Here is a 72,089-nt window from a genome sequence, read left to right on the forward strand (position 1 = left end):
TATTTAATTTAATTTTACAATTTATATAAATTTTAAATTTTAAGGACTTAAAATTTAATTGTCTATATAATTTTAGAGTTTATATAAATAAAAAATTCTTAATCCTATTTATATTTAAATTCTACTTAATTGAATTTTTATTATTATATAATTCAAAATAAAATTTTCTAAAAATACCTTCATATTTTATGTTATTTACAAAAATAGAAAGATATTTTATTTATATAAATAACTTTTTCAATTAATCCTAATATATTTTTATCTCTATCTTATTATTTTTATGAAAAAATATTTTAATATAAATATATTTGAATTTGCCTAAATGAATAAGAAAATAAATCAATTTTGGCCAAGTAAACATATAAATTTTTTTATTAATGGTTTTGAAAATTTCTTTTAATTTAATTTTTAATAAGTTCATTTTAAAAATATTTTGTATAAAATAAATTTATATTCTTTTAATTATAGATATATTTCTAAAATTCTTAATTATTGCATTAATATGAAAGTTAGCTCTAATTAAAATTAAATTTATAAATCATATGTAAAAACTACCACTGATAAGCTTTATATATATATATATATATATATATATATATATATATATATATATATATAACAATGAAAAAATATTATAAAAAAATTTATATTCATTGATCTATAAAAAAATATTTAACTATTATATAATATATAATAAAATTATATGAATATAAAATTTTTAAATAATATATAATTACATACAAAGCATATAAAATATATTATGTACATGAGGAAAAATTAAATAGATAAATATATTATTTTAAAAAAATTAATAATTAATATAATATATTAGGCTTGAGTTTAATTATAAAATTAATATAATTAATAGAATAATTGAAATTTATAATGCTGATTTTTTTTATTTTAAAATGATATATTATTAAAAGTTAAAAAATACTAATGTGTGTATCTATAAAAATATATAATAACTTTTAATTTTTTAATATTATTATCTTATTATAGCATGGTAAATAGATTTTTCACATAAAAAATTATATAATGCTAAAAACTAATTAGTCTTGATAAATTCATACATTTCATTATAGAAGAAATTTAATACAAAAATATATAAATTAATAAAATAATAAATAGTTAAATTTATATATTTATAAAATTATATTATAGAAATAATTTTTTCATAATAAATTTTGCCAAAATAATTTCTTATTATCATTAATATACTTTTATTTTCATTAATTAAATATAAAAATAATAAATGCACGTACAACATATATATCATAAAAAATAAAAATTATTATATTATCATAATAATAATTAATATATTATAATAATAGTATATAATGTAAAAATTAATAAAAAAATTATATATAATAATATTAAATTATAATACATACAACTAGTATAAAAAATATGCAACACATATTTAAAAAATAACTAGTATATATAAAAAGTGAAAAAGTATTCTCAAAAAATATTGCATGTTATTTTCCTTGGTAAGCTTATCACTTGTCACCCTTTATAAATAACTCTTTTTTATACTAATTATTATTTAATTCTTTTTTATTTTTCTTTTAATTATTATTATCATTTACATTACTACCTTAATATATATGGTTCAAATTATTATTTTTTTAAAATTTAATTTTTAAAAATTAAGACCTTTTATGATTAAATATAATTTAAAAATTGTTTATATTATTCTTTTATAAATTCATTTATAGAAAAATATTATTTATTATATGTCACCGTCGATAATAATAGTAATAATAATTTAAAATAAAAAATAATTTAAAAGATAATAATAATAATAATAAAAGATTACTAATGACCATTAATTTAAATACATGTACTGTAATTAAATTTAGTATTTAAACTTTGATCATTTGCCAATTCAACACATTTAATTTCAAAATTCAATGAATATTATCATAATTCTCCGGTTATTGCTATGATTGAAAATTTAATTTTTTTAAATATTTTTTTAAATTAGAATTAAATATCAGAGGATATTTAAATTTTTGTGAGAAATTAATGATTTAATTTCTTAAAAACGTCTAATTATTAAATACAATATATTCATTAATTTTATTTTTTTAAATTAAAAAGAGAAAGGTCAACATTAATTTTTTTTTATATTTCTAAATTACTAAATATAATTATTATCCATTATCATGTTTCTTAATTTTTAATTTGAAAATATTAATGTCAGTAAAATAAAATTTCATATTATTGAAGAAAAATCAAAACAGTTTAGTAGAATAATTCTTAAACTCATTGACTATAATTATATTTAGCATTTAACTAAGAAGTTTAATATTTCATTAAATCATAAAAAATAAAAAAAAATTATTTGACCGATAACATCAAAAATTTTAAATTATTTTTGTAAATAAAATAATATTACTATATTTTAAATAAATAATTACATAAACTATTATTAATTATGTATAAAGAGAATTAAAAAATATATATATTTTTTAAATAATTTTACAATAAATTAACTTAAAGGTTATCATTAAAGTGATAGAAACATGGAATAGAAAAGGAACAAATTGCACTGACAGTTCATTAACTTATATGGTTATCGCATTTCAACCATTTAATTTTAATTTATTAAAATAAAATTTCTTATTTTAATTTTGTTTTGAAAAAAGTTCTTACAACTTATAATATCAACTTTTCGAGTATATTTTCTTTTTTTAGCACTAAATTAATATTTAGTTAAAATAAATCTATAACTTATTGTTTATTATTTTTTTATAAAAACTAAAATATTGATAAATTATAATATATTAATAAATATTATTTTAAAATTTAAAATTCATTATTATTATATTATTATTTTTCAGTTTGTTATGAATTAAATTTTAATTAATAATAAATAACATACATACAATTAATAATTTTATTAATAAATTTAGTTAAAATAAAATAATTTTATTAATAATAATAATTATTAATTAATTTAATCATAAAAGTAAAAAAGAGACAAATAATAAGAATAGGTCAAAAAGGTAATTTTATTCTTTTAACCTGGCAATGTGCTATTGCAGATTAAGACTTTTTTTGAGACGACTAAAGTTGAAAGATTTTATTTTAACAAATTAAAAGTGAATAACTAAAATAAAATAATTATGTAAATTGAGGGATAATTGATGTAATTTACCCTTCATATATTCTTTATATTTTATTTTATTGGACATGTATCCTATCATTATTTCCATATCTTTTACAAGCATATTAAGTTACTTCCAAAGCATCATGTCTAGTCCCATTCCATTTCATTTCGCTGCAAGAAAAAGGACAACCTAACTAATTTACAGGGTTACCTCTAAGATAGAAGCATTGATTTTGATACCACCAGTTGGATGTGTAACTTCTTTTTTTCTCCTTCTTTCTTTAAATAAAATTACATTTTTCTTTGTTTCAACAAAATCAAGCTACCTAGACGCATGTGAGCATCAAAATGAGTAAAACTTTATGTGTCAGCTACTATATAGCTTCCTTTATTCAAGAAAAGCCTTTGGAATAGTAATACTAATAATAATGATGACCATTTTTGACGGATTATTCATATCTGTTATTTGTTGTCTAAAATGAATAGTGCTTTTGAAGATCAAGTAACAAGAATCTCAGCCTAAAAATGGGACCTTCCATATTTTCTATTAGTATATAATTTTTCTTCAAAGTGTAATCCTTCAAAATGGTTATAACTTAAACTGGAATCAATTGGCATAATTTAGTATGACAGAAAATATCTGATGACTTTAATTTCTTGTTAAAAATATTGAAATATCCCACTTGAAAGGGTGTGTAGTTGCAATTTCAATTTAGAGTTTACTTAAGAATCAGAACCGAATCGAAATTTGGGTAAGGTTTCAGATTTCGATTCTTGAAATAATCTTATACAATTGTTTTTATAAAATATCATATTTGAATCGACATTTAAGTTTATAGTTAATTATTAATACATAATATATCATATAATATAACTTTTATAAATGTGACTATCTATCGATATGGCAACGGATTTTACCAACTTATTTTAAAATTTGAAAATAAATTATTAGGCATAAAAAAAATTAAGTGTGTTCAATTTACCAATGCAATTTAAATCCGTTTATAGCATATATTTCAACTTATTGGTAGTTTTTGAAACATTAAAAAAAATTTGAATTTTTAAATTATCAACGGATTTGAAATCCATTAGTAAATTTTAGAGAGAAATTCCGCTCTTTTTTTTAAATATTTTTTTAAATTACAAAAAAGTTTTGAAATCTGTTACTAATTTGCCAGTAGATATTTTAAAATCTGCTAGTAAATTAACAACGGATTTGAAAATCCATTGGTAATTGTTAGAGGAAAAAAAACCCACTTTTTTTTTTTAAAGCAATAGATTGTAAATCCAATATATATATATATATATATATATATATATATATGCAAATATCACATTTCCTTTTCTCATTTCATTTATTCAATTATTTTCTTTTCTCTTATTTCAATCTTTCTTCTCATTTCTCTCATGTCTTTTTTCTCTCGTTTTCTTTTCTTTCATCATTTTTCTTTTTTCTCTCATTTTCTTTTCTTTTTCTTTCATTTTCTAATATTTCATTTTTTGTCCTTCTCCATTTAAATTTTAATTGATATTTTTCATTTTCATTAATATAATTTCAATCATTTCATTTTCTCATCTTTGTTTGTTTTCTTTTTCAACCACCACTTTTCCTCTCTTTATAATGTATTTACAATAATTATTAGTGATAAAATAAAAGCATATTTGTAATAATAAAATAATTGAGAGGAAAAAGTTAATCTCAAATTAATGACAAAATTTATCATTTTAATTGAAAATAATTTTTTTAAATTACCAACGGATAGAAATATTTGATTTTTTTAAATTTTCTTTTAATTTATCAACGGATTAGAAAATTTGTTGATAATACCAACAGAAAATCCGCAAGTAAAAGAATTACCAATGAGGTTCATTGCAACTGACCTCATGTGCTGGTAATTTCAATTACAAATGGAAAAATCCATTAGTAATCTGTTAAATTCTTATAGTGTTATCTATTTCTAAACTATGTAGTCAATAACTATAAATTTTTGTTTTTTCACAATTATTTCAAAAATTAAAGTTGAAATTATTTTACTAATACATATATATATATATATATATATATATATATATATATATATATATATATATATATATATATTGTAATTTTAAATTTTATAATTAAAATATATTATATTTAAATTAAAATCGAATTATAATAAATATATTTAAAATAATAATGTTTAGTAACATTTTAAATAATAATACTAAATAATAATCTGTTTTAAGATAAAACATATGCTTTTTATTAATATGAAATTAAGATAAAAAATTAAAAAAATATAATCAAACCATACATGGACGAGTAGACATTTATTACCCAATGCTCATTGCTTGTTCGCATAGACTTAAAGTTAGAGTTTTCATTTGCATATTCATTATCGTTCTATCAACTATTAGAAGAGAGAATTAGAGAAACAATGAAATTGAATATCGAAAGAGGTAAATTTTAAAATATTCAACATAATGACTAAAACAATGGAGGATTTTAATCCCTTAATCCTTGTTAAAATTGACATGTATGTGTGTGGTGTTATTTCCTATGATTTAAGCACAAACACTCTTACTCTCTCACTCTCTCTGTATATGTGCATTAATTTGATTTTGTAAAACTTTAGTAGCTAGCATACAAGACAATCACCTCACCTTAACAACAAAAGGTCATTATACATAACCATGTACAAGTTACTTATTTTTTTGATCACCTACATTCAAATTCATTAAGAAAATTGCAATTTTCGCTTTCATTATTTGTCAAATTGCATGCTAATTTTGAAATATCATGGCTAATAAAATTTTGAATGATAGCTTTCTTAACTTTATTATGAGATTTCTAGCCTTCTTCTTTTAATAAATCTTGGCATTGACCTTTTGGGGCTGTCCGGTGTAAGCTTTGCAGATGTTTCGGAAATATATCTAATATTTATGCACTTTAAAATGCTGCTTATTGCCAAATTTCTTGTTCTTTTATTTTCTCGTCTAAACTTGTTAGTTGACATGCTTGCTATGTACAATATATATGAGGAGAAGCACCGACAAATGCAACATTTGGATCTAAAGAGCCAATATATGTAACATTTAAATCTAATTGTATTGTGTACTTTATTCACAATTTAACTCTTTTTAACTATCATTTTATTACTTAAAAGAAATTTAAAAAAATATGGCCCATTAATTTTTTTATTTTGTAAGGCCAACAAAAATTTTTTTTAAATTATTAAAACATTGGTACATTAAATTGTTTGTTTAATTGAAAAAAAAATTAATCAATGACGAAACTAACATTTAGATATAGACATCTGGTTTATCTAAATCACAATTAAAAAAAAAGATGCTAATTTTTAATTTAATTGAGCTAATAAAAAATTATTTTATAAATTATTAGAATATAAAATTATTAAATTTTCTGTTTAATTGGGCCAATAAAAAAATTTAATTAAAACTAAGTACTAGTATTTAAAGTGCGTACATTGCACGTCCATCATATTTTTTATAATTATGTTATTTATATAAAAATAAATATTAAAAATTAAATTACACTAAAAAAAATAAGTTTTGCAACTAATTTTTACAACCGACTAAAATCGGTTGTTATTAGTAATTGATTTTATAACGGTTTTATGATTTTAGTTTTTTTTTTAGTAAAATAGTAAGGTTTTAAAAATTTAGTCGCTGATTCAAGAATTCGTTGCTAAATCCATTGCTAATAATAACTAATTTATAATTGGTTACTAATAGCAATCAATATCAATGTCAAAAAAACCACAAAGAATTGACTGTAAATTTAGATAGCTTTTAAAAAAAAAGGCTATACATTTAACAATCGATTTGTAAATCAGTTGCTAATATAACCAATTTTTGTAATCGAATGAAAATTGATTTGCATTCTTTTTTCAATTTACAATTGATTTGCGAAGCAACTAACAACCAATTTTTGCAATAAGTGGAAATCGATTGCTATTAGCACCCGATTGTGAATCGGTTGCAAAATTTTTCCCTTAAAAATTTTCACATATTTTTTAAAAGATATTAGCAACCGACAATCGACTGCTAATTCGCTTATATAAACTACTATTTATTTTCTTTCACCTGCTTATTTTCTTTCCCTACTATTATTTATTTTCTTTCACCTGCTTATTTTCGTTCTCTACTACTCTTTTCTTTTTCTTTTTTTCTTCTCTTTTCTTTCATTTTCTTTATTTTTTTTTCCATTCTCATCTATTTTATTCATATCTTTTATTTTCTAACATTTTTTTATCGTTTTTTCTCATCTATTTTCTTCTTCATCAACTTTTTCTTTCTCATATATTTTCTTTTTCATATTTTTTTTCCTCATCTATTTTCTTTATTATCTTTTTTTTCTTATCTTTTTTTATTTTATTTGTTTTTTATAATTGGTTACTAATAGCAATCAATATCAATATCAAAAAAACCACAAAGAATTTATTTTAAATTTAGATAGCTTTTAAAAAAAAAGGCTTTACATTTAACAATCGATTTGTAAATCAGTTGCTAATATAACCGATCTTTGTAACCGAATGAAAATTGATTTGCATTCTTTTTTCAATTTACAGTTGATTTGCGAAGCAACTAACAACCAATTTTTGCAATAAGTGGAAATCGATTGCTATTAGTACCCGATTGTGAATCGGTTGTAAAATTTTTCCCTTAAAAATTTTCATATATTTTTTAAAAGATATTAGCAACCGACAATCGGCTGCTAATTTGTTTATATAAACTACTATTTATTTTCTTTCACCTGCTTATTTTTTTTCCCTACTACTATTTATTTTCTTTCACCTGCTTATTTTCTTTCTCTATTACTCTTTTTTTTTTCTTTTTTTCTTCTCTTTTCTCTCATTTTCTTTATTTTTTTTTCCATTCTCATCTATTTTATTCATATCTTTTATTTTCTAACATTTTTTTATCGTTTTTTCTCATCTATTTTCTTCTTCATCATCTTTTTCTTTCTCATATATTTTCTTTCTCATCTTTTTTTTCCTCATCTATTTTCTTTATCATCTTTTTTTTTCTTATCTTTTTTTATTTAATTTGTTTTTTATAATTGGTTATTAATAGTAATCAATATTAATATCAAAAAAACCACAAAGAATTGATTGCAAATTTAGAGCTTTTAAAAAAAAGGTTTTACATTTAACAATCGATTTGTAAATTAGTTGCTAATATAACCGATTTTTGTAACCGAATGAAAATTGATTTGCATTCTTTTTTCAATTTACAGTTGATTTGCGAAGCAACTAACAACCAATTTTTGCAATAAGTGGAAATCGATTGCTATTAGCACCCGATTGTGGATCGGTTGCAAAATTTTTCCCTTAAAAATTTTCACATATTTTTTAAAAGATATTAGCAACCGACAATCAGCTGCTAATTCGCTTATATAAACTACTATTTATTTTCTTTTACCTGCTTATTTTCTTTCCCTACTACTATTTATTTTCTTTCACCTGCTTATTTTCTTTCTCTATTATTCTTTTTTTTTCTTTTTTTCTTCTCTTTTCTCTCATTTTCTTTATTTTTTTTTCCATTCTCATCTATTTTATTCATATCTTTTATTTTCTAACATTTTTTTATCGTTTTTTCTCATCTATTTTCTTCTTCATCATCTTTTTCTTTCTCATATATTTTCTTTTTCATCTTTTTTTTCCTCATCTATTTTCTTTATCATCTTTTTTTTTTCTTATCTTTTTTTATTTAATTTGTTTTTTATAATTGGTTACTAATAGCAATCAATATTAATATCAAAAAAACCACAAAGAATTGATTGCAAATTTAGAGCTTTTAAAAAAAAGGCTTTACATTTAACAATCGATTTGTAAATTAGTTGCTAATATAACCGATTTTTGTAACCGAATGAAAATTGATTTGCATTCTTTTTTCAATTTACAGTTGATTTGCGAAGCAACTAACAACCAATTTTTGCAATAAGTGGAAATCGATTGCTATTAGCACCCGATTGTGGATCGGTTGCAAAATTTTTCCCTTAAAAATTTTCACATATTTTTTAAAAGATATTAGCAACAGACAATCAGCTGCTAATTCGCTTATATAAACTACTATTTATTTTCTTTCACCTGCTTATTTTCTTTCCCTACTACTATTTATTTTCTTTCACCTGCTTATTTTCTTTCTCTACTACTCTTTTTTTCTTCTCTTTTTCTTCTCTTTTCTCTAATTTTCTTTATTTTTTTTCCATTCTCATCTATTTTATTCATATCTTTTATTTTCTAACATTTTTTTATCGTTTTTTCTCATCTATTTTCTTCTTCATCATCTTTTTCTTTCTCATATATTTTCTTTTTCATCTTTTTTTTCCTCATCTATTTTCTTTATCATCTTTTTTTTTCTTATCTTTTTTTATTTAATTTGTTTTTTCTCTGACATAAAATAATTTTTTTTACAAATATTTTTTTGTTAATAAATTATTTGTAGTATTAATTTTTAGTAATTTTTTTGTTTATAATATATATGGTATTTTTTTTAATAATTTGTCTTTTAAATATTTTTATATATAATGTTTTGTTAGTATTTTTGTTAATAGTTATTGTTAGTAATTTTTTTGATAATATTTTTATATTAATTTTTAGTACTAATTTTTCATCAATAATTTATTATTTTAGTAATTTTTGAAAAATTTATTTATTTGAATTTTTTTTTTAATTTTTAAATTAGCAACCAACTTTTCAGTTACTAAATTAGTTGCAAATAACAAATGATGTACAAAATGGTTGTAAAATTATAAAATTAAATACATCAAATTTTTTGCAAGCAATGTTTCAGTTGCTATTAGCAAATGATATTTTTTATCAAAAGTTTTATTTTTTAAAATTTAATTAATTTAACAACTAATTTGGTTGTTGGTTGCTATTTGCAACTAGTCTTATTGCAATCGACTGAACTGGTTGCTAAATCAATTACTAACTGAATTTAATGGATTAGCAATCGATTCAGTGGGTTACTAATTTGAATTTTTTATCGTGTTAGTTATTTATATAAAATATTAATTTTAATATTAAATTTAATATTAGTAATTAATTCTATAAATAAAAGTAACTATTAAATAATAAAAATTATTAATCTCTTATTTTAAAAAAGAAACATAATTGTTAATTAATGGAATAATTATTAATTCTATAATTGTAGATTAAATTTTTATGTGAATAATTTTTTGCAATGAATTGTTAATTAATGGAATTATAAAAATAAAATTATATAATAAGAAAAATGTAGAGAGAGAATAGAGAGAATTTTATTATATGGATGGTAGATGAATCCAGAAAAAAAAATGATAATTGTAGAGTTAAGGAAACTCTATTTATAGCATACGAATTACACTCCAAGAGACAAAATATTAAATGGCCTATTAAATAAGTTTACAGTGAAGATAAATGGAATCATTGGAAATACAAATGGACACTCATCATAAATATGAATTTATAACACTCCCCATTGGATGTCCATTTTACAAAGAATATATCTCATTAAAACCTTACTAGAAATATACCCAATGAGAAAAAAAAATCCTAGTGAAGAAAAAAGAGTATAGTATTCTTTTTGTTTTTCCCTAAAAATTTAACTCTCGCTTATGAAGACTTGCTTTTAAAATGTTAAATTGACGCATTCTAATCTTGTACACCATTTTCTCAAATGTTGCAATCCGTAGAGACTTGATGAATAAATCTGCTAGATTTTCACTTGAACAAATTTGTTGCACTTCAATATCACCGTTCTTCTAAAGATCATGGGTGAAAAAAAACTTTAGTGAAATATGTTTCATTTTATCTTATTTGATGAATCCACCCTTTAACTAGGCCATACATTCTGCATTATCTTCATATAATACTATGGATATGTTATTGTAAGACAATCCACACTTTGCTCGAATAAAATGACTCATGGATCTCAGCCAAATGCATTCTCGACTTGCTTCATGAATTGTTATTATTTCTTCTTGATTTAAAGAAGTATTATAGATTGTTTTGTAGATCGCCATGATATAGCTGTACCACCACACGTGGATAAATAACCTATTTAGGACCTCGCTTTGTGTGGATTAGATAAATATTATGCATCTGCATAAACAATTAGATTTGGTCAAGATTTATTGGAATAAAATAAACTCATATCAATTATTATTTTTTAAATATCGCAATAAATGCTTGATTCCATTCCAGTGTCTCCGAGTAGGAGCAAAACTATATCTTGCAAGCATATTAATAGAAAATACTATATTTGGTCTTGTAGTAGTGGCAAGATACATAAGTGCACTAATTGCACTGAGATATCATACTTTAGGACCAAGGAGTTCTTCACCATTTTCTTGAGGCTGAAACAAGTCTTTATTCACATCAAGTGATCGAACAACCATTGGGGTACTCAATGGTTGTGCTTTATGCATGTAAAATCATTTCAAAATCTTTTATGTATAGGTAGATTGATGAACAAAAATTCCTTTTGGTAACTGTTCAATTTGCAGACCGAGATAAAATTTTGTCTTTCCTTCCAAGATCTTTATCTTAAATTTTTTCTTCAAATGATCCACTGCCCTTTGGAGCTATGCTGGAGTTCCAATGAGATTTAATCATCAACATATACAACAATAATAATAAATTTAGAAACTGATTTCTTTATGAAAACACATGGACAAATTGGGTCATTATATAGCCTTCTTTTACCAGATATGCATTGAGGTGATTGTACCACATGTGCTCATATTGCTTCGAACCATACAAAGATCTTTGTAATTTAATTGAATATATTTCCTAGGAATTTGACCTATATACTTCAGGGAATTTGACCTATATACTTCAGGCAATTTAAATCCTTTAGGGATTTTCATATAGATGTTATTGTCAAGTAAGCCATATAGATAAACTGTAATCACATCCATTAAATGCATTTCAAGGCTTTCCTATACTACCAAACTGATGAGATATCGAAATGTAATTGCATCTATAACAAGAGAATATGTTTCTTCATAATCAATACCAGGTCTTTGTGAAAAAACTTGTGTCACAAGGCGTGCTTTATATCTTATAATTTCATTATACTTATTTCTTTTTCGCACAAAAACTCATTTGTATCTGACTAGTTTCATGCCCTTTGGTGTTTAGATTACAGGTCCAAAAGCTTCACTATTTGTAAGTGAATTCAATTCTGATTGAATTGCATCTTTCCATTTTGGCCAATCATGCCTTTGTTGACATTCTTCAACAGATCAAGGTTCAAGATCCTCAATATTTTTCATAATATCAAGTGCAACGGTATAGGCAAAAACATAATCAATTATTGTTGCTGTTCGATTTAAATTTCTCTCTGCATTAATAAATATTATTGATTTCTCCTTATTTTCTTGAGGTTCAGATATATGAATTTCTTCAGAAATTTCTATAGGAGTTTTATGATTAATAATATCTTGATCCTTTTCATTTGGTTTTTCAATAGTGCTATTTATTGTTTTCTTCCTTCTAGGATTTTTATCTTTAGAACCTAATTGTCTACTAGGCTTCAGGTGTACCTTAGACTCATTAGCAATAGCATTATTAAATGGTCTTGTGGGGACATTAATCCAAACTGGAATATTTGCAGCTAGTATATGTGATTTGGTTATTCTTTTTGAATCAGTAAATGCGTTGGGCATTTGATTTGCTATCCTTTGCAAATGAATAATCTTTTGAACTTTTTGTTCACATATGGCTGCACAAGGGTCAAGCTGATGTAATGATGGAGCCTTCCATTTAATTTCTCTTTGATTTCTCTTTTCTCCCCCCTTAATTCTGGAAAGATTGTTTCATCAAATTGACATCAACAAAAGGAGCTGTAAATAAATCTCCTGTCAATGGTTTAAGTTATCAAATAATGGAGGGTGATTCATACCCAACATATATGCCTAAACTTCTCTGAGGACCCATCTTAGTGCATTGCGGTGGTGTTATTGGCACATATACAACACATCCCAAAACTCTTAGATGGGAAATATTTGGTTCATGACCAAAAGCAAATTGCAATGGGGAGAATTTATGATAATTTGTTGGCCTGAGATGAACCAATGCTGCTGCATGAAGAATAGCATGACCCCAAACATAGATGGGTAATTTTGTTTTCCTAAGCAGTGGTCTTGCTATCAATTGGAGATGTTTAATAAATGACTCTGCTAGGCCATTTTGCACATGAACATGTGCTACAGGATGTTCAACAGTTATTCCAATTGATAAACAATATTCATTAAAAGCATGAGATGAGAATTCTGTAGCATTATCAAGGTGAATAGATTTGATTGGATAATTTGGAAATTATTCTCTTAATCGAATTATTTGTGTAAGCAATTTCGAAAACGCTAGGTTGCGAGTTGATAATAGATGCATATGTGACCATCTTGAAGATGTATCTATGAGGACCATAAAATATCTAAACTGTCCACTAGGTAGGTATATAGGTCCACATATATCCCCATGGATACGTTCTAAAAATGTAAGAGATTCAATCCTAACCTTTGTTGGTGATGGTCTAATAATCAATTTGCCTTGATAATAAGCAGCATAAGAAAAGCCATTAGTTGTAAAAATCATTTAGTTCTTTAAAGGATGGCCTTGTGAATTTTTAATTATTTTTCTCATCGTTATTGATCCAAGATGACCCAATCAATTATGCCAAAGTATAAAAATGTTTGGATCAGTAAACTTCTGGTTTACAATAGAATGCACTTCAATGTACTTATTTTTGTATAGTATAAGCTAAAAGACAAAGTAGGTAGTTTTTCTAATACACATTTCTTACCTGAGATATTACCAGTAATACAAAGATACTCAATATTTATTTCATTTAGTGTCTTAATATGGCATTCATTTCGGTAGATATATTTGAAACTCAATAAATTTCTTTGAGACTTGGAAGAAAACAATACATTATCAATAATGTGTTTTGTTCCCTTAGATAGAAATATGGTGGCTCTTTCGGAGCCTTCAATTAAATTTTAACTACTAGATGTTGTATTAACGTTTGCCTTTTCCATAAGCAAATGAGAAAAATATTTTTTATTTTTAAATATGGTACGTGTAGTTGCGCTATCAATTAGGCACATATCTTCATCATTGAGCTTTAACCCAGACAAAAATTTTGGACTATCTATATCCATATTATCTTCAAAGAAAAAGAAATACAATATGAGAATTAGATAAAATAAGACTTTTGAAATATCATGATAATTATATTAATATGGTATGATAAAAAGTATCTTAAACAAAACATGAAAAATAACATATCATGACAATATTAACTAAAATGATCAAGCAAAAATAAAAACATTTAAATGACTTAATGGACAGTCCCATCACTAATCAAATGATCAATTTTTCCTTCATGGTGCTCAAAGAAATCTACTATATCTAGGCGTGTTATATCAATATCAACATCATCACTTTCTGAAATAAAATTTGCTTATGTATTTTGATATTTCCTTTTTAATGATGCTTGATAAAGATCAATGAGATGTTGTGGCATACGACAGGTACATGACTAGTGTCCTTTCACACCACACCGATAGCATATTTCTTTTGAATTTTTATATTGTCTCTTTTTTTATTTCTCGTCATTCTTTTTCCACTATTGGTGGTAAGATATATTTTTCCACATCTAGTGGTAAGATACATTCTTATAATCTAATGAATTACGGATATGATTACCGTGATTGAAATGCATACTTCTTCCTCGATTACGGCCAAGGCCATGATTGGGGCCACAGCCTCTTTCATGTCTAGAATAATAATTAGAAGCCTCATTCAGTCCAGGGAATAGGGTAGAACTAGTTGGTTGACTTTCATGATTTTTTATTAACAATTCATTATTTTGTTCAGCCATAAGAAGACATGAAATTAATTCAGAATATTTCTGAAAACCCTTCTCTCGATATTGCTACTGCAGGAGCATATTTGAGGCATGAAAAGTGGAGAATGTTTTTTCTAACATATTATTATCAGTAATAGTTTCTCCACAATTTTAACTAAGAAGTTATTCGGAACATAGTAGAATTATACTCACTGATTGATTTAAAATCTTGTAGCCTTAAATGCATCCAATCATATTTTGCTTTTGGAAGAACAATCATTTTTTGAGGATCATACATTTCTTTTAAATTATTCTACAGGACAAGAGGATCCATCAGTCAGATATTCAACTTTCAATCCTTCATCAAGGTGATAGTGAAGGAAAATCATTGCTTCAGCATGGACTTGCTTTGATGCTTGATTTTTGTCCTTAATGGTATCTCTAAGACCCATTGTTTCTAAGTGAATTTCAACACCTAAAATCCATGATAGATAATTCTTGCTTGAAATACCAAGGGCCACAGATTCAAGCTTTGCAAGGTTTGACATGGTAAAGAAAGTACCTTAAATCTATTTTAAAACAAGTGCTCAGAATGGTAGAATCTCATACTAATAACGTATTATAAAACAACAATCAAAGATAAAAAAAAAAAATGTAGAGAGAAAATAGAGAGAATTTTATTATTTGGATGGTAGATGAATCCAGGAAAAAATGATAACTATAGGGTTAAAAAAACCCTATTTATAGCATACGAATTACACCTCAGGAGACATAATATTAAATGGCCTATTAAATAAATTTACGAAAAAGATAAATGGATTCATTGAAAATACAAATGGACATCCATCCATCATATATATATATATATATATATTTCGATTGAAAATGATGTATTATATGAATTTTAGTTTATAATATTACATTATTAATAATGTTATGTTCTATTAAATAAAACATTTTAAAACTTTAGAGTCAACAGTATATGAAGAGAAAGAAATTAAAAGAATATATAAAAATAGATGACTATGTCAGATATAATATTTTTAGCCGGTTGTAACTTTAAATTTGTTGGTGATTATATCAATATTTTGTCTTTATAATATAATACTAAACTCTAATTTTTTTTTTTTTTTTGGTAATAACCAATATGAAAATAAGATTAAAACTCTATTAAGTGTATATACATATATATGTTCACTTTGAAAATCACTAAGAGTAATATTGTTATATAATCCCTAACTAAAACTATAGTAAAAATGAAAATAAATAGCTATTAGTAATTTTAACTATATAAAAACATTAGTATTTTTTTTTTAAAAAAAATACTATAATTCATTAAATATGATAATTTATATTTTTTTTATTTATGTTGATTGATTTATATTTTTATGTTTTCCTTTAATTTTTATTGTATTCCATGAAAATAAATGATTGATTTTAATGCTGAAAAATAAAAAAATAGCTAAGAATTTTTGTTCTCTATATAATAATAATAATAATAATAATAATAATAATAATAATAATAATAATAATAATAATAATAAAAGTACCTGAAATGTATGCCCAATAATAATGATAAGTATAAATTTTACATTAATTATAGTACAAAAATTATTCCGAAAAATTAAAGATAAAATTTTAAAACTAAATAATCGATAAAAAAAAAAATGAGATTGCCCACAATTATTTCTACATTAGTTTATCTATAATTATTAAACATGCTTTTTAATTTTATAAGGGCAAAATCATATAAAGTTTACGTTTAATATATAGCAACTTCGTATAAAAGAAGATTGTTTTTAATAATTAGAGTCATTTACCATGAATTATTATCAGTTATTTGCGCTAAAAAATTATCGTTTAAATTTTACTAGATAATTCTCTTATTAGAAACTATTATTTAAAATTTTTATAATTATAAATTTTACCATATAATAATTTAAAATCTAAATGGTAGGCTTTAGTTTATTTTGATAATGATTATAAAATGTCGAATAATCGAATTGGTTGGTACAACTTTTTTAAAAAATCATTTTAATTTTATTAGAATTCTATTTTATTATATACTTTTATTTATCTTATAATACTCTTAAACTTGGGTGATCTCCATATTAACATTCATGAACATAAAAAAAAAAAAAAATTATACCTCACGTGAATTTTTGAGTTCAATAGAATTAGTGTTTAAACTATATTATTGTTAATATTTGTTTAGAATAAATTTTCGTAAATTTCTTTTGTTTAAATAGAATTTTATTTAAACTATAATTTAATAATGTGTTTTTATTATATAATTTTTTTTTATAATTATATAAAATTAATTATATATTTTTTAGCCAGTTCATAAATTCATTTCCTCATCATGCATGCTTTATATATTATTGTTACTATAGATAGATATAAAAATATTAAAAAAATAACTTTATCAGAAAATAAAAATTTTGCAGAAAATACTTCTTTTGTGATCTATGTTTTCTTTACAGTTTCATTAAGAATGTATTTTTTTTAGTATTTAATTAATATTATTTAATATTTTATATTTAATATAAATTTAGAAGAGTATTATAATTGGTTTACCATATTTAATGGGCAAGAAAATTTTAAGACTTATAAAATATCTTGAATAGATATATAATTTTACTAGCATTCTATTTTTAATATTTAATTTATTTTAATTATATTAATTAATATTTATTACAAATAACATAAATTTATTAAGTTTCTTCTATTATTAATAAGACAATGGATTACCTTAGATGACATCTATTGAACCATCGAGGAGTCATACTAGAAACCACTTTAATTTGTTTCCTTAAAAAAAGGATTCCCACAAGAACATCTTGCAGAACTTTTCCATGACTTCTCCATTTAAATGAGTTCGAAAAGAACATATATCAGCTTACATAACTGACTTTTTTTAAGATTCATCTCCCACAATACCATTAGTTTATCATCATTTGGCAAGGCTTGCAATAAGTTTAAATATGGTCGACACAGTTGATGGCATACTCTTGTCTAAAGGTGAGCAGATTTCGGTTCAAATTGAAAAATCGAACCGAATCGAATCAATTCGGTTCAATTGATTCAGTTTTAAAATTCAACCGGTATGGTTCGGTTTTATATTATAAAAATTTCGGTTATTTCAGTTCAATTCGGTTTGGTTTTGAAGAGAAAAAAATAGGTTCAACCGAACCGAAATGAATAGTAATTTTATATATTCAAATCGAACCAAATCGATTTTTGAATTTATTTATCTTTATGGGGAATTTATGAATTATATTTAATTATATATATATATATAAATTGTTTAATTTCATTGATTAATGGTTATTAAGTTCAAATCAAAATCAAAATTAGACCAAATAACTTGAAAATCAAGTCTAAATTCAAAAATCAATCAAAAATAAAACCGATAGTTTGAACCGAATCAAACCGAAATAGACTAGTTCGGTTCAATTCAATTTTTCATCCATTTCGGTTCAGTTCGATTTCTAAAATATATAATTCGATTCGGTTCAATTTGAATCGAATGCTCACCCCTACTCTTGTCACTCAGTTACATTTGTGCCTCATCTTGGTTGCTTGTTGATATTGTGCTTCAATGGTGTAGTTGCTAGTTCTAAACACCCACCAGAATGAAGTTCTCATTATCTTGATCACCTGCATTCAAATTTATTAAGAAAACTGCAATTATCACTTTTATTAGCTATTAAATTACATACTGATTTTGAAGCATTATATGTAACATCTTATTAGTTAATGAGCAGAGTGATTCTTCATTCCAAGACCGAAAGAGGGGAATAAAAATGAATCGAATTTCCACATCAAAAGGAGGAGAAAATTAAGGTACTAATAAAAGGGACCATTTCACTTGATAACGCATTTTTGGGCTTCAAATAAGAGGTTCAAGGAACAGATCTGTGAGGCCAAGTGAGCTAAAATAGATAGTATTATTTAATCGGACCTATTGTCACAATTGCAGCTAAAAATATTTTGGATGTTTCAGCAAGATCAAGCCACTGAATTTCTCCATCAATTATTATTCTTAATTATGATATGGCTAGTAATTAATCAGCGTAAATCTTGCAAACTCAAAAGACGAAATTTTTATTTGGTGAAACTGATATATATATAATTATATCATTGATTATAGTGTGATCCATATGGAACTCACCACAATCAATATTCACAATAAAATCATTGTATATATATCAATTTCATTGTATATTTTTTCTGAAAGACCAAAGCAAGAATGCAGGCAGTGGATAGTCAAGGAAAACCTTATCTAATGTTAACATCTTAATAGAACTAAAGAGACCAAGTTTCCCATTTGGCTGTACTTATAAACAAAAACATCCTCAACAACCAAGCCTATCAGAAATGGTTCACCTCCAGGTTCACAGTGACAGCATTTGAGGATGAAATGAAATGTTATAGCACAGAATTCTCCCATTGCAAAATGGACTACTCAGCCCCTGACGCATGCTTCAGTTTGCCAAGAAGAACCATATACGAGTCCGAGGGCACAATGTGTTATGGGAAGATCCCAAGTTTCAGCAAGGGTGGATCAATTCACTCTCTTCAAATAATCTTTCCAAGGTCTCCATGGATAGGATCAACTCCATAATTTCAAGGTACAGAGGGCAAGTCATTGGCTGGGTGCACTTCAATGTCTTTCAGAGCAAATTAGGGCAAAATGCATCTGCAGTTTTCTATAACTTGCCTCAGAAGATTGATAGAACTTCGGCATTGTTCTTGAACGACTATAATACCATTGAAGACTGTATAGATGCTGATTCTACACTAGCTAAGTACCCGCGAAAGCTGAGAGCTATTAAGGCATTTCCTGGTATTGGAAATTTGAAATTGGGTATTGAACTTGAATCCCATTTCAGTAGTGCTGCTCCAAATCTTGCTTATATGAGGGCTTCCATTGATACACTTGCGGCTACCAAGTTGCCCATTTGGCTCGGAGAAGTACATGTTCAAAGCGGCCCCTATCAGGTGATAAGATTTTAATTTTAATGATATAATTAATATTATTAGATTTTCGAAAGTGACAATTAAATTATCTAAAGATATTAATATTTAAATTTAAAAAAAAAAATTGATCCAATCAAAATATAAAAAAAAAATGAAAAAAATAAAAAATTTCTAGAGAAAAATATTTGAAATTCATAAGAATTGTCAAATAGGAGTGAGAATAGTGGCCTTCTTCTTTACTATTTTATATTTATATTTATATGGATGTAGATTATTATTATTATTATTATTATTATTGAAGAATAATAAATATTTCTAAAGTCAACAATTCTTTCATTAAAAATTTTAAATAACAATTTAATTTTAGAATTTTATCAAAATTATATTTTTATAAAGCAATTTTATTTTTTTAAATAATAATTATTAAATTAATTAATAAGGGCTAATATGACAATAAAAGAATAAAAAATGAATAATCATATAAAACAATTTTAATTACTATAACCAGCATAAAAATATTTTTCAAAAATACTTTATTTATAACAAATAAAGATAAGTTTATCAAAGTGACTAAATATTAATATTTCATTTCAATTTTGATAAATTTAGGTGAATTAGATAAAATTAATACTAATTTTACAATATTAAAAAAAATATATCTCAATTAAAAAAATGCAAGATTTATGATAACAGATAATATATAAAAATTTGCTTTTCTTTTTTAAGTATTAATTCTTATACAGTTTATAACTGCGCCTTAAGAGGATATATGCCTTGATTTATAAAAATTAACTTTATAAGCATTAAGTGCTTATAAATTAATATAAGTTTATAAATATTTAAAATTTTAAATAATTATATGTTTAATTTTTAAAGTGCTTATAAATAATTAATATATTTGATAAAATAGATTATAAACATATTTATGATTTAAATTATTAAAAAAAATTAAATGAGATATATAGTGAAATTTTAAAAATTAAATGAAGATAACATAATAAAAATATTAGGTCAAATTAACTTATAAATATAAGGCTTATAATACCAAAATGAAAAGTTAACCCCTCAACTTATTTATTTATTTTCACTTATAAGTAAAAAAGTTAATAAAAAAAAATCCTATTTTTAGAGTTTATAATATAAACTGTTTTGACCAACTTATAAATTAAGAAAATATCATATCTATTATTAGTAACATAAAAAATTTTATGCCACAAAAATGTAATTAAACAAAATAATTTTAAAAAAAATAGAAAAAAAAATACTCAACATTGAAAACTAGATCCACAGCTTTTTCCTAACAAAATCATTTGTTAACACTAATCCATTAATAGTGCAAGCTTTTATTAAAGCAAATCTAACAACTATATACATTTAAAAAATAAAAAATAAATTTTTTCCCTGTTGCAATCCTATAATAAGTTAATAATTAATATAAATGATATCTTAATTTAACAAATAATAAAACTATAATTTAAAAGAGAAAATCATTAATTCTCTTAAATCTCTAACTAATTTCAACTTGAATGATTTAATTAATCATTATCATCTTAAAAAAGATACTTATTAAATATCCACTGATACCATAGATAATTATTAGTTCTATGTTATATATATAAAAATCTTGATTGGAGAAATACTATACAGTTTAAATTATATAAAAATTTTATTTATCATAAAAAATCAAAACATATATCATAGATGTTATATGGTTAATGACATATATATATAACTTTTTAGAGGGTCTATATATATTGCAGCACAAATTCAAGTGGCAGGCTTACTGTAGGAAAAAATTAAATAATGGAAATTGGTCAGTGATCTCATTGAATCTTCTGTTAAGGGTCCGGAGAGCTTGGACATGAGGCTCGTCTTCTTCTACTGGTATTATTTTAGCAAAGCTTCCCTCTTCAAGAAAGTCTACCACCTGGTTTGCTGCCTCCAGTCCAGTAACATAAGACTTCTCCTGTTAAGTAAACATGTATCAGGGTTTGAACTCCTGACCTTACGAGGCAAAAATTCAACCACTAGGCTTCCAATCCAATGGCATGTTGTCATTCTTTTGATTTTGTTGTACAAATTTAATAAATAAAGAGAAGTGAATGCTACCTGTGACCATGATCCGTGCCGGGTTATAATCCAATCTCCAGCCATGAACAAGTTTGGGAAAGATGTCGAACCACGCATCATGTGCCGATATGAACCTTTGAGTTTGAGAGACGAATTACATTAACAAAACAGTAGTAGGCTCAATGCTGGAGGGAGTAGACTTGAACATAAATGATGATGAAGAAATGAATCAAGTTTATTCCATATGAAATGCAGAAAGAGCACTTGATTTTACAATCAGCTGAACTGCAGTGCTAAATCTCTGAAAGAATGCATTATAAAGCTATTATAACAAGCATGCTGTCTAGAGAATTTTTGTATTCAATTCTTAGCCAAACAAAGCTATTATAACATTAATAATACCTGGAAAGAAGTGCGTCAAGGATTTTGGAAATCTTGCAATCTCCTTTTCAATCACTTTAGCCTTCTCGAAGTCCTTGATGATATTGGAGAGAAGGGATATCACTTTTGTAACAACAAGTTCATCCTGGAGTGGTAACAATTCATTTGCATGATACTGCACACAAAAGTTGATTCAGAAGAATCAGGGTTAAATATAACCTCAGAATAGTAGTGGCAAGTTTATTTACTTGTAACGGGAAATAAAAATGTGAAAGGAAAAGAAAGAGCACTCACGAAATCGACCCGAATTGTTGTCACTTCACTGTCTTTATGCTCATCATGAAGCGCATTCAGGTCAAAAAATGTCCACCCAAGTGAATCATCAAATGTAGAGCAAACATTGCTAGCATGAGGAATGTTGACCTGGTTATATATGAAGTTTATGACAAAATCAGCAAAAAAAACACAAGGAAATATCCAAAACAACCTGCAGAATCTGTTGCTATCATCTGTTCTTATATGGTAACCTGCAGGAAAAATGACAGCCTAAAGTTGCAAAAAATTATTTTTTTTGTCTTAAACAATATTCCCCGTAGCTGTAGCCCACTCTGACTAGTAAGGGACAAGGCTTCATAAGTTGAGTCGAGTCAAGTCAAACAATTCTTGATTTACATAGATATTCCTTTGAATAAATATCTTCGGGCAAAAATCTATCAAAATCAATTAGCAATCAATTTTCTACAAACACACACTTCTAAATAAAGGCTAACTTTACATTCAAACTCTTAAAAGAATCTCAAAACTAGCCCCCAAATAAAATTAGGTTAGACTATTTGGTCCAGCTATCACTCTATCTAGTCTCTTCATTATATTAAAGTACCACATGCTGTAGCATAAATGTTCTTTAGGCTCAAAAATTATGAGAGATACGTAGAAGATGTTGAGTACTACTTTTTCTTCTCATAGAAATTAGAGTCTATAAGATGTTAAGTAATCATTCAAAGAACAACACTTGAGCTGATGTTTACTTAGAGACATCAATCTTCGTGCAAAGAGAAGCCAAAGCAGGATGTGCCTCCGAGGATATTGAACAGTGTTGGGTAGACATAATGAAACTCTCTCTGAACTCCCAATCAATAAATCACTTGATCCATGTGAAGTAGGATGAGGGACACAGTCATTATAACCGATTATGCTGCCAAGAGTAAGTGATGACCTAAAATGTTAATTTCAGCTACCTAGGAAGAACATTAGCCCAACTTCCAATGCAACTGATGCTTAAGGCAATAAATACTCAAATGATATTGAAGTCAGAGTGAACAAATCAATTTACTCATGAGCTTCTTGGAATCAACTTAAAAATAATTGAATTGAATTCAATTTTAATCCACTTGAGTTTGAATGTTATAATACTCAAGTGGTTTGCAAGCTTAAAAGTATAATTTTTAAATAATAATTTAGCATGTTAATTATTTTTGCTAATTAAAATAAAAACACTAATTTGAGCCTGACGCAACTTTATCCAAGTTCAAATTCAAACTTAGTCAAAAACCTTACTTGAGCTTTTAGCGGTTATAAGTTGGGTCGAGCTTGAGCATCCTAAGTATGTTACCGATTTGAGTTTGAGTAGAAATACAAGACTATATAGAATTTGACTAAATATCAAGTCTCAATTATACCCCTAATTGATGTCATATCTTTATGGAGCACCATCTTTTTAATAGTGGGACAAGATGCAGGAGGCTTACACCTCAAGGCACACTCAGAACATTAGCTCTTTTGGGGTATGTCGTGTTTGTCCCGCTCACATTTTTAGAACTCATATCAAAGCAAGATGCTTCACTTCATGGAAAAATACTTCAAGAAAAGAAATCAAAACTTGAAATTTACAAGAGTTTCCTTTGGATGGCAGGTAAATTGTGAGTTTTCTATTTCCTATCTTTGAACAAATGAAAAAGTTCCTGAACAAACCTTTCTGTCAAGCTGAAGTTTGCAGGTGAGTAAATCAATACCGGACAGGTTCAAAACTTTCAGAAACTCCTCCCGTGTACATAGTGCTGCACTACATAGAAAATAACAACCGGTTAAAACAGGATAGCTTATATGGTGAAGGCTGAGAATGCTACTTTATTAAGAGAAATAGAATTACATTCTGCTTAGAGTATAAACCATATTTATTGTAGTATTCACCAATAATTCGTTATTGAACCTTTGAACAAAATTTATGTAATAGAGCCATAGAGGTAAAAATTTAACTCAGTAGAGGAACAAGTATCATATCAATAACAAAAGGGGAAAAAAGTTAGCAAACTGGATTTTGCAAAAAGCAAACCTATTTTTGACAAGTTCTTGAACTTTGGAGATCCCAACGGCCAGAATTACTGCATCAGCACCATAGGTCTCATTGCTGCAAACCACTCCTGAAATGCAACTTGTTTCTTTGTTAAAGATGAAATCCTTCATTTTTCCACCGTCCAGAAATCGACAGCCTTTAGTCCTCAGTGAGTCCATCCATGGGTTGAAAATTTTGCCTCTAACTGTTCCACGACACCATACCATATCAAAATCTTTCTGCAATAATAAATAAGAAATATTTAAACCATATTATTAAGTAAACTCAAAACCTGTAGAAACAACAGCCAGCAATGATGAAATATATGATGTCCAGACTTTAGGCATCCTAATTAATACCTAAAGCTAGGCGTCCATAGTGCAAAAGGCTGCACAATAAGCGTGAGGCGAAGGTCGTCTAACAAATACTCAAAACTAGAAATGGATAAGCTTAAGTTCATTAGCTAAATCACACTCAATAGAATGGCCTAAAAAGCAAGTACGATTGGCCTTTTGGTTCCCCAGCATTCTTGCCTCCATTCCTGGTGTATGACCAGGGTCTTTCACATCAATATATAAAAAACAGTTATGCATTATATTAATTCTATGTTATGGAAACTAGAAAGCTTGGAAGGACAAGATTTTTTTGTTTCTTCGCGGTCCCCCTTAGAAAGAACAAAACACCAAATGACATCATTGTTAAATATAAGTTTCTAGACAATAAACTGTTCTCATGATTGTTGCCATTGAGGAACCCTCAATGCACAATGGGAAATACATCCACATTGCCATTCAAAAATAGTCTTTACAATTCATTTCATTTGAATAATGTACAACAGGAAATTTTGGAGATTTAAAAACTAACTTATCTTTACTCATTATAATGTAATAAAGGAGTGTACAACTTTACAATCTTATGTACTGTAGGACTTCAAAAATGTTAATTTATTAAAATTTCTAACTTAGTTTTAGAATTAAAGTCCCCAGCCTTTTTTTTTTTTTTTTCCTTTTCAAATGAAAAGGAAACCATGTCATTGTACCTGGTGAGCAAGGGAGATGAAGTATAGCATTCCAATTGTTGCAGCTGCACTACATTGCTCTGGTGGGGCAAACAAACCGACTTGGAGCAATGGACCAAAAACATTCCGATAAATTCTCTCCGAGCAGCCAAACTGTTTGAAAAGTTCCCTCGCAGTAACTATCAGTAAACCTCCAAATAAGACACTTGAAACACATCTGTCAATTAAAGTAAGTAGTAATTTTCTAATGCTGGAAATCCACAGTTGCAGCTGAGATCCTTACTTGCATCATATTTTCTCCAAGCCATGTCAGTGTTGTCAAAGTCAATTACTACAAATCGAAGGTAGAGATGGATAATTAATCAGCAGAAATTACAAAAAGGATGCAAAATTAAACTTAACAAATTGATTAAATATCAGTTGTAAAATGTTAATAAATAACTTGGGGCATAGTAGTCTATTTCTGTTTCTTTGACCTTCCATGCATTATAAGTTTGAGAACATGTAAACTAAAAATAGCAATAATCTATTGACCATCTTGGCATGTAGAAGAAGTAAATGAATATTTGACTGAAAATATTAAATTATAAGATGCCTCAAGAGGGATAGCAGTTGCAGGCATCAAGCAAGAAAACTTGGTACAGCACTGAGTTTCAGAGCAATAACAAACACCATTGGCTAATAGTAGCTATACAATTTCTAAAAGATTATTGAATGGCAGGATGCAATTACCACATACAGTACAAATTTGAATTGAAGCTCAAAGTATTTGTGTTTTTTTCACCATCTAGAGTCCATATAGATATATGAAGAAACCTGATAATGGCTATACAAGTATGAGTTTGATATCCTTAAGTTTGTGTACACTGGCAAATTTACAGTGGGGGCAACTAGCTCCATTCTTTATAAAATTTTCAATAAATTCTTTAATAAGGAATCGCCCCCACTCAATTAGCCTAATTATCCCATTGTCCATATAAATTTTCATGCATACTTTTTATTTTTATGAAATTTCCCACTAAATTTTAAACATGTCTCCATTTAAATTAAATAATTATAATTTTTAGTACATCAATATATATGTATGTGTATTGCCCCACTAAATTTTAAATGTCTTCATTTAAATCAAATAATTATAGTTTTCATAGTAAATCAATATATATATATAGAGGCCCCATGAGCTTGATTTTGATGATAGCAAAACTTAATGAAATATACCTTACCCCTTTGTGTATATTATTTGAAGTAATTTTGTAGGTCATGATGTGCAAAAACATTGATGGAAGGACTGTTCTATTGAAATAGCTGATTTAAAAGGAGATTATCATCTTGTATAACACAAGATGAATCAAAGTTCATGAAGAAATATGATAGAAATTAAGTTCTTAGATCTATTATACAAGATTGAAGAGATTATGCCATTTAAGACCTAAAATCAAATTTGTTTTTAGATTAAAGTATTTAGAAAGTGTTTTTACATCATTCCTAAGGTTTTTAAATGGACAAAATAATTTTTACAACTTTCTTTAAAAAAACCCAAATTTTTAAAATTCAAGTCAGACAGCAGCTAAATTAGTTAACTAGTTCTGTTAGCTAAATTTCCTATTTCATGAAACTAGTTAACCTGTGAAAATTTTAGTTAACTATTTTTATGCTTTGACCTGACACAATTCTGTTACACGACTTTCAATAAACTAACAACTAGTTTTTTGAAATTTAAAGAGCTGTTAGACACACTCTCTAGTAAACGTTTTTAGCAATGAAAATGTTGAAATCAGAGAGAATTGAAGAATTTTTGTGCATTTCTCACCTAAAAAAAATGATTTACAATGATTCTAATTTATATACAAAGAGCAGGTCTAAATAGGAAACTAATAATAGCTAATAAATACAATGATCCCTAATTATCTTCTAATTTATAGCTAATTTACACAATTTAAGGGATCCTAACATTCCCCCTCAAGTTGGTTCATGTATGTTGCGCATGCCCAACTGGTAAACTAGAGTATGAAACCCCTTACAACTTAATCCCTTATTGAACACATCAGCTAACTGGTCTTTCGATCCTACATAAGAGATACTTAAGGAATCATCAACAATTTTTTCTTTTATAAAGTGTCTGTCAATCTCTATATGCTTGGTCCGATCATGCTGAACTGGATTATGAACTATACTGATGGCAGCTTTGTTATCACAGAACAAGGACAAACCACTAGCTTCCAATAGTGTTAATTCCTTCATCAACCACAATAGCTCACAAATACCTTGAGCCATTATTCTGAACTCAGCCTCTTCACTGGATCTAGCTGTCACATTATGCTTCTTGCTTCTCCAGGTGACTAGATTACTACCAACAAAAGTACAGTAACCATATGTCGATCTCCTATCATCAAGAGATCCAGCCCAATCTGCATCTGTAAAGGCCTTAATCTAAAGATGGCTATGCTTTGAGAAAAAAAGTCCTCTCCCATGTACAGATTTTAAGTATCGCAAGATGCGGAAAACAGCCTCCAAATGAGATTCACGAGGATCATGCATATACTAACTCACTAGACCCACTGCATATGCTATATCTGGTCTGACGTGCAAAAGGTAAATCAGTCTGCCAACCAACCTTTGATATCTCTCTATATCCACTGATTCCCCAACTCCAACTTGTAGTTTGTGATTTGCCTCAATAGGAGATTCTACTGGTTTACAACCTAGCATTCATGTTTCCTCCAACAGATCCAGTATGTACTTCCTTTGAGAAATAAAGATTCCTTTATCTGATCTGGCAACCTCTATTCCAAGAAAGTACTTTAGCGTTTTCAAATCTTTGATTTCAAAATCCTGTGCTAGTCGCTTCTTTAGTTGAGCCATTTCTTCTCTGTCATCACCAGTTACCACAATATCATCCACATAGATAATAAGCAGTGTGATCTTACCCCTATAGTGTTTTATAAACAAGGTGTGATCAGCATTGCTTTCGCAGTATCCAAAAAAAACCATAGTCTTACTAAACCTATCAAACCATGCCCTAGGTGATTGTTTTAGACCATACAGTGCTTTCTTCAGTCTGCAAACTTTTCCTCTGGTCTTCCCATCTTCAAACCCTGGAGGAATTTCCATATACACTTCTTCTTCCAAATCACCATGTAGAAAGGCATTTTTTATATCAAACTGCTGCAAATCCCACTTAAGATTTACTGCACATGATAGTAAAATTCTGATGGTATTCATTTTAGCAACAGGAGCAAAGGTTTCTTGGTAATCTATCCCAAACGTTTGTGTGAAGCCTTTTGCTACCAGCCTGGCCTTATATCTTTCAATTGAACCATCTGCTCTATGTTTCACAGTGAACACCCACTTACATCCAACTGGCTTTTTTCCCAGTGGAAGAGAAACAAGTTCCCATGTTTCATTCTTTGCCAGAGTTTTCATCTCCTCCACCATGGCTACCTTTCATTTTGTATCAAGACATGCTTTCTTCCAATTCTGTGGGATAGAAATAGAGGAAATAGACAATAGAAAGGCTCTTAGGATGGAGACAGAGAATCATAGGAAATGAAATTAGAGATGGGATGTTTAGTACAAGTTCTAACACATTTTCTGAGAGCAATAGAAATATCAAGACCATTATCAGAAGAAGGAAGAGTAGACTGATAATTAAAATTAGACTTATCAGGAACCAAATGAGACTCATCACATACCTCAAGATGTTCAGGAATTGAATCCGGAGATTCCGGTCAATCAGTAGTTTCCTGCTCGATGGCTATATCTGTCTTGTTCCGCCAAGTATAGATTCTCAAATCAGGCCTATTCAGTCTCCCTCAAGATTTAAATGACTCTCCCTGAGTATCATTGTTAGGTATAGACTTTAAACCCAGATTTTCCCTTTGAAGTTGAAAGTTTGGAGAGGACAAAGAAGGGAAAGACACCTCTTCTTCCTTCCTATGCTCCCCCTGAAGAGGTGGATGAAAATAAGATTCAGATTCCCTAAAGATAACATCCATGCTCACAAAATATTTCCGTGTAGGAGGGTGATAACACCTATACCCCTTTTGAGTACTGGAATAACCAATAAAGACACACTTGAGGGTCCGAGATTCTAACTTCCCCCTATTAGGCTTGTTATGGAAAGTCAATCACTATGTTATGGAAAGTCAATCACTATATTATTTTTCTGTATATTTTGTATTCTGTATTCCTATTTAGGATTTCTTATTTAGGATTTCTTCCTAATTAGTAGAACATAATTATAGGAATCAATTGTATATATATACCCATGTACAGATTAATTGAAATCAATAAGAATCATCTCTTTCTACATGGTATGTCATCAATCTAGGGTGACTATTTGTTCTCACTACAGAGACCTTAGTGATCAACATTCCTCTCAACCCCTCATTCCACCATAACCATTAAAGGACTTACGAGGTTTGGCTCTCGATCCTATTTATTTGCTTGATTTGTGATTTTGGGTTATTTTGCTGCTATAAGCACTTTGGATTAGCTTTTCTTTGTCTCAACAAATGGCAATAAGAATATTATTTTTGATGTGATTCGGTGATGACTAAGATCACGAACACAAACTTAATGGTTGTAGCATTGATAAGGATGATCACCTTACTAAAGATCCACCCACCGATAATACACGACAAACTTGGCTAAGGAGGATGCTCGATTGTTTTGAACTCGATTCATGGTGAGGTAATTAGTTTAATTAATCAATTTATTAAGGAATTGATGGATTACTTAGATTTTAATATCTCCGTATTTATGATGTTTGTAAGGCATTCTGAGAAAGAGGATAAGTCTCTCACGGCTTATTTTATGGATTTTAAGCGGGTATATGAGGAACTTAATGTATTGTTGCCTTTTAGTTACGATGTGAAAGTTATGAGTTTTCTTGCAAGCCTTCCTTGAGTATGATTCTTTAGATTTCCTCTTTGCATGAAACATTCACACGGGTCCTTACCCAATCTTGTGCTCTTATTGTAATCCAAATGGACAGGTAATAGAAGAGGAAGTAGAGGAGGAATTAATGGAGAGGCTAGTTCTAATCGGGACTCAAGAGGAGTCATTTGTTATTATTGTCATGAGCACAGCCATACAAAATATAATTGTCCGCAACTTCAAAGGAAAAGATGGCAAATATGGCGCAGAGGATTCTGCATCTCTAAAGCCTACGTAAATCCACTACATGCCTTGTGTCTTCCTCATCCAAATGGGTTATTGATTAATTCTAGTCTTCTATCTACTTTCTAATCGATGGTTCTACTTCTTGTGTTATGGGTTATTTCTTTGTCATTTTGTGTCTACCAAATTTCTCTTTTAATCTACTAGTAAACTTACCTTAAATTGTTTGTTTGTTATCTCAAATTATTGGTAGAGAAAAATCATGTCGCTTGTTTGCTCTTAACACCTCTTGAAGCTCATTGTAGATTGGGTCATCCTTCTTTGTCTACCATGAAGAAGTCGTGTCCTCAATACTAGAATGTGAGTGCAAAACATCATCAGAGTCAATACTTCATCCGAGTTAGTTCATTCGATGTTTGGGGTCCTACATCTAAAACTGGATTTCGTTATTTTGTTACTTTTGTTGATGATTACTGTGTTATCTGGTTATATTTAATGAAAAATAGTTGTTTTCTATCTTTTGTACCTTTTGTAATGAAATCAAAACTCAATTTAATATTATATTAAGAAGTGACAATGCCAAAGAATACTTTTTATATGACACAAAATGGCATTCTTCATCTTCTTGTGTGGATACCCCATCCTAAAATGGCGTGGTCGAAAGAAAAATCGTCATCTTCTTGAGGTAACTCGTGCTCTTCTTTGATGAAAGTACCTAAACACTTTGGATGCAATTTCCACGGCATGTTTTTGATCAATCGAATGGGGATATTCCTTATACTACTTTGTTTCCTACAAAATCTTTGTTCCCTATTGAACGTATTTTGTTACTAAATTGGATCCAAAATCTCCCAAATGTGTCTTCTTGTTTCTCTCCTACTCTTAATCGTTATCTTGTTGATGTCACATTTTTGAGTCCACTCCATTTTTCCTCCATCAATGAGAGTCGGGGAGGAGGATGATCTCTTAATATATAACCAATGTCTAGTACTCTCGTTGTTCATGTTTATTCATCCTCCACGGGAGATCGATCATGATTCGATCTAGACTTACCCATTGCTCTTCGTAAAGTAAACGTTCATGTACTTACCCTATCTCTTCTTTTGTTTCTTATAATCAATTGTCTTCTTGTTCTCGGTGTTTTGTTACTTGGCTCGTGTGATGCTATGAAAGAGGAAATGGAGGCTTTAGATGCTAATGGTACATGGGAACTATTGCCTTGTAAGAAAGCTATTGGTTGTAAATGGGTATATGCTAGGTTAAAAGCACGCCTTGTAGCAAAAGGATATGCTCGGACATATGGGGTTGATTACTCGATACTTTTTCTCCTGTAGCTAAACTTACTTCTATTCGCTTGTTTATCTCTTTCTACATATGATTGGATCAATTGGATATCAAGAATGCTTTCCTTCATGGTGATCTTAAGAGGTGTATATGGAGCAACCACCGGGTTTGTTGCTGGTAAAGTTTGTAGGCTTGAAAGTCTCTTTATGGCTTGAAACAAAGTCCTAGGACATGGTTTGGGAGATGAATTTGGTATGCAAAAGAGTAAGTGTGATCACTCGATTTTATATGGTCTAATTCTCTTGGTAGTCTATGTGGATGACATTGTCATGTATTTCATCTCTTAAAACCTTCCTCCAAACCAAAGACTTGGGATTGTTAAAGTATTTCGTTATGAGAAGTAAGAAGGGTATTTTCTTGTCTCAAAGAAAATATATCATCGATCTATGAAAATTAGGTGCTAAGCCTTGTAGCGCACCAATGACTCCAACTTTACGGGGATAGTGAGTTGTTTGAAGATCCAGAGAAGATTGGTAGGAAAATTAAACTACCTGACATTGCTTATGCCGTTAGTGTGGTAAGTCGGTTTATGTCTTCCCATGCTCATTGGGAAGCCTTGGAACAAATCTTGTGTTATCAGAAGAGGTTTGCTATATGGTAATCATGGGCATTTGAATGTTGAATGTTTTGGATATTGCTTTTTATTGGAGGAAATTTGGTGTCTTGGAGAAGCAAGAAGCGAGTGTAGTTTCTCGATCTAGTGCTGAATCCGAATCTGAGCCATGATGTGAGGTAATGTGGATACTTCAATTACTAGATGAGTTTTAAGACCTCGAAATTGTGGTGTGATAATCGCTCTTCATATTGCTTCTAATCCGGTGTTTCATGCCAAACATATTGAGATTGATTGTCACTTTATTCGTGAAAAGATTCAACAATCATCTCAACAGAACACATCAAAGATATTTTCACAAAAGCTCTTAATGGAGCTAGGATTGACTACATTTGTAACAAGTTGGGCATGATTAACATCTATGCTCCAACTTGAGGGGGAGTGTTATGGAAAGTCAATCACTATATCATTTTTCTGTATATTTTGTATTCTGTATTCCTATTTAGGATTTCTTATTTAAGATTTCTTCCTAATTAGTAGTGTTATGGAAAGTCAATCATTATATTATTTCTGTGTATATTCTGTATTCTGTATTCCTATTTAGGATTTCTTATTTAGGATTTCTTCCTAATTAGTATAACACAATTATAGGAATCAATTGTATATAAATACTTATGTACAGATTAATTGAAATAAATGAGAATCATCTCTTTCTACATGGTATCAGAGCAGGTCATCTATCTAGGGTGATTATTTGTTCTCACCACCAATCAACATTTCATTCCACACCATTAAATTTGCTTGATTTGTGATTTTGGATTATTTACTTTGGATAGTTTTCTTTGTCTCAACAAATGGCACAATAAGAATGTTATTGATGACTAAGATCACGGAACACAAACTTAATGGTTAGCATTGATAAGGATGATCACCTTACTAAAGATCCACATGATACACAACAAACTTGGCTAAGGGAGGATGCTCGGTTGTTTTGTGAGGTAATTAGTTTAATTAATCGAATTTGTTAAGGAATTGATGGATTACTTAGATTTTAATATCTCCGTATTTATGATGTTTGTAAGGCATTCGAGAAAGAGAATAAGTCTCTCACGGCTTATTTTATGGATTTAACTTAATGTATTGTTGCCTTTTAGTTGTTATGAGTTTTCTAGATTTTCTCTTTGCATGAAACATTCACACGGGTCCTTCATACAGAGTACCCAATCTTAATCCAAATGGACAACGGGTAATAGAAGAGGAAGTAGAGGAGGAATTAATGGAGAGGCTAGTTCGAGGAGTCATTTGTTATTATTGTCATGAGATACAAAATATAATTGTCGATGGCAAATATGGCCATCTCTAAAGCCTACAAATCCACTACATGCCTTGTGTCTTCCTCATCCAAATGGGTTATTGATTAATTCTAGTCTTCTATCTACTTTGATGGTTCTACTTCTTGTGTTATGGGTGACTTCATCAATTTCTTTGTCATTTTGTGTCTATCAAATTTCTCTTTAATCTACTTAGTAAACTTACTTAAATTGTTCTATTTCCTTTTTGAAAATCATGTCGCTTGTTTGCTCCAATACCTTAACACCTCTTGAAGCTCATTGTAGATTGGGTCATCCTTCTTTGTCTACCATGAAGAAGTTGTGTCGAGTTAGTTCATTCGATGTTTGGGGTCCTATTTTGTTACTTTTGTTGATGATTACTTATATTTAATGAAGAAGTAATGAAATCAAAACTCAATTTAATATTTATATGACACAAAATGGCATTCTTCATGTGTGGATACCCCATCCTAAAATGATGAAAGTACCTAAACACTTTATGTTTTTGATCAATCGATATTCCTTATACTACTTTGTTTCCTACAAAATCTTTGTTGTTACTAAATTGGATCCAAAATCTCCCAAATGTGTCTTTCTTTTGTTTCTCTCCTACTCTTAATCGTTATCTTGTTGATGTCATATTTTTGAGTCCACTCCATTTTTTCCTCCATCATGGGAGGAGGATGATCTCTTAATATATTGTTCATGTTTATTCGATCCTCCACGATCTAGACTTACCCATATACTTACCCTATCTCTTCTTTTGTTTCTTATAATCAATTGTCTTCTTGTTTGTTTTGTTACTTGATGCTATGAAAGAGGAAATGGAGGCTTTAGATGCTAATGGTACATGGGAACTATTGCTAAGAAAGCTATTGGTTGTAAATGGGTATATCATATGGGGTTGATTACTAGCTAAACTTACTTCTATTTTGTTTATCTCTTTCATATGATTGGCATCAATTGGATATCAAGAATGCTTTCCTTCATGGTGATCTTCGGAAGAGGTGTATATGGAGCAACCAAAAGTCTCTTTATGGCTTGAAACAAAGTCCTAGGACATGGTTTGGGAGATAATTTGGTATGCAAAAGAGTAAGTGTGATCACAATTCTCTTGGTAGTCTATGTGGATGACATTGTCATCTATTTCATCTCTTAAAACCTTCCTCCAAACAAAGACTTGGGATTGTTAAAGTATTTCGTTATGAGAAGTAAGAAGGGTATTTTCTTGTCTCAAAGAAAATATATCATCGATCGAAAATTAGGTGCTAAGCATAGTGAGTTGTTTGAAGATCAGATTGGTAGGAAAATTAAACTACCTGACATTGCTTATGCCGTTAGTGTGGTAAGTCGGTTTATGTCTTCCAAGCCTTGGAACAAATCTTGTGTTATGAAGAGGTTTGCTATATGGTAATCATGGGCATTTGAATGTTGAATGTTTTGGAGGTCAAGCGTTTTTATTGGAGGAAATTTGGTGTCTTGGAGAATCAGTGTAGTTTCTCGATCTAGTATGTGAGGTAATGTGGATACTTCAATTACTAGATGAGTTTTAAGACCTCGAAATTGTGGTGTGATAATCCTTCATATTGCTTCTAATCTGTTTCATGAACCAAACATATTGAGATTGATTGTCACTTTATTCGTGAAAAGATTCAACAACAGATCATCTCAGATATTTTCACAAAAGCTCTTAATGGAGCTAGGATTGACTACATTTGTAACAAGTTGGGCATGATTAACATCTATGCTCCAACGTTATGGAAAGTCAATCACTATATCATTTTATATTTTGTATATTCCTATTTAGGATTTCTTATTTAAGATTTCTTCCTAATTAGTAGTGTTATGGAAAGTCAATCATTATATTATTTACGTGTATATTATTTAGGATTTCTTATTTAGGATTTCTTCCTAATTAGTATAACACAATTATAGGAATCAATTGTATATAAATACTTATGTACAGATTAATTGAAATAAATGAGAATCATCTCTTTCTACATGGTATTCATCTATCTAGGGTGATTATTTGTTCTCACCACAATCCCCTCATTCCACACACCATTAAAGGACATTTGCTTGATTTGTGATTTTGGATTATTTTGTCTTTGGATTAGTTTTCTTTGTCTCAACAAATGGCGGACAATAAGAATGTTATTCGATGTGATTGATGACTAAGATCACGGAACACAAACTTAATGGTTGTGGAATAACATTGATAAGGATGATCACCTTACTAAAGATCCACGATGATACACAACAAACTTGGCTAAGGGAGGATGCTCGGTTGTTTGTGAGGTAATTAGTTTAATTAATCAATTGATGGATTACTTAGATTTAATATCTCCGTATTTATGATGTTTGTAAGGCATTCGAAAGAGAATAAGTCTCTCACGGCTTATTTTATGGATTTTATATGAGGAACTTAATGTATTGTTGCCTTTTAGTTACGATGTGAAAGTTTTATGAGTTTTCTGCTAAATCTCATTCTTAGATTTCCTCTTTGCATGAAACATTAATCCAAATGGACATAATAGAAGAGGAAGTAGAGGAGGAATTAATGGAACTCAAGAGGAGTCATTTGTTATCCATACAAAATATAATTGTGAGGAAAACATCTCTAAAGCCTACGTAAATCCACTACATGCCTTGTGTCTTCCTCATCCAAATGGGTTATTGATTAGTCTTCTATCTACTTTATGGTTCTACTTCTTGTGTTATGGGTAATTTCTTTGTCATTTTGTGTCTACCAAATTTCTTTTAATCTACTAGTAAACTTACGCTCCAATACCTTAACACCTCTTGAAGCTCATTGTAGATTGGGTCATCCTTCTTTGTCTACCATGAAGAAGTTGGCAAAACATCATGAGTTAGTTCATTCGATGTTTGGGGTCCTTTATTTTGTTACTTTTGTTGATGATTACGTTATATTTAATGAAGAATAGTTGTTTATCTTTTGTGCCTTTTGTAATGAAATCAAAACTCAATTTAATATTAATATTAAGAAGTGACAATGCTAAAGAATATTTTTTATATGACACAAAATGGCATTATTCATATACCCCATCCCAAAATGGCGTGGCGAAAGAAAAACTTCTTTGTTCCTAAACACTTTATGTTTTTGATCAATCGTATGCCTTCTAATGGGGATATTCCTTATTACAAAATTTTTGTTTCGTATTTTTGTTGTACTTGTTTCGTGATGTTCATGTTACTAAATTGGATCCAAAGTCTCTCAAATGTGTCTTCTTGTTTCTCTCCTACTCTTAATCGTTATCTTGTTGATGTCACATTTTTGAGTCCACTCCATTTTTCTCAATCATAAGATGATATCTTAATATTGTTCATGTTTATTCTATCTCTTCTTTTGTTTCTTATAATCAATTGTCTTCTTGTTCTCGGTGTTTTGTTACTTCTTTAGACTCTATTCCCATCCATGAAAGAGGAAATTGAGGCTTTAGATGCTAATGGTACATGTAAGAAAGCTATTGGTTGCAAATGGGTATGGATATGTACATATGGGGTTGATTACTCGACACTTTTAGCTAAACTTAGCTTGTTTATCTCTTTGGATATCAAGAATGCCTTCCTTCATGGTGATCTAAGTCTCTTTATGGCTTGAAACAAAGTCCGAATTTGGTATGCAAAAGAGTAAGTGTGATCATTTTATAGTAGTCTATGTGGATGACATTATCATTATTTCATCTCTTAAAACCTTCCTCCAAACAAAGACTTGGGATTATTAAAGTATTTTTATTTTCTTGTCTCAAAGAAAATATGTCGAAAATTAGGTGCTAAGCCTTGTAGTGCACCAATGACTCCAAATTTAATAGTGAGTTATTTGAAGATCAGATTGGTAGGAAAATTGAACTACAAGCCTTGGGACAAATCTTGTAAGAGGTTTGTTATATGGTAATCATGGGCATTTGAATGTTGAATGTTTGCATTTTTGTTGAAGGAAATTTGGTGTCTTGATGTGAGGTAATGTGGATATTTCAATTACTAGATGAATTGATTGTCACTTTGTGATCATCTCAGATATTTATTTGTAACAAGTTGGGCATGATTAACATCTATGCTCCAACGTTATGGAAAGTCAATCATTATATTATTTCTTCCTAATTAGTATAACACAATTATAGGAATCAATTGTATATAAATACCCATGTACAGATTAATTGAAATAAATGAGAATCATCTCTTTCTACAAGTAGAACATAATTATAGGAATCAATTGTATATATATACCCATGTACAGATTAATTGAAATCAATAAGAATCATCTCTTTCTACAAGGCTGATGAACAAAGCAAACACAACCAAAGACCTTGAAGGAATAATATATGAATTTTTACCTTGCAAAACCTCTAAAGGACCCTTGAAACTCCAAGGTCTGAAGTGGCATCCTGTTAATAAGATACACAGCAGAAAGAATAGCATCCCCCCAGTAAGGTTTGAGAATATTCATTGTGAACATAAGAGACCTAACAACCTTAAGTAAGTGCCTATTTTTTCTTTCAGACACCCCATTTTAAGTACTAGTATTAACACAACTAGTCTGATGTAAAATTCCATTTGACTTTAAATACTCATGAAAAACTCCATTCATATATTCTGTGCCATTATTAGTTCTCAGTATTTTAACATGAGCATCAAACTGGGTGCTAATCATTTTGTGAAACTACTGAAAACATGAAAATACTTCATTTTTCCCTTTCATCAGATATACCTAAGTTAACCTACTACAACAATCAATAAAGATCACAATCCATCTATAACTTGATAAAGATACAGTTTGAGCAGGCCCCCGCACATCAGAATGGATAGTCATAAAAGAAACTGAAGCCTTATTATTTATTGTAGGATAAGATTGTCTAGTATGTTTGGCAAACTCACAAGGATCACATACTAACAATTTAGTTTTGCATTTCTTAAACAAAAGAGGATAAAGTTTCTCTAAAATAGTAAATGAAGGATGTCCAAGTCTCCTATGCCACTGGATAATTTCTTCCTCAACACCCATAAACTATCCCAACATGGCCTGATCAACACAATCATTCAATAAATATAGCCCATCTTGCAGTCTACCACTGCTAATCATTCTCCCAGTTATCAACTCCTGAAATACACAGTGGGTAGGAAAAAAATTCAATTTTATAGTTAAGAGTTTTTGTGATAGAACTGACAGACAGAAGGTTAATAGGAAAGCTAGGCATATGTAAAACAGTACTAAGACTTATATTAGGAGTGCATTTAATAGAACCTATTCCAGAAACACTAGATAAAGATCCATTTGCAAGTGATGAAGATGATATTGCTATGATTGCAAGAAGATTCAAGAAAGTTCAAAATATAAGAAATTTCTAAGGAAGTATTCTCCCAAAGGTGAAACAAAGCAAGAATCAAAGTGAGATCAAATGCTTTGAATGCAACAAACCTGGCCACATCAAGCCAAATTGTCCTAAACTGAAAAAGAAGAATTCAAAGGATAAGAGCAAGAAAGCATTAGTTGCTGGTTCGAAAGATAGTGATGACTCATCAAGTGACAACTCAAATGACAAGGAGATTGCACACATTTGTCTCACGGCTCTAGAAGAGAACAACTCACCAAAGAGAAAGCAACAATGAGGTAAATAATTCTGAATCTCTTAGTATTGAAGAATATGAAGATGCATTTGCCAAATTATATGAAGAATATAAAATTTATAAGAAAAGATCTTCTTCAAACAAAGAAATTGCTTCTTTAAGATCAGAAAATATTTCTATGAGCATTGCTATGCAAAAGAACAAGTTTTATAAAAATCAAATGCTTTTATTTGATGAGTTGAAAAAGGAGTTAGAAGATTCAAAAACTACTTGTGAAAACTCATCGATAAAAACAAGATTTAGGAAGCCAAGGTAGAACATTTGACAAATGATTTAGCTAAATTCACTAATGGCAAACAAATTCTCGATACTTTACTTGGTTCTCAAAGATTATCAAATTAAAAATCTAGTCTTGGTTATGATGGATTCATGCATTATGGCAAATACAAAAATTTTTAAAATTTCTTTGTAAAAGATTCATCTTTTTCATTATCAAATGTCTATTGTAATCCAAATGGTCATATAGTTAGTCATTGTCCCATAAGAAAAGGTTCCTTAAAGGTGAAAAAGAATTGGCACCTAAAGGAATAGTTTCTAATGTCTCTAACCCCCAAGGACCCAAATTTGCTTGGGTACCTAAGAAATAATCAACTAATTTTAGGTATGCCTTCGAAGTAAGCAAGAATGTGAATAGTTGTATGTTGATAGTTCTCGCTCAAGGCACATGATTGGAGACAAGGAAAAATTCTCAAACCTTACCATAAAAAGTGGTAGACATATGAGATTTGGTGACAAAGGCAAAGCTTACATCATTGACAGTGGCTCCATTGGGAAGAATCCAAGCATAAAGATGTTGCACTAGTTGAAGGTTTGAAATTCAATCTTCTTAGTGTAAGTCAACTATGTGATAAAGGTTACAAAGTTATTTTTAATTCTTCACATTATAAGATTAGAAGTTTGGATGATGATCATGCATTGTTCATTGCATCTAGAAGTGAAATGGTATATTTGCTTGATTTGAATGATATTGAACATGGAAATGAAGGTGCCTTGCGTCTCTTAAAACCTATCTCTTAAAACCGGATTAGAAGAAATATGGAGAGCAGCTTGATTATCACACCACAATTTTGCAGGCAGGGAGTCTTAAAACCTATCTCATCTAGTAATTGAAGTATCCACATTACCTCACATACTGATTGTGCCATGGCTCTGTATTCCGATTCAACACTAGATCGAGAAACTACACTCTGCTTCTTGCTTCTCCAAGACACCAAATTTCCTCCAACAAAAATGCAATATCCAGTAGTTGACCTCCTGTCAATCTTAGATCTAGCCCAGTCGGCATCTGAAAAACATTCAACATTCAAATGCCCATGATTACCATATAACAAACCTCTTCCTGAAGCGCCCTTCAGATAACACAAGATTTGTCCCAAGGCTTCCCAATGAGCAACAGTTGGGGAAGACATAAACTGACTTACCACACTAATGGCATAAGCAATGTCAAGACAAGTGACTGTAAGGTAGTTCAATTTTTCTACCAATCTCCTGTATCTCTCTGGATCTTCAAACAGCTCACTATCCCCTGCTAACAGTTGTAAATTTGGAGTCATTGGTGCACTGCAAGGCTTAGCACCTAATTTTCCTGTCTCTGTCAATAGATCGAGGACATATTTTCTTTGAGACAAGAACATACCCTTCTTACTTTTCATAACTTCAATACCCAAGAAATACTTTAACAATCCCAAGTCTTTGGTCTGAAACTGGGTTTGGAGGAAGGTTTTAAGAGATGAAATACCTGCAGAGTCACTCCCAGTGATGACAATGTCATCCACATAGACTACCAGGAGAATTAGACCAGCCTCAGATTGCCTATAAAATACTGAGTGATCACACTTACTCTTTTGCATACTAAATTCCTGTATTGCTTCATTGAATCTCCCAAACCAGGCCCTAGGACTTTGTTTCAAGCCATAAAGAGAGTTCCGAAGCCTACAAACTTTACCTAACTCCCTGGGAGCAACAAACCCAGGTGATTGCTCCATATACACCTCCTCCTGAAGATCACCATGAAGGAAAGCATTCTTGATATCCAATTGGTGCAAGGGCCAATCATATGTAGCTGCTAAAGAGATAAACAAGCGAACAGAAGTAAATTTAGCTACATGAGAAAAAGTGTCAGAGTAATCAACCCCATATGTCTGAGCATATCCTTTTGCTAAAAGGCGTACTTTTAACCTAGCCATAGAACTATCAGGATTTACCTTTACTGTAAATACCCATTTGCAACCAATAGCTTTCTTACCAGTGGGCAAAGGCAACAGTTCCCATGTACCATTAGCATCTAAAGCCTCCATTTCCTCTTTCATAGCAGCACACCAACTAGGATGAGACAGTGCCTCACTAACAGTATTAGGGATAGGAACAAAGTCTAAAGAAGTAAAAAAACACCGAGAACAAGAAGACAATTGATTATAAGAAATAAAAGAAGAGATAAGGTAAGTGCATGAACGCTTAACTTTACGAAGAGCAATGGGTAAGTCTAGGTCAGAATCATGATCAGTATGAGGTACAGGATCTCCCAACGAAGTAGCTGGTGGAGGATCTGAGTCAGGAATCTCCAATCTCCTAGAATAAATATGAACAACGAGAGGTCGAGTAGATTTAGAGACAGAAGGAATAGGCTGTGGGAGAGGACTAGACATTGGTTGGACAGTATATATTAAAAGATCACCCTCCTTCCTCTGACTCTCATACACAGATGATTGAGGAAAGATTGGAGTGGACTCAAAAAATGTGACATCTGCAGAAACAAGATCATGATTAAGAGTAGGAGAGAAACAGCGGTACCCTTTTTGGAGCCGGAAGTACCCAAGGAAGACACATTTGAGAGACTTCAGATCCAATTTAGTAACTTGTAGACGAACATCACGCACAAAACAGGTACAACAAAAAATACGAGATTCAACAGGGAACAAATCAGTGCAAGGAATATCCCCATTAAGGACAGAAGACGGCATACGAATGATCAAAAAACATGCCGTAGAAATTGCATCCACCCAAAAGTATTTACGAACTTTCATATGAAAAAGAAAAGCACAAGTTACCTCAAGAAAATTCCGATTTTTTCTTTCGGCCACACCATTTTGGGATGGGGTATCAATACAAGAAGACTGATGAAGAATGCCATTTTGTGTCATATAAGACTGAAATTGTGCTGAAAAATATTCTTTGGAATTGTCACTTCTTAATATGCGCACAGAAATATTAAATTGAGTTTTGATTTCATTACAAAAGGCACAAAAGATAGAAAACAACTCAGAATGATTCTTCGTTAAATATAATCAGGTAACACAAGAGTAATCATCAACAAAAGTAACAAAATAACGAAATCCAGTTTTAGAAGTAACAGAACAAGGACCCCAAACATCATAATGAACTAACTCAAAAGGGGATGAAACCCGTTTATTGACTCTAGACACAGAAGGCAAACGATTGCAAACGGACACGACTCACATTCTAGTACTGATAAAGACTGAAACTGAGGACACAGCTTCTTCATTGTAGACAAAGAAGGATGGCCCAATCTACAATGAACTTCAAGAGGTGTTAAGGTACTTGAGCAAACAAGCAACCGCGGTACATGATTTTCCAGAATGTAGAGACCACCTGACTCATGTCCTCTACCAATAATCTGCTTTGTCGTAAGATCCTGAAACAAACACTGGTCAGAAAAAAAGAAAACAGAATAATTTAAGGTACGAGTAAGTTTACTAACAGAAAGTAGATTAAAAGAGAATTTTGGTAGACACAAAACAGATGATAAAAAAATTGACGAAGTCAGGTTCGCAGTTCTATAACCCATGACACAAAAAGTAGAAGCATCAATTAAAGTAACAGTAGAGGAAGTGAGATTTGACTGAAAGCAGAAAGAAGACTAGAATTACCTGTCATGTGATTTGTCGCACCAAAATCAATAACCCATTTGGATGAGGAAGACACAAGGCATGTAGTGGATTTACCTGACTCAGCGATCGCAGTGACGGGAACTGTTAGGCTTTAGAGATGCCTGATACTGGAAAAACTGTGCAAAATCCTTTTTAGATACCAAAACAGTTTTCTCAGAGGAAGATACTGTAGAATCCTCTGCTGTCATCTTTGCCATCTGTGATCACTGATTTTTCCTCTGAAGTTGCGGACAATTATATTTTGTATGGCCAGGCTCGTGGAAATAATAACAAACGACTCCTCTGGAGTCCTGATTAGAACTAGCCTCCCCATTACGCTGATTACCTCTGTTGCCTGTAATTCCTCCTCTACTTCCTCTTCTATTACCCTGTTGTCCATTTGGATTACGGCTAATAAGAGCACTACTGGCAGGCTGTGAACATTGAGTACTCTTTGTATGAAGGACCCGTGTGAACGTTTCATGCAAAGAGGAAATCTAAGAACTGGAGAAAATTTGAGATTTAATAGTTTCATACTCTGAAGGAAGGCCTGCAAGAAAACTCATAACAGCCAGTTGCTCCCGTTGGGCCTACTGAACTTTCACATAAGAACTAAAAGGCAACAATACATTAAATTCCTCATATACCCATTTAAAATCCATAAAATAAGCCGTGAGAGACTTATCCTCTTTCTCAGCACGGAAGAATGCCTTACAAACATTATAAATACGGGAGATATTCCCTTTACCAGAATACAGAAAACCTAAGTAATCCATCAATTCCTCAACAAATTCACAGTGATTAATTAAACTAATTATCTCACTATGAATCAAGTTCCGAAGCTGCAAAAACAATCGAGCATCCTCCCTTAGCCAAGTTTATCTTGTATCATCAGTAGGTGGGTCTTTAGTAAGGTGATCATCCTTATCAATGCTACGCAAATAGACCCTAACAGTCTTACCCATTCCAGGTAATTCGAACCATTAAGTTTGTGTTCCGTAATCTTAGTCATCACCGGAATCACATCAGAAATAACATTCTTATTGTCTGTCATTTGTTGAGACAAAAAAAACTAACTGAAATGCTAATCCAAAGTGCTTACAGCCGCAAAATAACCCAAAATCACAAATCAAGCAAATACCGAAATAAGATTTGAGAGTCAAACCTCAAAAGTCCTTTAATGGTGTACTGGATCAGGCAACAACACACAGTGGTGGAATGAGGGGGTTGAGGCGACGCCGGCGATGCTGATCGGAATCGAAACGGTTGGCGGATGCTCCTCCACGCGCTGGCGAGTGAAGAAACGGCGAGAACCTGAGTTGGGCGCGTGAGCCTCACGCGCTTGGATTACGACGACCAGATCAAAGGGGACGGTCGGCCGGTCGGCGGCCAAGGTCTCTCCTGAGCTGGGTGGTAAGAACAAATAGTCACCCTAAATAGATGACCTGCTCTGATACCATGTAGAAAGAGATGATTTTCCTTAATTTCAATTAATCTGTACATGGGTATATATATACAATTGATTCCTATAATTGTGTTCTACTAATTAGGAAGAAATCCTAAATAAGAAATCCTAAATAGGAATACAGAATATAGAATATACAGAGAAATAATATAGTGATTGACTTTCCATAACACTTAGTAAAAACAATCTTCCAAAATATTTTTGGGTCAAGGCCGTAAACCATGTTTACTATATTTTGAATAGAGCAATGGTTAGACCAATCTTAAAAAAACCTCCTATGAGTTATGGAAAGGGAGGAAGCCTAACATTTCTTACTTTTGTGCATTTGGTTGTAGGTGTTACATTTTGAATAACAATAACGATTACCTCAAAAAGTTTGATGTAAAATCGAATGAGTATTTTTCTTAAATATTCCATACATAGCAAAGCATATAGAGTCTTTAATATGAGAACTTTGTTAGTTGAAAAAACTATTCATGTTATATTTGATGAAACTAACAACTCCTGGAAAGAAAGATTGTTTATGATGATGATGAACTAGGTAGAACTTTTGGAACAAAAAGGGATGAGACTCAAAAGCAACAAAGTTAACCTATTGAAGACTCCAAATTGATGAACCACATCATAATGACCTACCTCAAGAATGGAGATATAATAGAGATCATCCAAAGAAAGACATCATTGATAGCCCTTCACAAAAGATGATGACAAGAGCTCAACTTCGAAAATACTTTAGTAATGTTGCATTTGTTTCTCAATTAGAATCAAAGTCTTATGATAAAGCTCAAAGTGATAAGAGTTGGATTCTTGCTATACAAGAAGAACTCAATCAATTTGAGAGAAATAAAGTATGGAAACATATTCCTCGACTTAGAGATCATTCTATCATTGGTACTAAGTGGGTTTTTAGGAACAAAATGAATGATAAAAGGCATGTTATTAGAAATAAAGCTAGACTAGTAGCTCAAGGATACAATCAAGAGGAAAGTATTGATTTTGATGAGACCTTTGCTCCGATTGCTAGAATTGAAGCTATTAGGATGTTATGTGCATTTGCATACTATAAGAATTTCATGTTATATCAAATGGATGTTAAGAGTGCATTCTTAAATGGTTATATTAATAAAAAAGTTTATGTTAAACAACCACCGGGTTTTGAAAACTATGAATTTCCTAATCATGTTTATAAACTCACTAAGGCCTTATATGGATTGAAACAAGCCCCTAGAGCTTGGTACGAGGGGCTTAGTAGGTTTCTTTTGGAAAATGGTTTTTAAAAAGAAAAAGTAGACAACACACTTTTCACAAAAATACACAAACATAATATGCTTATTGTTCAAATTTATGTTGATGCCATTATTTTTGGTGCTACTAATGCTTCTTTATGCAAAAGCTTCTCTGAGATGATGCAAAATGAATTTGAGATGAGAATGATGAGTGAACTCACCTTTTTCCTTGGACTACAAATTAAGTAATATAATGATGGTATCTTCATTAATCAATCTAAGTACATCAAAGATATGCTAAAGAAATTCAAGATGGATGATTTGAAGAGTATTGGAACTCCTATGAGCTCTACCATCAAGTTGGAAAAGGATGAAAAAAGTAAAGATGTTGATCAAAAACTATATAGAGGTATAATTGGCTCACTTTTATATTTAACTGCATCTAGGCCTGGCATTCATTTTAGTGTATGTTTATGTGCTTAATTTCAATCATGTCCTAAGGAATATCATCTAATTACTGTTAAAAGGATTTTCAAATACCCCATTGGCACACACTCAATTGGTTTATGGTATCCTAAGTGTGACACATTTGATCTAGTTGGTTATAGTGATTCTGACTTTGTTGGAACTTCGAGTACTTGCCAATTCCTAGGTCATGCCTTAGTGTCTTGGCATAGCAAGAAACAAACTTCTGTAGCTCTTACTACTGCTGAAGCAGAATAGATTGTTGCAGGAAGTTGTGTTGCCCAAATCCTATTGATGAAGCAACAATTAGAAGATTTTGGTATAAAGGTTGATCATGTTCCTATAAGGTGTGATAATATTAGTGCCATCAACATAACCAAAAATCCAATCCAGCACTCTAGATCAAAGCACATAGAGATTAGAAATCATGTTCACAATGGTGACACTGAGTTAGAGTTTGTTCCTACAGAACAACAACTTGCAGACATTTTTACAAAACCAATCAATGAGGAAAACTTTTGTAGGATTAGAAGGAAACTTAGCATAAGTGAAGCTATTGAATGATATTTGCTACATTTGATATGAATTTGCTGCTTAATTTGGTTGAATATGTTTTTAGTGTTATATTTTGTGTATATGTGTTTTTAATTAACTATTTTGTCACTGTAGTTTTCTAGTTTTATACCTGTATAAAATTTAGCCCACTGGGTTTCAAAATTAGTTAACTAATTTTGCTTCTGTATATATTTGAGAAAATGCGCCTGTTTTATAATCAGTTTATTTCTAATGGGTATTTTCGCTCTCTTTATATTTTCCTTTGACAAATATACCCCTAAGTAAAGTTAAGTGTCTTTTGTATCTTCAAAGGGTAAAAATGATTTTTGGCAAAAAGAAATTTCCCCGTTCTCTATGAAAATCAGTTTTCATTTTCAAAATTTGAATTTTATTCATATTTTTGGTAACTGCTACCCATCTTTTCAATCAATCTCTTAAAGATTTCCTTGTTTTCTATTGCAAATTGATTCTCCATTATCTTAGAAACTCAAATTTCTCTCAAAACCAAAAATTCCCAATTTTTCTTCAAAATTCCTAAATGCTAATAACCTATTCTTCCTTAAAACATTACCTTTCTCTGAAATCCTTCAAAAATCAATGGCAAGGGTAAAGCAAGTGACTCACAAATCTCGAAAACTCTTGGGTGATGCCATGAAGGCTGCTGGCAGATCCGAAAAAGAAAGAGAAGAAGGACTGAAGTTGAGGATAGTGATGAGCAAACAAAGACAGTGACAGAACTAATGAGAAAGAGGAAAGGAAAGGGTGTTGCTGGGTCTGAACCTTCCAAGAAAAAGAAAATAGTTAAGAAGGCCCTTGTTTTAAAACTCTTTGTGCGCTAGAACATTTTCGAACCAAGGTACATTAAATGGGATTCTTTCTCTGGTTTGCCTTATGAATTCAAAGATCTATTTACTTTTTAAGGCTGGATGGAATTTTCTAAATTGAATGAATTTTATTATCCTTATTTGATTCAAGAATTTTATGGAAGTATGAAAGAAGTTGTTAAAGGAGAAAGCTTTAGTGTAAAGGTTAAGAAGAAGAGTAAGGTTATTGATGTTGATTTTATAGCCTCTGCATTAAACCTTCCTAATGATGGAAAAAAGATTGGGACTTTCAAAGAAGCTAAGAAGTTTGAAGGGTATAATGAAAAGGCATTTCAATTGTCTATATTTCCAGAGGGTACACCTGAAAATGAAATAACTAATATTAGTCTAGTCCCTCGAAATTTTAGGATTTTGCAATCCTTCATTAGATACTTGCTCAATCTTAGAAGTGGTAGTCATTCATATGCTAATAGTCTTGATCTATGCATTGTGTGGCATTTGGTTAATAAAATCAAATTTAATTTGCCATATTTGATTTTCAAAGTGATTACCAAGTTTAGTAAGCATCGAAAATTGCCATATGCTATGCCTTTAACTCTTGTATTTCAAGCTATGGGAGTTGATTTAAGCAAAGAGAAGAAGTATAGCAACACTATTCCTATTAAGGAGATCTTCAAGGCTGATGATGGTAGGAAAAGAAATAAGAAATGAGAGAAAAAGCAAGATGAAGAAACTGAGATTGAAGTTGAATCTGAATCAGAATCATACTCTGAAACAGAATATGATATTCTAGTAAGTAAGTTGAAAGGAGGTTCTAAGATAGATGAAAGGGAGAGTTCTAAGAAGGAAAAGAAAAAGAAGTGAAAATGTTAGATTTTGTGAAATGGCTAAGGCAAATATGCATATGATGACTGAAATCAAGGAAATTAGTGGACTGAATTTGAATATTTTGGAAAAATCTCATGAATTACAACAAGGAATTATGGTTGAGCAAAATGTCAAGATGGATATGTTGATTAATAGAATGGATAGGTGGGAATGGTTCATGAAAAAGGTTGCCCAAAAGTTATTTGGTGAAATCTTTTGGAAAGTTTGGAGACTTTGGAAGCTACCCTCATGGTACTGCTAGTACTAGCAATGCAAAGGAGGCTTGTTCAAGTGGAGTAAAAATTTCTAAAATAGAATAAGAACAAGAAGAAGAGAATGTAGCAACTTATAAGAAGGGAAAGGAAGAAAGTAAGCAAGCTGAGGTTGAAGAAAAAGAGAAAAATGATGAGAAGGGAGATACTACAGAAGGAAAATCAGAAGAAGAAAAAGAATCCGATAAGGAAAAATCAAATGAAACTTCCTCATCTCATACTAAAAGCAACAGCAGCAATAAGAATGAGAAAAGTGGAAGCAGAAATGGTTCCAGTCAAGGGGAGGTGATAGGAGATGATGGCAACAAGAAAGATGAGCAGTCACAAGACCCATCTTATGATCAACCAAACCCTGTTTCTACTAGTTCTCAACCAATACTTGAATAATCTGTTTCTTTAACTTTGCAATATGGTCCTAGAAGAACCAAAATGCAAGCTTGAAAATCAGTCTTACCAATTCCTCTAAGAATCCAAATGACCATACTTGAAAAAGCCCCTCCAAAGAAAAAGAGACAACCCAAAGTTGTTGATCCTACTCAACTTAGGAGGAGTGGCAGGATCCTTGGCAGCAAAGATAAGCCTTCAGATTTTTAGAGATGTTTTATGTCTTTTGGTTTCAACATTTACTTTATGACTTTTAAAATTGTGTTCCTTTGTTTTCTTCCCTGTTTCTTTTTGTTGATGTCAAAAAGGGGGAGAAAATATGAAAAATATGGGAGAAAATTTACATGTGTTTAATTGACAGTATGTTTTTTAGTTAACTGGGCACATTTTTAATTAACTAATTTTGTTCAGTAGTTATATGGTTCATATTCTGATATGGATATTTTGGACACTTTTATATTTTGGAAAGTAAATGAAGTTATGATGCTGATCTTTTATAATTGACTTGTGATTGATATATGACTTTTTTGTATGACTTAAACATTAGATTGAGGGGAGCTATTTTGTAGTTCCTCAACTTTATTGCATTTTAAATTATTGTGCGCATACATATAGGGGGAGCTTGTCTCAAAGCAAGTTCTTATATACATGACATATGTAGATAGTTATACAATTTAATCTTTATGATCTTCATAGATTCATTAAGTTTAGACATTATCAAAAAAGGGGAGATTGCAAGCCCTATAAGCTACAATGAGCTTGGTTTTGATGATAGCAAAACTTAATGAAATATACCTTAACCCTTTGTGTATATTATTTGAAGTGATTTTATAGGTCATGATGTGCAAAGACATTGATGGAAGGACTATTCTATTGAAATGGCTGATTTAAAAGGAGATTATCATATTGTATAACACAAGATGAATCAAAGTCCATGAAGAAATAGGATAGAAATTAAATTCTTAAGTCTATTGTATAAGATTGGAGAGATTATGCCACTGAAGATCTAAAATCAATTTTCTTTTTAAATTTAAGTATTTAGAAAGTGTTTTTACATCATTCCTAAGGTTTTTGAATGGTCAAAATAATTTTTATAGCTTTCCTTCAAAAACTCAAATTTTCAAAATCAAATCAGACAGTAGCTAAATTAGTTAACTAGTTCCGTTAGCTAAATTTTCTATCTCATGAAACTAGTTAACCTATGAAAATTTTAGTTAACTATTTTCATGCTTTGACTTAACACGACTACGCTGCACAACTTTCAATGAACTATATGTGAAAACAAAGCTACACACACTTAGAAGTGCTTAGCCACAATTTTTCATTAAGTTTTAAGCAATGACTGAAAATTTGTCTAAAATGTCCAATTCACTCCCCTTTTGGTCACTTTCTTTGGGACAACAATATGTGTGTGTGCGTGTGTGCAGGCATTGCCTCCATCGACGATATTTCTGGATCCACCACTGGCTGTGTAGCAATGGATTTTTGGCAGAAGGCTGAAGAAACAATGCATAGTGACTAAGTAGGTATTTGTTAGTAAAACAGCGGCCCACTAAAAATCAAATGCACATTCAAATGGAAGAGTTTACCTGCAGCCATTAAAGGAAGTGATGTTAATCTATCCACCAATGGAAGCCTTGTGAACTGCACATAACTCAGTGAAGATAATTTTTGCAAGTCCTATTAGATTTTTATGATAGAGAAATATGACGTGAAAAATATAATTCAAGGCATACTTGTGTATAGTATAAGGTTCCCAATGGGGTAGGCAATTGAGGTTGATCTTGGAATACTGGAAATTCAACCTGCAGAATGATCTTCAGATCTTTTAAGACATTTCAAAGCCACCTGCTTATGCTTAATAAATCTATGGACAAGATATTATACATTTCCAATTCATTCTACTAGAAACAGAGTTATCAACACTTGGAAAGCAAGTTCTTTCAGTCAAGCATGTTTACGATTATGAAACTTTTCCTCATTTCCTCTCAAATGTTTCAAATAAATTCAGTTACCTCCAATCCCTCCGGGGAATAAAGTGCAGACCTTATTCTGTTGGTGAAGGGCGTGATGCCCAGTTCATTGACAAGGCTAAATATGTTTTGGTAGGGATTCCAAAAACCTAAATAAAATAACAGAATTAAAAATTAGACTCAATCTATGAAAAAAATATAATTTACACGCTATAAAAATACTGAAAACAACACCAATGAGCTTTTTAGCGCAGTATTCATTTTAAGGCTACAAGGTCTTGGATTTTGAGTCCTAGTCAGAACCAATTTTACCAAAGAAATTTACGGAAAACAATGAACAGTAGAGGCCTGATAGAAGCATTTGAATGGCTTCTCTAATTTCTTTCCTTTTCGATAGTAGAGTCACAGCCTTGAAAACTAACTCAAGTACCGCTGAACAGAAGTCCAATGAGGCATTACAGAATATGAAAAGAAAATTATTACTCAATAATGATTATTTTTATTAATAACTTCATCAAGCAGAGGATTTGTAACAGAAAGTTCACTGGTTCTCCCTTCAAAAAAGTGGGGGAAGGCTGGAAAGAGAGAAGGGGATTATAATATACCTTGGATACCAACATCATCTGGATTGCCAAAATCATTACCATCATCAAGAACAGTAACATCAAAACCCTGAAATTAAAGAATCCCAATTCAAAACCATAAATCAATTGTTTTGTCCTACACAAGTTTCAACGACCTCGATTATGATTAATAGAATATATCCAAAACAAAGAGTGAAGAAAGCAAGAAAAAGGACCTGGTTACAGAGGTGATGAGCAGCACCAAGACCAGCCCAGCCGGAGCCAACAATGACCACCTTCTTTTTCTTGCTATGGTCTCCATTATTTACATTGAATTGCGGGGCTTCTGCTTTGCAAGATAACCCACCTCTATTTCCTCCGTTGTTTACAATTGAAGGAGCTCGTGTGAAGGTGAACCTGCAGCAACCCAACATTTCTTTTGTCCTTCTCTCTCTAACGGTTTTGTCCAACTGCCAATCAATTGGCTCAAGAAAGCTAATAATTGTGTTATTTATTAGTTGACGAAAGGTTACAGTTCCACTTCCTAGTAGTGTAACTGTAGAGTGTCCAAAGAGGCTGAAGCAGGAGATGCAAATATGTGTACACGGTCCCTACCACATGTAATTGATTCAATCTCAAATTTGGCTTTCTTCATTCCCACAAAATTTTTTTGTGAGATTTTTAATTTGTGTTTCAGCAAGTGCCTGCAATTTTGTTGAGTAATTAACTTTGTTGAAATAACTTCCTCTAATTGGGAAGGATAGGGAGAATATAGGTAAAATTTTATTTTTAATTTATAAGTCAGTTGAAAAATGAATAGTTAATTATTTAAAATTAATTTTAATTATTTAAGAATTTGATTAAAATATATTTAAAATTTTTTTTGACAAAATAATAAATAATTGAATGTTACGATTGTTAAAATGAGGATAACATTAATATTTTTAAAAGTTATTAAATAATATAATTTTTTTTATTTAATTAAAAAATAATTTTAAAATAAATAGATAAGTCATAAGACCATCTTATGATTTTCAATTTATTTTAAATAATTTTTTAACTTATAAATTAAATCAATGTTAATTTATTTATAATTTTTTATTTTTAATAAATAGATTTAATTGACTTATAAGTTAAACTAAACGCTTTATTAATAGTGATAAATTATCCTTACAGAAAAAATTATATAAAAATTTATTATCACTATTTTTCTTTTACAAAAAGTGCATTGTACATTATTATACTAGTTATAAAAATTCATGATTCAATTTTATATTAAATTTTTGTATTATATAATATTGTCATTGTGTTATAAATATTATATTTAGTTATTTAAATTAAAATATTAATTTTAATGTAATTTTAATTAATTATATAAATAAAAATATTTCTCAATTTAAAATTTATTTTTTATTTAATCATATTTTTTTAAAATTATATGTTATATTATTACCATATAATATTAAATTAATTATAAACTTAAACATAATATAATAAAAAAATATAATAATAGTTTTAAAAATATAAATAGGCAAAAAATTTTAAAAATTAAAATAAATTAATAATAAATATAATTAGCCCATTGAATTTAATTTATTTAAACTCTATTATTATACTTAAAAAAAATAGTTTGATTTGCATATATTTTATTTTAATTTTTTATAATTTAAAATAATGTTAATTTGTATAATGAAACTACATATTTACATTATTGTAAAATTTTTATTTTTATTATGTTGGTATCTTGAAATTTTAAACTATCACACGGTTTAATAAAAAAAAATTTTAAAATCTATTTAATATATTTAATAAGTACTTTTATTGTTTTAATTATAGATTATATTATATGTATTATAAATACATTATTGATTAAAATATAAATATAAATTTAGTCATGCATATTCTAAATAAAAAATAATTCTAATTTTAAATTAAAAATTACAACAAAATTTTTGAAAATAATTTTTGAAAAATAAAATTATAAAGGAAAAAAATAAAAATTTATAATATTGATATTTATAAGAATATTTTTATTAGTTTAAAAAGTTGATCCTCGTACATACTTGCGTATATATTGTAGCGTATATAGTTTATTATTGCAATGTATTACATGTTTAAATTTTAATTATATTAAAATTATATTATGTTTCTAAAAAAGTCATAAAAAGTATTTTTATAAAATTTATTTCAGTTTTAATTATTTTTTTATTTAGTATTCCGTAGGTTTGAGTATAATATGATTTTTTTAATTCAGTTATCAATAGAAAATTAGAACTATATTGACATAATAAAATAAATTTAATCCAATACAATTTGGTTTTTACAATATATTTTTTATTTCAATTCCTATTTTTTTTTTCATTTTATTCAAAAGAATAAGAAAAATAAACACTACTATTTTCAATGTTAAAAAAATAAAAATTGAAAAACATTAATTGTGTAATAATATAAATATAAATCTAATTAATTAATATATTATTAATATTACTCCTTTATTTAATATTAATGCAAGAAATAATATTTTATAAGGAGTATAATGCTACCTCTATGATAACAATTTTTAAGAAATCACACTTGTAATAATATAGATATACATATGAATAAATTAACTAGGTTTAAATTTAATTGTTTTTAATGATTTTTTTTTTTGTATTAATCTTTTATTAAAATTAAATAAAATTTCTTTTAAGTTGTTCACTTAAAAAATTTCAAATTTAATAATAACCTTTGGATGATTTATATTATTTTTATTTTCATTTTTATAAATTATAGTCATTAAAATATTTAATTTTAATTAATATTAATAATTTTATAAAAATTATTATATTGTTTCATTTCAATAAAAAAAATCTTAGATGGAAATTAACTTACAAAAATAATATAACTAATAAAATATTTTTAAATATATAAAATAAATAACTAATTGTAAATATAAATTTGAAAAAAATAGATGCATACGATCAATTTTTTTTATTTACTAATTTTTTATTTTAATTAATTACTTCTTATAAAATTTTATGTTTAATTGAAGTTAAATATAAATAGCATTAAAAATTTTAAATTTATATTAACTCTAAAATTAAAAATTTTAAACTTATATACACTTTAAAATTAATTTAAATAATAAAGACATAATTATAATTAATTTTAAAAATAAAGTATAATTTGAGTAAAACCAATGCTCCCCTCCTTCACACATTTATATATAAGTAGTTCTTAAATGCCTGATGTACATTTTATGTAGTCATTGTATATATCTATTATTTAATATTTTTATATATAATCTTTTATATGATATAATATTATTATAATATATTGATTGTTATTTGATAATATATAATTTTTCTTTTTTCAGGACATGTATGCTATATGTGTATTTTTTATTTTTATATTTAATAAATGAAAATAAAAGTATATTAATGAAAGTATAATATAATTTTATAATTGTAAATGTTTTCTAAATATATAAATTTAACTATTTGTATTTTGTTGATTCATATATTTTGATGTTAAATTTCTTCAATAAGAAAGTATTGAATTTATCAAAGCTAATTAGTTTTTTTAACATTTTATAACCTTTATAAAACATATATAATTAGAGTTTTTCAAACTTTTTCTAACACTGTTTAAGAGTTTACACATGTAATAGTAAAATAAATTTAATTTAATATAGTTTCATATAATGTTATTTTTTATTCGATTTTTTAATTTTATTTGATAAATTAATTATGTACACCATATCAATATGCATTAATATTATTCATTTTTATTTGATATGTAATATTTTATATAATTTTATATTTTCTTATAATATAGAATATATTAACACTAATAGAATAAAATTGAAAATATATTAACACTAATAGATTATTTATAAATAATAAATTAATAATTAAAAATATTTTATATATATATAAAAAAAGAAATCGATGATGATAGAGTAAAAAAACATTGATGTTAGTGTATTATTATTTTAATTGGAATGGTTATAGTAAAAAATATATAAACAATTATTCTATTTACAGTAAAATATTTTATCAAATTAATTTATAATTATTTTTAAATTATATTTTTTATAATTATTTTTTTAAAAATAAACATCAAATTTTAGCAAAAAAAAGTTATTGAATCCAAATAAATAAAAATTTTATTAAACGATATAATATTAGTATTCATATGAAAATTAGACTCTTTTCAAATTAAAAATATCAATTTGTATTTATATTTAAATATAAATGTATTAAATTGAAATAACAATTCTGTATTCAAAGTATAATTGCTAATTCTTTTTATATGTATTTATTATTTACTAAGTTAAAATAAAATTATAGCATTAAAAAAATTAAAAAATTGTTTTTTTTACATGTACACAAATTAATATTATTAAAATTTTAATAATGTACTATTTTAAAATAAAAAAAAATCAATATTATAAATTCTAATCGTCCTATTGATTATATTAATTTTATAATTAAACTCAAGTCTAGCATATTATATTAATTATTAATTTTTAAATGATATATATTTATCTATCTACATTTTTTTCTTATATATATAATTTGTTTTATATTCTTTGTAAATAATTATATATTATTTAAAAATTTTAAACTCATATAACTTTATTATATATATTGCATACTGATTAAATATTTTTTTATAAATCAACGAACATGAATTTTTTATAATATTTTTCCTTTGTTGCATCATATATATATATACACACATGTGAATTATATATATAAATTTTTTAAATGAATTTAGAAATTAAATTAAAAGAAAAAATTTATTAAAAGAATTCATATGTTTTGCGGACAAAAATTAGTTTTTCTTGTTCTTTTACGTTAATTCAAATATATATTATATAAAAATATTTTTACATAAATAAATATAAGATGGAGATAAAAAATCTATTCGGATTTATTAAAAAAGTAATTCATAGAAATAAAATATGTTCCTTTTTTAAATAATATAAATTATGAAGGTAATTTTTATAAAATTTTATTTTAAATTATATTACAATAAAAATTTAATTAAATAGAATTTAAATACAAATAGGAATAAAAATTTTAAATTTATATAAACTCTAAAACTACGTAAACAAATAAATTTTAACTTCTAAGAATTTTTAAAAAAATTAAAAAATAAATTAATAAGAATAATATTGCATGTTTAATGTTTTATTATTAATTTTATTTAAATGAATTAAATAATTTTTAATAATTTAATAATAATTAAAGGTTTATAATTATATAATTACTATATTAAGAATTATAATATTTTTTTTAGTATAGGTAGAATTATTATTAAAATTTTACTTTATATTAATTCCTGTAATATTAGAAATTCAAATTATAAGGTATTTAGTGACAGATATTTCGTCGCTAAAATTTATTAGTGACAAAATAATACACTGTAGGATAGGCATCATTAAGAATTTAGTGACAAAGTTTTTGTCGCTTAATGCTTAGCGATGATCATGTTTAGAAGCCACAAATTGTTAAAATTATTAGTGACATATCTGTTTGTTGCTAAATAGTATTAGCGACAAATTATATAGATTAGCAATACATTATTGTTGTTAATATGCATTATTGGCAATGAATTATTTATCTATCACTATAATTTTTTTTTAATTTTTATAAATAATAGATAGATTAATAATATTTTTATTTTTTGTTTATTTAATTTCTTATTTTACTTAATTACATCTTATAAAATTTTATATTTAATTGATGTTATGTGTAAGTAGGATTAAAAATTAACTTATATGAGCTCTAAAATTAAAAATTTTAAATTTATAAAAACTTTAAAATTAATTCAAATAATAAAAATATAATTGTAATTAATTTTAATAATGCAGGATAATTTAGACAAAACTAATATTTTTCCCCTTCATATTTTTATATGTAATATAGACATAAAAAAATTTTATTTAGTTAGTTAAATTATTTTTTATTCAAATTCTTAGTTTATTTTATTAAGAAATATAATTTTATTAAATTATTTATATTTAATAGAGATTTTGGAGAATTCTAATTTTAAATAATTGCCGTAAAAGTCAAATTTTACAAGTCATAATATTTGGGTAGCAATTACATATTATCATATGTCAATAATATTATAAGTTTTAATATTTAGGTGGTTATTCCAACATCTTATTCTTTTTTTTACTACTATAGGATTATGTGGATTGAAAAGTCTCATTGAGTTGGGACTCCGTAGTAATCAATTTTCTAACCCTCTTCCTCAATGTCTTGGCAACTTAACTAATCTTTAAGTTCTTGACTTGTCATTTAATCAGTTCAGTGGCAATAAACAATTTGTTGTTTCTAAACTCACATCACTCAAATACTTGTTTCTTTCTAGTAGTAAGTTCGAAGGCTTATTCTCATTTAGCACTTTGGCTAACCATTAAAAACTTGGGATATTTCAGCTATCATCTGGAAGTAGTAGGTTAAAATTGGAAATAAAACATCCTACCTGGTTTCCAAGATTTCAACTGAAGTTGATCGACTTGCCAAATTGCAACTTGAATTTGCAAACTAAAACATTTCTTAACTTTCTTCTTTACCAGTATGACATATGCTTTATTGATCTCTCTCATAATCAGCTGGTTGGGACATTCCCTAGTTGGATCTTACAAAATAAGTCCAAGTTAAAAATTATGAATTTGATGAACAATGCATTGAAGGAAATCTTTCAGCTGCCGGATTTCAAGCATGAGTTGCGTAAATTTGAAAATTCAAGCAACAACATCATGGGTCAGATATCTGAGGATGGTCTTCCCAAATATAGCTATCATATATAAACATGTCAAGGAATAGTTCTTACCGTAACATTCCTTCTTCAATTGGTGAGATGCAAGGACTAGAGTTGCTAGATATGTCCAATAATAATTTCTCAAGAGAGTTGCTTGGAAGTCTATTCGTGGACTGTGCCAATTTGGAGGTACTGATTCTATCAAACAATAATATTTTCAGTGCAACATTTTTCCTAACAATTGAACTTGAGAAGCTTGATGGTGTCAAATATGAATAACAACTTCACTAGGATGATGAGTATGGACTTGGGGAAGATCCCCAGCCTATATGTTTTGGACATATCCAATAACAAGGCATCATTTACAATTCCAATGTAGCTATGTAATCTGAATAGGCTTGAAATTTTAGACCTCGCACAAAATATTTTATTTGGGTTTGTGCCTTTCCTGCTTCAATGCTTCCTCAATGTGGTTCCTGTTTTTACAAAAGAATGGTCTAAATGGGTTTAATATCAGGGCTTTTTTGTCCCCAAAAAATTATGGCTTTTAAAAAGTGAAAAAGAAAAACAAAAATGGGTGACTTGAGAAGTATTTATCAAAGAGGGGTGAGTGTTGCTAAGGTGGAGGAGGGAGACAACAAGACTCTACCATGACCAGCGACCACCAAATAAAAAAATAATAAAAAAAAAAGATTGTCAAAGAAAAAAAAAAGTTAGCCAAACTCTATTAAGAGTAGCATCCAACTACTAGACGAGGCCCTAAATAGCGACTAGTTACTTATTATTATTATTATTATTATTATTATTATTATTATTTATTTTTGTCTCTCTCTGCCATAAGTAGTGATCAGTTTGATGACAAATATTTAGACAATTATTTAGCAAATAATGATAAAATAAAAAAAATTAAAATAATAATATTTAAATAAAAAATTAATTAATATTTATTGTAAGAAATTAATAAAATTAGTATAGTAAATGAATTATATGAAATATTTACAAATATTTGAACATTTTTATTATTTAATATCTATTAATTTAACAAAATATTTTATAATGTTTGTTATGTGGCTTTGTATTTAATATAAATCAATACGAAAAAAGATATTGATAAACAATATCTTTTTGGTGTTATTATTATTATTATTATTTGATACTACTTGCTAAAAACCAAGTCAAATAATCAAACTTATGTCCAACGTGTCAGTCAAAAAGTCAAAATTATGTCCAACATGATAGTCAAAAAGTTAAACAATGTTTAGATGTCAAGAAGTCAAATGAGCTGAATAGAAACAATACCAAACAAAACCTTCGTTTGCCCAACAAGGCGAACGAAAGTTATACTAAGTAGCAACTATGCCAATAATCAAGCAGTGCTTGGATCTCATGGACCGAGCAATAATCATGCCAACAATCAAGTAAAGAGCGGATTTTATAGAGACAATCTCAGAAATTCAACCAAGATCATCTCCATAGATGAAGCAACAACTATTTCCCTAAAAAGCTTATAAATATCAACCAAGTGACCAGACACAAGTATGCATACTCATTCTGCAATTCTTATTATTAGCTCTCTAAACATTCTCTGAATACTCTCAATCAAAATATCTGACTTAAGCATCAAAGTGGTTTGCTAGAAGGCCATCCACCTCATCTTTTCTCTTATTGCAGGTTTATATGGCACCAGAACCAGGATCCTAGGACTTCCGGTAGCATTAGTGGCTCCATCTGTGAAAAACTCAGATTATCGGCTGAAAACTTACATCTGAGATCATTCCTTCTCCTTTAAAACATTTTTTCTTACTACAACAAGTTCTGATCTTTAGCCCTAATTTTTTCTCAATTGTTTGTGTTTTTCTTTCCATTACCCCTACACTAGGAGAAGACCCACCTGTGACATCCATAATCCAAAATATAGCCACGTCTACACTCCTATCTGATGCACAAATTCCACCTCACAATGTCATCATCCTAGATTCCAAGGGATGGCACTAAATCAAGTGTACTAGCGCATCTAAGAGATAAAGGCCTAAATTTTTTTCCTCAAAAGGTTGATCCTAGGGACCAGTGCCCCAGCAGGGACACCTACCCCAAAAGCAGGAAGGGTCATAGAAGCAGATCAGAGTAAAACTGATAGGAGATCACCCGATCAACAAATAATAATTCAGGAAGAAAAAATGAACGGGTCACAATGAGCAAACAAGAGGAGCAGTCTGATGAGTTACCGTGACCAAAGATAAATTGGGATTTGGTAAAAGTAGTACAAAAGAACTAGAAACAGGTGAAGGAAGAAAACTTCAGACTAGAAGATGAGTCTCCATTGTCTAGACCAATCCTAGCCGAGTAGTTCCCATCAAAATTCAAATTATCGGTGCTGGATAAATATAATGGGACAACAAACCCGAGGAACCACACGGTGAACTTTCGAATAACAATAATGCTCTAAAATATGAATGACTACCTCCTCTGCTGAGTATTTCTAACAACGCTGATCTAGCTAGTGCAAAAATAGTACCAACGCTTCAGGCTTGAATTGATCTAAAACTTCCAACAGCTCGCCACCGGATTAAGAATAAGTTCATCTCTTTTATTCCTCCAAAAAAGATGTCCGCTGATCTTTAGAAAATTAAATAATATGAGAGTGAATCTTTGAGAGATTATATCGCCTGATTCGACACTGAAGCGATATAAATAGAAAACCTGAATCATGAAACAACATGTGAGGCTTTAAAAAAAGGCATAAGGAATGTAAAATTTTCAAACCCACTCATAAAAAATCTAGTAATAGACTATTACCAGTTGATGCAAAGGGCCCTGAGGCACATTGTGTTAGACGATGAAAGACAAGCTCTCAAGGAAGAGAGAAAGTCTGGGTAAAACAATAAGAAGAGACAAAATAAGAAAAACTATAGCTCAGATCAGACTTACCATTCGGACAAAAATAAAAATGAAATAGAATAAGATTCCATAATCATACACCTTTGAACGAGCCTAGATCCAGAGTACTCATATGGATACAGAAAAATGGTGAACGGGTTAAATGGCTGAAGAAGCTTAACCCTGATACTGCAAGAAAGATAGATAAGGGAAAATTTTATAGGTTTCACGAGGACCATGGACACATGATCGATGAATGCAGGCAACTCAAAGATGAAACAGACTGGTTAATCAAAGACGGTTGGCTCAAAAAATTTACAAGGGATGGTAATGATGAAAGAAGAATAACCACTTTTAGAAATAAATAAATCATACCTGAAAAGGACGAAAGTCCAATCAAGGTGATCAATGTGGTCGCTAGTAGTCCAAACATAGGCAAGGCAGGTAACAAGAGGTCAGCTGAACTGGGCAATATTAGAGGCTGAGCAATCCTCTTTATTGATGGAAATGAATTAAGCAAGGAAACTATCAACATAGGACCGAAAGATAATGAGGTAAAATAACCACATTCTAACCTTTTGGTTATGTCTATGCAGATAAACAGGTATACGGTTTGATGATTGCTGATTGACACAGGCAGCTCGATAAACCTCCTGACAAAAGAAGCCATGGAGAAACTCGAATAGAGAGTAGCAAACTTAACTAAAGTCATGTACCCTTGGTCAGCCTGGGTGACAAGACAATCCTAGTGCTCAGAACTATAAATTTAGTTGTGGTTCTAGGTGATGAAGGATACAAGAGGAAAATCTACACAGAGTTTGTAGTAATTGATATTCCCTTATCATAAAATGTTATCCTCGACCAATCGATCTTAAATGATAATGATATAGTAATCAATAAGCAATGGCTATGTATGAAGTTACTAGCTCTTGGAAGGATAACAATAGTTTGAAGAAGCCAAAATTCAGCACAAGAATGCTATAAAAAAAATCAACTGAGTTAGTTATAGAAGTGACTTTGCCAATTGAGTTACTCGAAATGCCAGAAAGCCAAATCTTACCCAAACCGGTTAATCCAATAACAGAAGAAGAATTAGAGGATGGAAAGAAAATATTCCTTAGAACAACACTCAATGGAGCAAATAGAGAAGCAGTCATCTAAACATTTAAACAACAGAATTGCAACATTTACTTGGAAGGTGGAGGATATTAAGGGAGTAGATCCAACAATAATAACTCATAGGCTAAACGTCGATCCATAAGTAAAACTGATCCAATAGAAGAAGTGGCATTTTGCACCAGAAAGTCAACAAGTAATTGAAACTGAGGTTAAAAAGTTATTGGATGCAGGTTTAATTAGAGAGGTTAAATACCCAACCTGGGTAGCCAATGTCATCTTAGTGAAAAAGGCAAATGAAAAATGACGAATGTGCGTTGATTATGCAGACTTCAATAGAGCATGTTCGAAGGATCATTATTTGCTATCGAGCATCAACAAGTTGGTGGATTCAATAGCAAGGCATACAGTAGTGTTTTTAGTCGATGCTATATCAAGATACCACCAAATAAGGATGGATCCAGAAAATGAAGAGAAGACTGCCTTCTTGACATATTCAAGAGTATTCTATTATAGAGCAATGCCATTTGGACTAAAAAATGCTAGAACAATGTATTAGAGGCTCGTAGACTAGATGTTTAAAGAACAGAAAGGAAGAACAGTAGAGGTATATATCGATGACATGATTATAAAATCTAAAAGAATGGAAGTGAAGGAGCGGAAGCATGAAAAACACAAGTTTATATTATTGAATTCAAAAATTTTTACCTAGGGTCACATGCATCATGCAAGATTTATTTTTATCTATTTGATTTGAATGATAAACAACATATTAAAACTCTTTTAATATATTTTTGGATCTGTATTTTTATATTTAAGATTTTAGAATTAATCATATTAATTTTAGAACCCTAGATTAAATCAAGAACAAATACACTAACATCTTGATGCACTGCAGCGTATTTGTACCTTTGGGATGCGTCTTTAGGACACTAGATGTTGTCCCTCTAGCTTGTCCACACCAAGATCACCTATGGCAGCCCTTGAACAGCTTCTAAAGCTTTTTCTATTAATTAGAAAATCAAGTTTTGCCTTTTAAGAGATTAAAGATGTAAACAGGATACTAGAAACAATTTCTAGTATTTTTAATTCAAGAGATTGTTTGCTAATCTCTTAGAATTGATGAGAGATGAAGAAGAAGAGAGAATGAGAGTCTCAAGGGTGGTGGCACAAAGGAGGCAACAGCTGATTGTTATTTTTCTTTTTCATAACAACACTTATATAGCTAGGTCACCACTTAAAACCCTTGCCACATGTCACCTTCTGATTGGCTTTAGGTTTAATTGACCCAATCACATTGTGCCAAGTGTCAAACCTATATTTAATCTTGACTTTAATCATCTTACATGATTAAAAGACATTTGGCAAGCTTATGTGTAGTGCCATGTGTCACCATCTCATGGTGCCACATGTCACCCTGTGAAATGACCAAAATACCCCTGTGTCTTAATTTTGAGTTCTCAATCCAAAATAATTATTTCTCTTCTTCTAATCAATTTATATCAAATATAAATTAATTAATTAATCTCTATTAATTAATTTCTCATTAATTAAATTCATATTTAAACACTTTAAATATAAATTTAACTTATACTATACATCCAATAACCTAGATTTGGTTTCAAGTCATGCTAGGGACTTTGCAATCTAATTGCAAATCAAACCTATTTAATTAATCAATTAAACTCTTTAATTAATTAATTAAATTATATTTAATTTGGTGATTACTTGTGTATGTGTGTGACTTACTAGGCTCATCACTAATTGGCAATGAGATATGATATCAACTCTTAATATCATCAGAACTCTTTCTTACCATAAATGATTTCTCTAAACCATTTTATGCACCTCATAGACCATGGTTAACACCTAGCATAGCATGCCATGGCCACCCAATCAGTAATAAGGTTTACCTTAAATGAACCTATAATCATATGTTACCATGCACTAGAATCTCTCTGTTACAAAATCCCAACTCAAGCTGGAGTCATGGTTTATGTCAAACCCCATTTGCTATGAATATTATGTTCTCTTTTAATTCCAGTTCTTGATTAAAAGATTTTCTCATCAGAAACTCTTTTCTGATTAAATCTATCTGTCCTGGCCAGGAACTTGAAACATCAAGAACAATTAAATGAACATAGGATTTTATCCCTATTTACTTAGAGGAGCAGATTCCATCTTGATCAACACCTACCTCCATATATAACTAGTAGGAGCCAACACATGCCTATATACCCATACACAGTACAAGTATGAAAGCAGTATCAAACTCAAACCAGCTATATACAAGATAACTGTGCTATCTCAGGCCTAAAGATTATATGCACTAATATGATTTATGACAATGCATTGACAAGAGTAAACTCCATGTGCTGATCATAAGTGTCACTGGTTCGACCTACTTATCATGTATAAGTGCCTATCATGTTTGTTATATGGTATGAGACTCACCATTCCATCTTATTTACATCTCATATAAATAACTTGGGAACAAACATGATTACAATCTTTCTGGATAAGTCATGTCCTTATTGTGAAGTATCCTTGATTGTGAACCTATTTATTATAGTTGGTGCTAGAAATACTGTCACTCATATTTTTAACAACTTAAGAATAGAATTTCTAATAAAATATCAATGGACCTTTTCTATTACACATAAATATATTATATAAACGGAAAAGTGAAGATGCCTTTTATTAATAAAAGATGTACAAGATACATACTAAATGATATGCTCTAGGGCATACTACTTACAATCTCTCACTAGCACTAGAGCCATTCATTACAATATCTTAGACCCATCTTATCAAGATATCGGTCTAACTGAGCTTGTGACAAAGGCTTAGTGAATGAATCAGCTGGATTTTTCAGCTGATGCTATTTTCTGCATGACTGTATCGCCTTGCCCAACTATCTCTTTGACAATGTGGTAGCGCCTTTCTATGTGTTTGAATTTCTAGTGAGACCGGGGTTTCTTATATCCAAATAGCTTCTTTTGCAGCATCTGATGCAGCAATATACTCGGCCTCTGTAGTGGAACCAGTAATTGTACTCTGTTTGGAACTCTTCCAACTGACTGCACCTCCATTACAAATGAACACATACCCAGACGTAGACTTTCTATCATCGATATCTGATTGGAAATTAGAATCAGTACAACCATCCAATTGCAAGTCACTAACTCCATATATCAAGAATAAATCCTTAGCTCTTCTCAAGTACTTAAGGATATTCTTGATAGCTATCTAGTGTTCCAAACTTGGATTGGATTGATACCTGCTAGTCAAACTAACAGCATATACGATATCCGGTCCAGTACACAACATTACATACATTAAGCTTCCAATAGCCGAAGCATATGGAATTCTGGCCATTTTATCTCTTTCTTCAGGTGTCTTTGGAGACATCTCTTTAGAAAGGTGGATACCATGTCTCACTGGTAACAATCCTCTCTTGGAATCAAGCATGTTAAACCTTTTTAACACCTTTTTCCAAGTATAGACTTTGGGATAAACCAATTATTCTTTTCGCTCTATCTCTATAGATGCGAATTCCAAGAATATAGGTTGCCTCTCCTAAGTCTTTCATGGAGAATGTATTTGACAACCTTACCTTTACAGTTGTCAACATACTTGTGTCATTACCCATCAATAGTATGACATCCATATATAAGACAAGGAAAGTGATAGCACTGTCACTAACCTTCTTATATACATATGGCTCATCCTCATTTTTTATAAAATCAAATGATTTAATGGCTTCATCAAAACGGATGTTCCAACTCATCGAAGCTTGTTTCAACCCATAAATGGATCGCTTTAGCTTGCATACCTTGGAACCATCTTGGGATTCAAAACCCCTAGGTTGTTCCATGAAAATGTTTTCTTCAATGTATTTATTGAGAAAAGTTGTTTTGACATCCATCTGCCAAATCTCATAATCATAGTGTACAGCTATTGCTAATAGAATCCTAATTGATTTAAGCATGGCAATAGGTGAGAAAATCTCCTCATAGTCGATTCCTTGCCTTTGGTGAAATCCTTTCGCTGCTAGCCTTGCCTTATAGGTCTCTACCTTTCCATCAGAACCAATTTTCTTCTTGAAAACCCATTTGTTCCCTATAGGTACAATACCTTCAAGTGGGTCAATAAGATCCCAAACTTGATTCTTATACATGGAATCAATCTCGAATTTTATAACATCAATCCATTTTGAAGAGTCTATATCTGACATAGCTTCTTCATAGGTAAGTAGATCATCTCCATGATCTACTTCTTTATGAGTAGATAACTCTTGTTCTTCTTCATGAAGGAAACCATATCTCACTGGTGGGTGAGATACCCTGGTTGTTCTACGAGGAATAGTTGTAGATGTTTCATCAATGGATGTAGGTTCACTAGATGGATTTATATCCATCTTATCTGTTGGTTGGTCAGAATTCTCCAATTCTAACTATATTTTCCTTCCTTTGCCTCCTTCTTGAACAAACTATTGTTCAAGAAATGTGGCATCTCTACTTACCACAACTTTTTGTGAAGTAAGCAAATAAAAATAATATCCAAAACTATCTTTTGGATATCCAACAAATCGACCCTTTTCTGATCTGGTTTCCAATTTATCAGTGTTCAGTTTTTTTATATAAGCTAGACAACCCCAAATCTTAACATGCTTAAGACTTGGTTTTCTTCCATGCCATATCTCATAAGGTGTGGAAGAAACTGATTTTGATGAAATCCTATTCAGAATATACAAAGTTGATTCTAATGCAAATCCCCAAAATGAGATTGGCATATCAGTATAGCTCATCATACTACGTACCATATCCAATAGGGTATGATTTCTCCTTTCAGATACACCATTCAGTTGTGGTGTTCCTGGAGGAGTCAACTAGGAAACAATACCGTGCTCTCTCAAGTATTCATCAAATTCAGTACTCAAATATACCTCTACGATCTGATTGAAGAGCTTTAATACTCTTTCCTATTTGATTTTCTACTTCAGATTTAAATTCTTTGAACTTTTCAAAGGATTCATGTTTGTATTTCATCAAATACAAATACCCAAACCTTGATTTATCATCAGTAAAGGTAATAAAGTAATGAAAACCACCTCTAGCCATTTTCTTAAATGGACCATATACATCACTATGTATTAGCTCTAAAATATTTTTAGCTCTTAGCCTTTGTCCAACAAAGGGTGATCTAGTCATTTTACCCTGTAGGTAAGATTCACAAGTTGGAGTTGGCTCAAAGCCCAATGAGGATAAAATACCAATTTTCTCTAGTTTTGTAATCCTATCTTCTGCAACATGACCTAACCCTAAGTGCCAAATATATTTTGAACTTGAGTTGATTTTCATCATGGCATTGCATTCTTTTAGATTGCTTGCATTAGATTTGTATTTAACATTATTATTTAGATAATAAAGTCCATCATGCATGTAACCCGAACCAATACATTTATTTCCAAAATAAATATTGCAAACATCATTTATGAACTGAAATTCATAACCATCTCTAGTCAAACTAGATATAGAAATGATGTTCTTAAAAGGTATCAGGTATATGCAAAACCTTGTTTAAATATCAAAAATGTCTATACATGTATAAAGATTTAGATCCTATAGTTAAAGCTTCAACAGTTGAGCTTTTGCCAACCCAGAGTCTAATATCTCGTTAGTGCAAGCTTCTATTATTGGCTATACTCTGGGCAGTTCCTATTTCTGTGCCCATCATTATGGCAGTGGAAATACTTTCTTTTACCTTTGTCAGCTTTAGTCTTTACTTTCTGTTTAGCTATTTTCTTGGAAGGACCAGGAATCTGAGGTTTCTTTTTCTTATTGCCCTTTTTCTTGTTGGACTTTCCAGCAGAAGAAGATGCAATCAAAGCAACCTATTTTCCTTTATTGTCCGGCATATTCTTTTGGGCAATAAGTAGCATGTTAAGTAAACCAGCCAAGGTGCATTCCTGTTTAGTCATATGAAAATTTGTCACAAAATTACCAAATGACTCAGGAAGGGACTGAAGGATCAAATCTGTCTGCAGTTGAAAATCCATGTTAAAGTAAAGATGTTCCAGCTGCTCAATCAGGCGAATCATCTTGTGGACATGATCCCTAACATTCTGTCCCTCAGACATCCTCATGCGGAATAGCTATCTAAATATCTCATACCTAGCATTCCTGCTGTGCTCACCATACAACTCTTGTAGGTGAAGGAGGATCTCACTCGCACTCTGCATGTTCTCATGCTGCTTCTGTAACTCATTACTAATAGAAGTAAGCATGTAACACTTGGCTCTCATATTATCCTCCTTCCACTTGTCCAAAGTTTCATATTCCTCTTGTGTGGCCTCTGGAGGTAAGGGACCAGGAACATTTGAGTCTAGAACATATCCTATATGTTCAAAGTTCAGGACAAGTTTCAAATTTCTTAGTCAATCAGATAGATTAGGTCCTGTCAACCTATTGCGATCAAGTATGCTTGCAAGGATATTGGATGGTGGTGGTTGTTGTGTGCTCATTATTATCAGAAAATTAACTGCAGAAAATAACCAGATTAATTAGTAAATGTATCATGTAAATAACCAAAATGATTATGGTTATTTAATCAAATTGGTCCTCCCACTAACTTAGCGAATCCTACACTTCCAAAGTAGAAAACGGAAATCCTAGTTGGATGGATTTCTAGTGGGTGATTGAATTCTTATAATTTTATTGATCATCCTCAGGTACATCCATTATTGGAATTACAATAAACTATAAGTAAGCAACTCCTTGCCCATCACATCTCATGTGAGGTTCAATCCTTTACCTAGCCCCTAATGCTCAAAATCTCAGGTACATCCATTATTGACTTATCTTGTACTAGTTAAGTTGATCCCATTGAGCCAGTAATTATGCAAATAAGTTTAAAGTCCTCAGGTACATCCAATATTGGCCACCAAACCATTTACATATTTACAACATCGCATGCTTAATAATTATTCTTAAGAAAATCTCTTAAATTAATTGCATCATATGCACGTATTTAAAATTTCTTAAAATAATTACCTCAATGGAGGGTCTATGTTATAATTATTTTAATTATAACATATCCAACTTAATCATTTGTTTGGAAGATTTTATGGTCATCCTAATTACTATTAAGGTCTCACTTTGCACATTATCCATTTAGCATGCATATATCATATAGTTGCATACATTCCCATACATCTCATGCATTTATAGATAAACAATAAATATGGTATAATCATGGACTTTCTAAGGGATTCAATTCTAAGCCACCAAGAATTGAATCAGGGCATTCCTAGGTGCATTTCATTCATTCATATTACAAGAGTTGCTGAAGGAGAACATAATCAACACTTGATATTGAATTCCTCCCACTGGTCCCACCAATGCTCTTGACCTCCTTAAACTTTTTGCAATCCAATTACATAGTAATCCTTGGTATACCAAGGCGAATTTACAAGAACTTAAATAAATAAAATTACAACCCAAAATTATTACAACCTTTATAATACATGGCCCAAAATAAATTAAAATAAATTAATTAATTTACAACCCAAAGAAACATAAAAGAAATAAATTCAATTACATTGGTCTTTTATAGTCTATGATCATCCATCATGCATATCACTATTTAACAATTAAATAAAACATACATACTTAAATTAAATTGAATATCTCATATTCAACTTAAAAATCTAGATTTGAATATGATTCAAACAAATTTAAAAAGTCAGATTTGAATCACATTCAAACAACCTTAAAAATTCATATTTTAATCACATTCAAACAATTTAAAAAAAATTAGATTTGAATCATATTCAAACAATTTTTAAAAATTCAGATTTGAATATGATTCAAATAACTTTAAAAATTCAGATTTGAATCACATTCAAACAACTTTTAAAATTCAGATTTGAATCACATTCAAACAATTTTTAAAATTCTGATTTGAATCAAAAATTAATTGTGTGATTAAAACTCTAATTAAACAATTTAATTAGACATAGGATAGGCCTTAGATCATACAACAATTGCAGAATTTAAAACCAAACCTTGCGCCACCCATGAAGCCCAAAGATGGCGCACCATTGATAGTGAGATCAAGCATGCCGCCACACTTCTTTATCCAACCAGCAATGGATCTATCATCTCATGATTATTCCACATAATTAAATCATATAATCAATAATCTAAATGGCAAATATAGTGGCTCTGATACCAATTGAAGGAGCAAAAGTATGAAAAACACAAGTTTATATCATTGAATTCAAAAATTTTCACCTAGGGTCACATGCATCATGCAAGATTTATTTTTATCTATTTGATTTCAATGATAAACAACATATTAAAACTCTTTTAATATGTTTTTGGATCTGTATTTTTCCATTTAAGATTTTAGAATTAATCAGATTAATTTTAGAACCCCAAATTAAATCAAGAACAAATACACTAACCTCTTGATGCACTGCAGCGTATTTGTACCTTTGGGATGCGTCTTTAGGACACTAGATGTTGTCCCTCTAGCTTGTCCACACCAAGATCACCTATGGCAGCCCTTGAACAGCTTCTAAAGCTTTTTCTATTAATTAGAAAATCAAGTTTTGCCTTTTAAGAGATTAAAGATGTAAACAGAACACTAGAAACAATTTCTAGTATTTTTAATTCAAGAGATTGTTTGCTAATCTCTTGGAATTGATGAGAGATGAAGAAGAAGAGAGAATGAGAGCCTCAAGGGTGGTGGTACAAAGGAGGCAGCAGCTGATTGTTATTTTTCTTTTTAATAACAACACTTATATAGCTAGGTCACCACTTAAAACCCTTGCCACATGTCACCTTCTGATTGGCTTTAGGTTTAATTGACCCAATCACATTGTGCCAAGTGTCAAACCTATATTTAATCTTGACTTTAATCATCTTACATGATTAAAAAACATTTGGCAAGCTTATGTGTAGTGCCATGTGTCACCATCTCATGGTGCCACATGTCACCCTGTGAAATGACCAAAATACCCCTGTGTCTTAATTTTGAGTTCTCAACCCAAAATAATTATTTTTCTTCTTCTAATCAATTTATATCAAATATAAATTAACTAATTAAT

General features: G+C 29.6%; 2 protein-coding genes across 3 annotated transcripts; one reads left to right on the forward strand and one right to left on the reverse strand.

Annotated features, from left to right (window-relative positions):
* Window positions 1-19,444: 19,444 nt before the first annotated feature.
* Window positions 19,445-19,981, forward strand: LOC110650346 (endo-1,4-beta-xylanase 5-like). The gene has a single exon (XM_021805287.1). The coding sequence runs from the start codon at window positions 19,445-19,447 to the stop codon at window positions 19,979-19,981; it is 537 nt and encodes a 178-aa protein (XP_021660979.1).
* Window positions 19,982-21,670: 1,689 nt separating this feature from the next.
* On the reverse strand, window positions 21,671-52,781 carry LOC110650347 (uncharacterized). Of its 2 annotated transcripts, XM_021805288.2 has the most exons (13): window positions 52,459-52,781; window positions 52,265-52,331; window positions 51,702-51,808; window positions 51,423-51,491; window positions 51,276-51,330; window positions 26,030-26,077; window positions 25,768-25,925; window positions 24,729-24,967; window positions 24,368-24,458; window positions 22,691-22,819; window positions 22,418-22,571; window positions 22,055-22,149; window positions 21,671-21,911 (listed from the first exon to the last, which is right to left on the reverse strand). In XM_021805288.2, the coding sequence occupies exons 1-13, from the start codon at window positions 52,654-52,656 to the stop codon at window positions 21,726-21,728; spliced, it is 1,596 nt and encodes a 531-aa protein (XP_021660980.2). In that variant the 5' UTR covers window positions 52,657-52,781; the 3' UTR covers window positions 21,671-21,725. The 2 variants fall into 2 exon arrangements, with proteins under 2 accessions (XP_021660980.2, XP_058004588.1); XM_058148605.1 differs by lacking the exons at window positions 51,276-51,330; window positions 51,423-51,491; window positions 51,702-51,808; window positions 52,265-52,331; window positions 52,459-52,781 and adding an exon at window positions 43,198-44,579.
* Between the last annotated feature and the right edge of the window lie 19,308 nt (window positions 52,782-72,089).

This window comes from Hevea brasiliensis, chromosome 6, assembly GCF_030052815.1.
Source record: "Hevea brasiliensis isolate MT/VB/25A 57/8 chromosome 6, ASM3005281v1, whole genome shotgun sequence".
Lineage (NCBI taxonomy): Eukaryota > Viridiplantae > Streptophyta > Magnoliopsida > Malpighiales > Euphorbiaceae > Hevea > Hevea brasiliensis.

What these genes read in the sequence shown, in the direction of transcription:
- LOC110650346 (XM_021805287.1), top strand. Translation starts at nt 19,445, where the DNA reads ATGCTTCAGTTTGCCAAGAAGAACCATATACGAGTCCGAGGGCACAAT.
- LOC110650347 (XM_021805288.2), bottom strand. Translation starts at nt 52,656, where the DNA reads ATGTTGGGTTGCTGCAGGTTCACCTTCACACGAGCTCCTTCAATTGTA. An exon ending in ACTTCCTTTAATGGCTGCAG is followed by an intron (nt 26,078 to 51,275) that starts GTAAACTCTTCC and finishes TTCGATTTGTAG; the next exon opens with TAATTGACTTTGACAACACT. An exon ending in CAACAATTCGGGTCGATTTC is followed by an intron (nt 22,572 to 22,690) that starts GTGAGTGCTCTT and finishes TTTTGTGTGCAG; the next exon opens with TATCATGCAAATGAATTGTT.